This window comes from Periplaneta americana, chromosome 12, assembly GCF_040183065.1.
Source record: "Periplaneta americana isolate PAMFEO1 chromosome 12, P.americana_PAMFEO1_priV1, whole genome shotgun sequence".
Classification (NCBI taxonomy): domain Eukaryota; kingdom Metazoa; phylum Arthropoda; class Insecta; order Blattodea; family Blattidae; genus Periplaneta; species Periplaneta americana.
Window position 1 is genome coordinate 131,384,322 of NC_091128.1, and position 57,553 is coordinate 131,441,874.

The 57,553-nt window shown below is 38.6% G+C and overlaps 1 protein-coding gene across 4 annotated transcripts; it reads left to right on the plus strand.

Annotated features, from left to right (window-relative positions):
• The first annotated feature begins 16,590 nt into the window (after positions 1-16,590).
• On the plus strand, positions 16,591-44,849 carry LOC138710891 (chromatin complexes subunit BAP18). 4 transcript variants are annotated; one of them, XM_069842076.1, is made up of 5 exons: positions 17,126-17,335; positions 18,316-18,407; positions 24,245-24,343; positions 30,398-30,642; positions 33,548-44,849. In XM_069842076.1, the coding sequence occupies exons 1-4, from the start codon at positions 17,315-17,317 to the stop codon at positions 30,627-30,629; spliced, it is 444 nt and encodes a 147-aa protein (XP_069698177.1). In that variant the 5' UTR covers positions 17,126-17,314; the 3' UTR covers positions 30,630-30,642; positions 33,548-44,849. The 4 variants fall into 4 exon arrangements, with proteins under 4 accessions (XP_069698178.1, XP_069698179.1, XP_069698177.1 ...); XM_069842077.1 differs by lacking the exons at positions 17,126-17,335; positions 33,548-44,849 and adding an exon at positions 16,591-16,667 and having other exon boundaries at positions 30,398-31,708; XM_069842078.1 differs by lacking the exon at positions 33,548-44,849 and having other exon boundaries at positions 17,067-17,158; positions 30,398-31,708.
• The last annotated feature ends 12,704 nt before the right edge of the window (positions 44,850-57,553 follow it).

The following is a 57,553-nucleotide window of genomic DNA, read 5'->3' on the forward strand; positions in this document are numbered from 1 at the left end:
ACTCAGAAACTGAAACTGCTGTCGTTCCTTCGCGACCGTAATTTATAACTACAGCGACGTAGCCTGGAAAGTTCGACCCGTCTCTAGAGATGGCGTTCCAGAGAAATCCAGGGCCCTCTCCTCTCTACCAGCACCAGATGCGCGCGCAAACTCGTCGCGTGACGTAATACACCCTCTCTCCCTTCTCTCCACCGCGCGACGTCACTCAATGTTCCGTGGAGCCTGCGCGATCTGCTTTCTTGCGGGACGCTGGTCGTGAGTTCGATTCTCACGTCGCTGTCACATTGCCCCCTCCTTAGGGCTGCTCGTCCCGGGCAGTCCCTTGGTAGACGGCTAATCGGTCCAGATGCACCACCATCATCTTCCCTCGAGGTTGTCGCTGGATCCGGTACACCACGTCGTTGATCCGGGTCACCACGCGGTATGGTCCATCCCAGGCACGCTGCAGCTTTGGTGATTTCCCTTTGGTCCTGGTAGGTCGATACAGCCACACCAGGTCGCCCTCCTGGAATCCTGCAGAGTTGGCCAATCTGTCGTAGCGCACCTTCATCCTGTCGCTGGCCATTTTGAGGTGCTCTCTGGCCAGTTGGTGAACTCCATTCAACTTCTCGGTGAGTTCTGCCACATAGTCAGTTGCTGGCTGGTCGGCGCTGGGTGGCGTGCCAAACAGCAGATCACAGGGCAGGCGCAGCTCTCTCCCGAAGACCATGTTTGCCGGTGTCATCCCTGTTGTATCGTGGACCGAAGCTCTGTAGGCCAAGAGGAACAGTGGGACTCTGGCATCCCAGTCTCGTTGATGGTTGGACACCACCTTCCGCAGATGCTCTTCCAAGGTTTTGATGTAGCGTTCCACCATACCATCGGACTGTGGATGGAGGGGAGTGGTCCTGGTTTTATGCACCCCCAGACGCTCGAACAATTCTCCCATCAGGTTGGATTCGAAGTTGCGCCCCTGATCGCTATGCAATTCCCGGGGCACCCCGAATCGGCAGATGAAGTTGTCAAGCAGCGCGTCGGCCACCGTCGAAGCCTCTTGGTTGGGAATCGCGTACACCTCTGGCCATTTTGTGAAGTAATCCATGGCGACTAGCAGGTAGCGGTTCCCGCGATCCGTGACCGGGAACGGTCCAGCAACGTCGATGGCGATCCTCTCAAAAGGAGCTCCCACGTTGTACTGCTGCATGGCTCCCCTGCTGCGGGTCCTTGGTCCGCGACTGGCTGCACAGGTGTCGCATCTTCGGCACCATTGTTCCGTGTCGGTTCTCTGATGCAACCAATAGAACCTCTGCCTTAACTTGTCCAGCGTCCTGTTGGCTCCCAGGTGGCCTCCAGTCACTCCAGCATGAGTCTCCTCCAGCACTTCCTTCACCTTGCTCCTGGGCAGGACAAGTTGTTCTATGCGGGTCCTTCCATCGGCCGACTCCCAAATCCTCTTCAGGATACCGTCCTTGACAGTGAAGGATTCCCACTGGGCCCAGTAGCTCTTGTAAGTGGTGCTACGGTTGGCGATATCGGCCCATACTGGTCTCTGGCCGGACTCCACATCACGTAGTAGCTGTCCAATGTTTGGGTCCTCCAGCTGCTCCCTCCTTATGGCGGCGTTATCCCATCCTGGGCTCGGCTGGGCGGCAATTGCTCGGATTGCGTGGGCGCCATCCCGCTCTTCAACTTTCAGGCAGTGTTTGCAGCCATCCGGGCACGGACGTCGTGATAGGGCATCAGCGTTGGAATGTTTCTTCCCTTGTCGGTGTTCAGAGGTGAAGTTGTACTCCTGCAGACGTTGAACCCAACGGGCAGTCTGCCCCTCCAGATTCTTGAAGCCCAATAGCCAGGTGAGTGCAGAATGGTCTGTCCTCAGATGAAACTCCTGGCCATGGGTTGGTCTTCGACGTCCCTCAGGAACACTTCATCCTGACCAAAACGGAGGATACGGCGCCGGACGTCCACCGTTGCATCGAAGATCCGCATGGCGTCGAGTCCCAGGATGACGTCTTCAGTGATGTTGGCGACGAACACCCACATCTCCAGTCTCCTCATTCCCAAGGTCAAGTCCAGGAAAACCTCTCTTTGGATGGGCAGGTTCTCGCCTGAGGCAGTACGTAGCTCATACCGGCGCAGCGGCGTCCTCCCAGGTAGTCCACGCACGACTTCCGGTCTGGCGATAGTGAGCGACGCCCCGGTGTCTACCAGTACTCTGCATGGGCGGCCTCTTATCCATCCGTCAGCAATCAGCCCATCGTCGCATCTTCTGTTAACCGTCTTCAAGATCAGCCGAGGGGATGGTGATGACGGCGCCGACGTGCCCCTCATCGCATCGGCCCCTTTTAGTTTTCCTGTTTGTGACCAGATCGGTCACAATCCCTCCTCAGGTGTCCAGGCTCGCCGCAGGACCAGCAGGTGGGCACTCCTCGTCTTCGTCGCTCGGGTGATTTCGGTTGACGTTCCTCGACGTCGGCCGCCGCGACGCTCCTAATCCGGTGCGATGCCGAGACGTTCGCCGTCAACTTGGCTGCCTCCATCCTGAGCGCCGCCGCCAGAGCTGCATTGATGGTGCGATGCTCTGCCAAGAGTAGCTGTTGCTTTATTTCCGGGTCTCGAACTCCGCTGCCGAAGGTGTAGGCCGCCTCTCCAGCGATGAAATCATTAGGTAGGCCCCTGAGGGCCTTATGGGCCAGTTGTTCCACCGCCATCGCGAATTCTTGTAGGGACTCGCCTGACTGTTGGACCCTCGTTTTTAGTTGGGTCCTAAATGCTGCAGCAAGTTGATGGTCACCATAACGTCCCTCCAGGGCCGCCATTATCTCAGCGGCTGTCCCATCTTCCGGAACGCTGTGAAGAATCTCCGACGCCTGTCCCTGAAGCGCGGCCAGCAGCTGAGTGGTTTTCTCTGCTGGCGTCCACCCATTGTGCTCTGCGATGGCCTCGAACTGGCGACGGAATATCGCCCAAGACGTCGTACCGTCGAATTTTGGCGTCTTGACGTTGTAATGTCTGGCTGAAGGCGATGGTTCCCCAGGGCCACTATATGAGGTCCTCCATTCTGTCGCCGATCTTTCCACGGCCCGTTGAACTTCCTCGGCAATTATCTGTTTCTGTTCTTTAGCCTGGCGATCCACCAACGCGAGAATGTGCTTGTTTTCTTCAGCATGTCGGTCCATCAACGTGAGTATGTGCTTGTTTTCTTCAGCATGTCGGTCCATCACCTCACTCGTCTGCCCTTGACGACGCTCGAGATCGCGGATTTTTCCGTCGAAATGGTCTACATCCTGTCTCAACTCGGCTACTGTCTCGTTTATAGTTGTAAAATTCTGGTTTAATTTATCCAGATCGGCCTTAAGTTCGTCTTTCACAATGGCGACAATTCCATCTACGTGGGCCGAAACACTTTCGATTTGTGAAGTGACGTCATCTTTCACTCCGCTTATGTCGCCTTTCACTCCGCTTATGTCACTTTTCATCTCTGTTTTCACTTCGCTTATGTCGCCTTTCACATCACTTATTTCGTTCTTAACCTCACTGATGTGCTTGTTCATGTTATCTTTTACTTCACTAATGTGCATGTTCATTTCTGCTTTCATTTCTGCGATGGCTTGCAGGATCTGCTGTAGGTTCTCCATTGTCGATAATGTCCCGATTCTGACACCAGTGTGAATTTTATTGGTTACAACAATGTAATTTATTCGTCACAACAAAAATTCCTTTCTACAATTCACCTTAAACGCTCTCGTCAACAATTGGGTCTTCACTCACACAGTATTCGTTATAGCACTCCACCGACGTCAATGACAATTTACTTGGACTAGTACGAACAACAATTAACTGTTAATCTTAACTAATATTTACAAAGCACTATTTACAAATCAGAACTACCAGTTCTCAGTTCACAGTTCTTCTATCTCAGTCACTCGAGTTCACGGTATCTCGAACCACAGACCTTCAGAGACAGTTCACTGTACTCGAACTCGGGTCCCTCCAACTGCGGTCCACTGCACTCGAACTCAGGTCCCTCCAACTGCGGTCCACTGCACTCGAACTCAGGCCTTCGGATGCTGACGCAGATGCGGACGCACACTCGAGTCGAACTCCGGCTGGCTTGCTTGCTCTGGCTTTCTCACTGACTGAATAACTGAAAACTCAGAAACTGAAACTGCTGTCGTTCCTTCGCGACCGTAATTTATAACTACAGCGACGTAGCCTGGAAAGTTCGACCCGTCTCTAGAGATGGCGTTCCAGAGAAATCCAGGGCCCTCTCCTCTCTACCAGCACCAGATGCGCGCGCAAACTCGTCGCGTGACGTAATACACCCTCTCTCCCTTCTCTCCACCGCGCGACGTCACTCAATGTTCCGTGGAGCCTGCGCGATCTGCTTTCTTGCGGGACGCTGGTCGTGAGTTCGATTCTCACGTCGCTGTCACATTGCCCCCTCCTTAGGGCTGCTCGTCCCGGGCAGTCCCTTGGTAGACGGCTAATCGGTCCAGATGCACCACCATCATCTTCCCTCGAGGTTGTCGCTGGATCCGGTACACCACGTCGTTGATCCGGGTCACCACGCGGTATGGTCCATCCCAGGCACGCTGCAGCTTTGGTGATTTCCCTTTGGTCCTGGTAGGTCGATACAGCCACACCAGGTCGCCCTCCTGGAATCCTGCAGAGTTGGCCAATCTGTCGTAGCGCACCTTCATCCTGTCGCTGGCCATTTTGAGGTGCTCTCTGGCCAGTTGGTGAACTCCATTCAACTTCTCGGTGAGTTCTGCCACATAGTCAGTTGCTGGCTGGTCGGCGCTGGGTGGCGTGCCAAACAGCAGATCACAGGGCAGGCGCAGCTCTCTCCCGAAGACCATGTTTGCCGGTGTCATCCCTGTTGTATCGTGGACCGAAGCTCTGTAGGCCAAGAGGAACAGTGGGACTCTGGCATCCCAGTCTCGTTGATGGTTGGACACCACCTTCCGCAGATGCTCTTCCAAGGTTTTGATGTAGCGTTCCACCATACCATCGGACTGTGGATGGAGGGGAGTGGTCCTGGTTTTATGCACCCCCAGACGCTCGAACAATTCTCCCATCAGGTTGGATTCGAAGTTGCGCCCCTGATCGCTATGCAATTCCCGGGGCACCCCGAATCGGCAGATGAAGTTGTCAAGCAGCGCGTCGGCCACCGTCGAAGCCTCTTGGTTGGGAATCGCGTACACCTCTGGCCATTTTGTGAAGTAATCCATGGCGACTAGCAGGTAGCGGTTCCCGCGATCCGTGACCGGGAACGGTCCAGCAACGTCGATGGCGATCCTCTCAAAAGGAGCTCCCACGTTGTACTGCTGCATGGCTCCCCTGCTGCGGGTCCTTGGTCCGCGACTGGCTGCACAGGTGTCGCATCTTCGGCACCATTGTTCCGTGTCGGTTCTCTGATGCAACCAATAGAACCTCTGCCTTAACTTGTCCAGCGTCCTGTTGGCTCCCAGGTGGCCTCCAGTCACTCCAGCATGAGTCTCCTCCAGCACTTCCTTCACCTTGCTCCTGGGCAGGACAAGTTGTTCTATGCGGGTCCTTCCATCGGCCGACTCCCAAATCCTCTTCAGGATACCGTCCTTGACAGTGAAGGATTCCCACTGGGCCCAGTAGCTCTTGTAAGTGGTGCTACGGTTGGCGATATCGGCCCATACTGGTCTCTGGCCGGACTCCACATCACGTAGTAGCTGTCCAATGTTTGGGTCCTCCAGCTGCTCCCTCCTTATGGCGGCGTTATCCCATCCTGGGCTCGGCTGGGCGGCAATTGCTCGGATTGCGTGGGCGCCATCCCGCTCTTCAACTTTCAGGCAGTGTTTGCAGCCATCCGGGCACGGACGTCGTGATAGGGCATCAGCGTTGGAATGTTTCTTCCCTTGTCGGTGTTCAGAGGTGAAGTTGTACTCCTGCAGACGTTGAACCCAACGGGCAGTCTGCCCCTCCAGATTCTTGAAGCCCAATAGCCAGGTGAGTGCAGAATGGTCTGTCCTCAGATGAAACTCCTGGCCATGGGTTGGTCTTCGACGTCCCTCAGGAACACTTCATCCTGACCAAAACGGAGGATACGGCGCCGGACGTCCACCGTTGCATCGAAGATCCGCATGGCGTCGAGTCCCAGGATGACGTCTTCAGTGATGTTGGCGACGAACACCCACATCTCCAGTCTCCTCATTCCCAAGGTCAAGTCCAGGAAAACCTCTCTTTGGATGGGCAGGTTCTCGCCTGAGGCAGTACGTAGCTCATACCGGCGCAGCGGCGTCCTCCCAGGTAGTCCACGCACGACTTCCGGTCTGGCGATAGTGAGCGACGCCCCGGTGTCTACCAGTACTCTGCATGGGCGGCCTCTTATCCATCCGTCAGCAATCAGCCCATCGTCGCATCTTCTGTTAACCGTCTTCAAGATCAGCCGAGGGGATGGTGATGACGGCGCCGACGTGCCCCTCATCGCATCGGCCCCTTTTAGTTTTCCTGTTTGTGACCAGATCGGTCACAATCCCTCCTCAGGTGTCCAGGCTCGCCGCAGGACCAGCAGGTGGGCACTCCTCGTCTTCGTCGCTCGGGTGATTTCGGTTGACGTTCCTCGACGTCGGCCGCCGCGACGCTCCTAATCCGGTGCGATGCCGAGACGTTCGCCGTCAACTTGGCTGCCTCCATCCTGAGCGCCGCCGCCAGAGCTGCATTGATGGTGCGATGCTCTGCCAAGAGTAGCTGTTGCTTTATTTCCGGGTCTCGAACTCCGCTGCCGAAGGTGTAGGCCGCCTCTCCAGCGATGAAATCATTAGGTAGGCCCCTGAGGGCCTTATGGGCCAGTTGTTCCACCGCCATCGCGAATTCTTGTAGGGACTCGCCTGACTGTTGGACCCTCGTTTTTAGTTGGGTCCTAAATGCTGCAGCAAGTTGATGGTCACCATAACGTCCCTCCAGGGCCGCCATTATCTCAGCGGCTGTCCCATCTTCCGGAACGCTGTGAAGAATCTCCGACGCCTGTCCCTGAAGCGCGGCCAGCAGCTGAGTGGTTTTCTCTGCTGGCGTCCACCCATTGTGCTCTGCGATGGCCTCGAACTGGCGACGGAATATCGCCCAAGACGTCGTACCGTCGAATTTTGGCGTCTTGACGTTGTAATGTCTGGCTGAAGGCGATGGTTCCCCAGGGCCACTATATGAGGTCCTCCATTCTGTCGCCGATCTTTCCACGGCCCGTTGAACTTCCTCGGCAATTATCTGTTTCTGTTCTTTAGCCTGGCGATCCACCAACGCGAGAATGTGCTTGTTTTCTTCAGCATGTCGGTCCATCAACGTGAGTATGTGCTTGTTTTCTTCAGCATGTCGGTCCATCACCTCACTCGTCTGCTCTTGACGACGCTCGAGATCGCGGATTTTTCCGTCGAAATGGTCTACATCCTGTCTCAACTCGGCTACTGTCTCGTTTATAGTTGTAAAATTCTGGTTTAATTTATCCAGATCGGCCTTAAGTTCGTCTTTCACAATGGCGACAATTCCATCTACGTGGGCCGAAACACTTTCGATTTGTGAAGTGACGTCATCTTTCACTCCGCTTATGTCGCCTTTCACTCCGCTTATGTCACTTTTCATCTCTGTTTTCACTTCGCTTATGTCGCCTTTCACATCACTTATTTCGTTCTTAACCTCACTGATGTGCTTGTTCATGTTATCTTTTACTTCACTAATGTGCATGTTCATTTCTGCTTTCATTTCTGCGATGGCTTGCAGGATCTGCTGTAGGTTCTCCATTGTCGATAATGTCCCGATTCTGACACCAGTGTGAATTTTATTGGTTACAACAATGTAATTTATTCGTCACAACAAAAATTCCTTTCTACAATTCACCTTAAACGCTCTCGTCAACAATTGGGTCTTCACTCACACAGTATTCGTTATAGCACTCCACCGACGTCAATGACAATTTACTTGGACTAGTACGAACAACAATTAACTGTTAATCTTAACTAATATTTACAAAGCACTATTTACAAATCAGAACTACCAGTTCTCAGTTCACAGTTCTTCTATCTCAGTCACTCGAGTTCACGGTATCTCGAACCACAGACCTTCAGAGACAGTTCACTGTACTCGAACTCGGGTCCCTCCAACTGCGGTCCACTGCACTCGAACTCAGGTCCCTCCAACTGCGGTCCACTGCACTCGAACTCAGGCCTTCGGATGCTGACGCAGATGCGGACGCACACTCGAGTCGAACTCCGGCTGGCTTGCTTGCTCTGGCTTTCTCACTGACTGAATAACTGAAAACTCAGAAACTGAAACTGCTGTCGTTCCTTCGCGACCGTAATTTATAACTACAGCGACGTAGCCTGGAAAGTTCGACCCGTCTCTAGAGATGGCGTTCCAGAGAAATCCAGGGCCCTCTCCTCTCTACCAGCACCAGATGCGCGCGCAAACTCGTCGCGTGACGTAATACACCCTCTCTCCCTTCTCTCCACCGCGCGACGTCACTCAATGTTCCGTGGAGCCTGCGCGATCTGCTTTCTTGCGGGACGCTGGTCGTGAGTTCGATTCTCACGTCGCTGTCACAATATATATATATATATATATATATATATATATATATATATATATATAATTCTATCACAAAATTTTAGTTCCAATTATAAATATTAATAACTGTTGTTCTAATCCACAATCACTTTCAACATTCAAACAAATCAGCATCCATTTCTTCATCCAATCAAATAGTATTAGACCCTACTAATATCCCTATACTAATAGTTGATTTCCACAATGATATTTAGCATTCAAATTACTATTTCTTCTTTGACACTGTCATCCCCCATAAAGCATGCACGATGACGCTTGGTCGGAAACAACATTATTATATTGAAAGCCAGCAGAAACTTTATCTTTGCCCAGAGCGACAGCAGATACTATCAATCAGTGCGGCAGTTGATGTTCATGAAAGTCGACTCAAATCCAACACCACTGTAATGTCGGCGCGTTTAGACTTCTTAATCCTACTCGGTACTATTTCATTGATAAAATTCTTCCATTGTTGAACATACATTGAAGTTATTTATAGCAGATATCTGAACTCAGGTTACTTTGAAATAACTGCACCGTACATGAAACCTGGACCTTAAGATAGCGAATTATGAATAATTGTACGGCAAGTGTAGTCACCATATTGATTTTCAAAGCATCTTTTATCCCTTTAAACTAAAGTATGTTAATCTTGCTCAGGATAGGGACCAATGGCGGGCTTATGTGAGGGCGGCAATGAACTCCGGGTTCCTTAAAAGCCAGTAAGTAAGTATAGTTCAACATTATAGGTTCCAAAATAATTTTGTCCCTCACTGAAATAGTCGTACAAAATTGCGTACGACATAGAGTTCGGTCGTACCTCGTACAATTAATCAAAATAGTCGTATGCGTACGACTATAATCGTACGTATGGCAACCCTGTATAGGTCTCGCAAGTACGGATTACCGACGGAAGGAAAGCGAATCAAACACTGCGATAAGGAAGAGCGGGCGGCAGGAAAGGTCACGAGATAGCTTGAATGATATTCAAGAGTACGGTCGGAAGAGAAATGACATCGATAGAATCAGTCTTGCGTTGTGATAGTTACATTACGACTTTAGTTTGTTCCATTTCATGCAAATACGTGTCTTGTATCGCACGGTATTATTATTTCATTCGTAAACATATGTTGCGCGTTTAATTAGATTCGAATTTTTCTCTTGCTACGTTCTTTATTTCCACAGCGATGTCCTCATTTGTTCATCTTCTTGGAAGAGACAGTACTTCCATCGGCTCGCACCTCTCCCTCTCGGCGTGCCTACATATACACGTCAAAACAGACAGCAACGCCATCATTGCTTTTCGGTAATAGTTTCTTGCGCGAGCTATAACAAGAAACCACTTTGCGGTATAAATACATACTTTTTTTTTCTAGAAACTAGACGGAATATCTTTGAATTTATACGTGGATCATGTAAGACAGGTACCTAAAAGAAAATGTGTGTACCTAATGCCTACACACTTCACTTGGGTGATGTGGGTTCCGCATATTGCTGATAGATGGCAGGACTATGACCCATTTTCAATTTGTACACCACTTCGGCGGGCCACGCTGTGTACATGTGAAGAGTTATGCCGTGTACTACAGTGTGTGTATGTGTAAATGCCCGTGTAAGTGTAGTGTAGGGAATGGGTGAGGAAGGGAAAACCCGGTGCCGACACGTAGTCTACTCCTGTCGAATAACTCAAGGGGGCCATCAGGCTTATTGTTCCCATCCGACGGACGAATCACTGTCAACAGTGACATAATATGCCTTCTCTTCATATGCACTGCTGAGAGATTTGAGATTTAACCGAGGCATATTAGTGCACAATTTAGTGATTAGAAGTTGTGCACCGCCACCTCTCTTAGTCCCAAGGTAGAACTTTTACTTGCAAATTTCTGACTCTGTCGGAAATCGAACCCGAGCCAGCTAGTCTGGAGGTAGACGCGCTGCCACAGAGCTAACTCGGCGAACCTAAACGAAAATGTAGGAGTGCATCTAAAATTATTCCTAAAGTCTGAGTTATTTGAACGGAGAAGAAAATTATAATATCGTTTAAAAACAGAATTGCATTATTGTTAAACTGCGTAGGTGTGTTTCTATGTATGTCACATTGTTCAACAACGTGACTTTTCTCTCAACACGTGTCCGTTGCTCTGCAAAGTTAATTATCACATTAATTTGTCAACAACGATAACAAGTTTCAACTTTACAGAAACACTGTGCTTTCTATAGCTGCTTGTCTGACATCGTTACAACAACTTTTTCAATCTATTTTAATTCCTTTCAATATGGCAGCTACATGCACGTGCCCGCATGCTAATAATTATTTTATTTTCCTACTTTCAAACAGACTTTCCACGTTATTACTGGCCTTGTCAGATTCATACAAATCTCCAGACAAACACGCACGACTTACATAACCTTGTAACTTCATACTGTGACCTTCACGAGAATAATATGAATAAATTTGGTTTGCAACAGCTAAACATCTCCAAATTTTCGGGAGTCCTCTTAAAAAAGAAATAGTATCACGAAAGTGAAACACCTTAACATTATTCCTTTTACGTCTTTCGAAAATTTGTGTTTCTTTATCATGTTGGCAATAATGTTACCGGTACTGTTTATACTTTATTTCCTTGAACTACTATTAAAAATATTCATACCTAAATAAAATCATTTGATATGTATGAAGGAAATTATTCGATGCTTTTTAAAGTTTAGCAACATTGCGTATGCATTTTTAATGCCAAGTAAGAAGAATTTTCTTCGACAATTACACTTTTACTCTGTCATACTACTTTTAACCAATAAAACGGTACGAAAGGACGCCTTTCAACCAATCATGGCTGCTTATCGCACAATTTTATCCTACCCTAGCATTTGAAGAGTCCACTGCAAGAATGATGGATGTCATTTGGAATCACTGAGATCACTGTTTGGAATACATTTTTCGGGAGAAGCAATTGAAAGTTTGAAATTCTTAGTGCTGAAAGCTTAACTGTGATTTTCCGATCATTACTGGACAATGACTATCAGTGTTAATGCCATATAACTCTCTATGTACATTCTGTATGTCTTAAGCTATGCATTGACAGTCTTGGTTCATTTTCGACAAGAAAGTGACATCCATCATTCTTGCAGTGGACTCTTCATTTGTTTAATGTTATCGCTTCCGTAGCATTTGTTTGTTTTTATCACTACCCTAGCATTTGTTTCTTTGTTTGCCAACATTTGAAACTGCAAATTCTTTACGGTACTATAAAACATGCTTTGCGATCGTAATTTTTTTCCGCATAGATAGTGGAATAAAATGACGGTTGCGTTCAAACTTTTCGTGAAGATAACATTAGTGAAATAGAATTTTAATAAGTTAATTAATATATATTTTATTGTATTAGACTACTTTATCTCTTCTAATCTTTATATACTTTCTCCTGCTTTTATCACCTTCCTACCATTTTTTCCTTTGTTTGCCAACATTTGAAACTGCAAATTCTTTACGGTACTATAAAACATGCTTTGCGATCGTAATTTTTTTCCGCATAGATAGTAGAATAAAATGACGGTTGCGTTCAAACATTTTGGTGAAGATAACATTAGTGAAATAGAATTTTAATAAGTTAATTAATATATATTTTATTGTATTAGACTACTTTATCTCTTCGAATATTTATATACTTTCTCCTGCTTTTATCACCTTCCTACCATTTTTTTCTTTGTTTGCCAACATTTGAAACTGCAAATTCTTTACGATACTATAAAAGATGCTTTGCGATCGTCATTTGTTTACAGCATAGACAGTCAACTGAAAATGGCGGCTCCGTTCAAACGTTTTGGTGAAGCTAACATTAGTGAAATAGAATTTCAGTAAGTCAAATAATATTTTATTTTATTAGAGTACTTTATTTGTTGTAATCTTTATGGGCCATATTCATAGACATTCTTAGCGCGGGCTTCCGGTCGATGATCAGCGAACTAACGTTTTTCGTATTCATAAACCAGTATTAGCGATATGATATGATATGATATGATATGATATGATATGATATGATATGATATGATATGATATGATATGATATGATATGATATGATATGATATGATATGAATCCTGTACAAATAACCAGTCGATAGCCGGGGCTAGTTTAGCACGCTCTTAGTGTGTATGTGTGTATCTAATGCCTACCTACTTCACTTACGTGATTCGGGTTCCACATACTGCGGATAGACTGTGGCCCATTTTCAAATTGCACACCACTTCGACTGGCCACGTTATGTATGACGGGTATTTGTGAAGAATTATGTCATGTACTAGGGTGAGTGTATGTATAAGTGTTCGTGTAAGTGTAGTGTAATGAATGAGTTAGGATGATGATGAAGGTGGAAGGGAGAAGGGGAAACCCGGTGTCGGCATGTAGTCTACTATCGAATAGCACCAAGGGTGCCGCCAGGCTTAAGGGGAATTGGACGTTATCGCAAGAAAAGTAATGGTAAAAATAGCCTATCTTCAAGCAGTCATAAATGTAATAGTACTTATCACAGCTATTTAATTTTTTTAGTGATATATGTATATACATTAAGCTTTAAAATGAAAGAAGAATGGCTAATCTGGTGTAAATCTTACCCTTAAATTAATTTTTAAATTTCAACATATTTTTTATATAAATTCACTACATACCTGTGATTAGGTACACTCTATTCACTTCTCACAGCACACATTGAATTAAAATTTTGGCCACTTACTGCTAATAGATAATAAAACATACCCTACTGAAATTATTAAAATATCTGTAATATTATGGGCATATGGCTAATACTAATCTTCGTCAATTTTTTTGTTTTTATTTATTGACGGTGATGATTTCCATAGGCCCTATGCCCATGATATTACAGATACATGAATAATTTTAGTAGGGTATGTTTTAGTATCTATTAGCAATAAGTGGTCAAATTTTCAATTCAATATGTGCTATAATAAGTGAATAGAGTGTACCTAATCACATACATATAGTGAAGTTATAAAAAAAATGTGCTTAATTAAAAAAATTAATTTAAGGGTAAAGATTTACTCTAGAGTAACCATTCTTTTTCATTTTAAAGCTTAATATGTATACACACATAGCTAACAAAAATGAAAGACCTCTGATAAATAGTATTATATTTATGACTGCTTGAAGATAGGCTATTTTGACCATTATTTTGCATGCGATAATGACCAACTCCTCTTAACGTCTCCATCCGACGACGGATGAATCACTATCAACAGTGACATATGCCTTCTCTTCATATGCACTGCGGGAAGATTTGGGATTTAACCCAGGCATATTGGTGCATGCTACCAGAGGGCTAACTAGGCGGAATTTGAAAAAAATGAATTTATGATATTTTAGTTATAATTTTACTGGATTTAACCGATATCCGCATTGATTTGAGTCAAATTTGGATAAATCCCATACAGAATTGCATTTAAAATATGGGCTTTCGGTCAAAATCAAACACGTCTAATGGGAACTTCAAAAGTAAAATGTTAACATATTATCCAATGTACTCTTTTTTTCCAAAAAAAAAAAAAAATTAAACAGATCCCTTTTGCACATTGTCTTGGGGAAACCTGTGTATGATGTCAGTAACCTATCCCTACCCCTCTTGGGAATACCAATTGGATGTGTTGTGTAGAGGACATTAACCCATCCCTTTCACTTCTTGGGATAATCAAAAGGATCTGCTGTTCACAGGTGAGCAATCTACATTTGTCTCTTAACTCTCTTCCAATAGTGATAAGGGAATTCTTACAAAAGAGCTATGTTTTCCAACGGTCTATGATCGTAATAAATGTAAAGTAATAACGCCAAATTTCGTACTGACACAGTTTTTGACTGGGCATGGAAAATTCGGGGAATACTTAAATAGATTCCATATTAAAGACGATGCAACTTGCATTTGTGGGGAGGAATCTCAAGATGTCAAACATGTATTATATGATTGTGCAGTCTTTTGCCGTGAAAGATACGAGCTTGAATTGTTACTGAACACTTTAAATTATACATTTACCAAACCGTTAACCAATATACTTACCAACTCTAAATCATATAAGTATTTCATGTCCTTCTTGAATAGAATATTCGTGAAATTGTAAAATGTTAAATTATTTCGGGAAAAAAATCGTATTAGTTCTAATCAACTATAATGAAACTGTAAGTCTTCAATTTCGTATATTATAATATTGTACTATTGGTTTTATTTTTTATTTTAATTATGCATTTGATTTCTAATTTTGAGCCATTTCTTGTAATACCCGATTATTGCCAATTGTTGTTACTAAATAATGTATTTAATTCTTAAATTTTAAGCCATCTCTTAGTATAGCTATTTATTGCTTCTAAAATAACATGTTCAGTAGCTATTATACATATATACATATATATATGTACATAAAAATATTTCTTCCTCTAACCATTAGATATAAATATAGAGACATCCTTGAGGCTTTATGAAACGATCCATTCTTTCATTAAGGTGCATTCTTGTACAAAATTCATGTGAATTGTAACCGTGACAACAATTTTGTATTATAATTTTATTATTGTTTGTTACTTATAAAATATATTTTGATGCCAACTACAACCCTAATATACCTCAGGGTGAAATAGGGTTTATTAAATTGGATAATAAAAAAACTCTCTTTTATTTTCTCCTTGAAAACCCACTTATCATTATCTCATGCCACCTCTGTTCTAGTAAAATGGCTGTTGATTGCATTACTTTTGTAAGAAATCTGGGGACTAGGTCCCCCCCCCCCATTCTCATACTTTGAATAGTATAAGAACCGCAAGATTCTGGCATTTGTCTCCGTTTCTTGTTGGCTACTGTCGTGAGAACGCAAGAGAGTGAGAAATCCAATTATTAAAGGGATTTAATCTGTGGTTTAAATATAATAAATGTTATTACGAGAAAAAAATAATGCCACCATCAGTTGTATCTACCATTAATTGCGGAACCAGAAAGTGACGAAATGAAAGATATGTAAAGAAAAAAAACAATTATTCTAAATCCACCTCTGTCAATCAAAACTGAGCAAGTCCTACAGTTTTTACTCTAGCTGGAGGTCCTTAACCTACAAAATGCATGAATAATCGTGATACTACTGCAATCATATTATGTAATCGAATTAAAAATTACATTTGATCTTCCTAGAGCTATAAAAAACACATTGGTGGTTGCATATCCTGTTTTATACTCGTATCTATATTCTTCATACCTACTGCAGATTTCCCCATCCATTTCTAAGGGGAATCGCTCAATATTATAGCCCTACAAGTTTTCACTATAATTTATTGCAAATTAAGTTAAATTATGAGGTAAGAAAATACTGAATTATGTTATACAAAATAATTATAAATACAATTTTGACATGAACAGAAAACCAACAAGCGGGGGGGGGGGGGGTTGCGTAATCAACTGTAGCATAAATAACATAATACAACATGTTGGGACGCATGGAATGCTCCTGCCATCTAACGGTGCAACTTCGCAATAACATATCTCTATTATTTAAGAATATAATCCCGAATTTCACTACCACCATTTCCATTGTCTTTTGTTTCACATGGCTCGGTACGGACCATAGACAAATAACAGAGGTATGGACCAACGAGTTCGTTGATACGGCCCGCTAACTAGTGGCCAACGTAGGAACTTACACATGCGTGTAATTTCAGTATGTTCTCGACTATTGCAACAGATGGCACGAGTGTGAGTGTTTTTTCAGCATGTTCCCGAGTAGTGCAACAGATGGCAGGCGTGTACGCCGTACAACGTCTTTGATATATCATTTATATCCATTCATTTATATCATTTATATCCATTCTTGTAAACTAGTTGTACTTGTTTTTTTTTTTTAATGGGGCATGACCAACGAGTCAGAAAGAGTCTTCTCTTTCTAACTCGTTGGGCATGACCAAAGACGTTATAAGCATGACAGTTAAGCGGCCGAGCTTGGAACTATAGTTCCATGTTGCCACCAACGAGATAGATAGAGAAGCCCTTTCTAACTCGGTTGCCAAGTGATGGAAGCTAGCAATTGTCGTTAAGATGGCTGACGTTAAAACATTCACTGACAATTGACGCGAAGGTAAGAAAACAATACAAAAATCGACAGAGAATCCAAGACGAAACGTACCAATGCTAACATTGTGTGCACAATAGCCTAAATGTCCCGAAGAGAGCTATTAAGTACTCGCCACTTGCGAACTGTAAGTTTGGCAACTCAACCGTTGTTACCATAGCAACAGGCCTACCATGCTATGTGACATTCAGTTGTTTTTCTGATCGCAACCCTCCTGTCATGTCCTATCTTTCAAAAAAAAAAAAAAAAACAGGTATAGAATTCTAGCTCGTTGAAACGTATAGAATGTCTTGATACTAAAAATCCCGATTTCGATCCTTTATTGTGAAAACTCCTGCCATACCGCGCCATACATAAAATTCCCGTTTTGCGGGATTTTTCCCTCCGTCAAACAACACTGACCGAAATGTTGGCATGTCTCAGCGAGCAGAGTTCATAGATTATTTAATATGTAATGTTGGCTACCCTGGTGACAACATTCCCGCCATGATTGTTGTGTATGTGTTTGTTGGTTTTATTGGTGATAATCGGTTATTTATTATTAATTGTTGATTGACTGGCTTAATTATTATATAACACGTTTTAAGTTGGAATAAAGATACTGCAGTGTTAACCGTTAATGATAATTGCGGTTATCGTAAAAGTACTGATTAATGATGAATTCTGCTAGCAAGGTATTTTAACATTTTATTTCAATACCCTAATATTACAGCCGTTAGTTTCGTAACAGTATAGGTATCGGTACTCAAAGGGTAGGAGATTATTTTATTTAGACATGCCTAATATTTGAGTATGTTATAAACAGATACATTAGGCAAATTACGACAGACACGTCAGTTCGAATTAGGTTATGAACGCACAGTATGAAAGTTTGCAATATAATGTGTGTTATGTTGGTTAAATACGGGTAACCACTTCGTAGCACGCATGAAATCACTGAAATAAGATTTAACAGGATAAACTTTGGAACACGGTTACCTACCTGCCCTCTTTCTCTAAAATTCCAACTTTGTGCAAATATACGGATTCCTCATCGACTGTATCTTAAAATACTAAAAAGAGCAGATTTGTCTGTGTTTGTGAAATGCTCATCATCATGCTTACGAAAAGACACTTGTCAGTGCCAATAATTTATTTTGTGTGCACAAGGTTGGAAATTTGAAGTGAAAGAGAAAGGAAGGAATCCGTGTTCTGAAATTTATCCGAAAAGTGCTTTGCCTGATGGGATAAATCTCAGAACACGGATTCCTTCCTTTCCTTCTTACTTCAAAATTCCAACCTTGTGCACACAAAATATATTATTGGCACTGAAAAGTGCTTTTTCGTGAGCAGATGATGCGCATTTAACGAACGCAGACAAATCTGCTCTTTTAGTATTTCAAGATATAATTGTCAGTGAGGAATCCATGTACCGGTACTGAAATTTTCCCAAAATTCTGGAATTTTATCCATATACTGTACTTTCTGATAAAATTGACTTATTAATAGATTAATTATATGGATTATTAACAGCATCCATTTCAATAAAGGCATGTTAGTAACAACTTTTCATTTTGATAAATGAAAATAAGCATGTCTACAGTTTTGACTTCATTGGGCTGCACTATCTTTCTTGAAATCATGAGATTTAAATTCCGTACTGTCTCTGTTTTAGGTTGGTGAAATCTTCACTGCAGCTGGTGCAGCCTTCAATAAATTGGGTGAATTGACAATGCAGCTCCACCCCACTGCTGATTCCCCAGCTGGGTGAGTATAGTAGAATAAGAATAACATTTTGGAAGATACCAGTTCGATTTCAGCATACCAAGATCTGTTCCAGATTTGTTCTGTCAATTGACATAGACAGGTTGTCACCTGCCTGTCCATTTTGTTATAATACAGACCTGCAGAACTGTAGCTCCTCAGAGTGACTGCTTACCTCTCCTTTCTTACCCCACCCACCTTTTCTACCAGTGCAGTCGTGATGTTCTAGTTACGCTCGGCTGCATCTCGCGGCGGCAGGTATACAATACGCTATCAAGAATTACAAATGAACAGATAATAAAATTCTTACGAACATACCTTTAGAAAGTAAGAGAAAAATGAATGAGGGAAATAAATCAATTAAAATATATGTAAAATAAATTTTAAAATGTTTATGTGCATATAATGTAAGAAGGTCTCGCTATGTATATATCATCCTGTTACTAATAAAGTCGATTAAATCCACTTTTTGTGTAAAATAAGTTAAGTACAGTCTCCGACTTGTCTTTCCGTTCTCTGTATTCTACTAAAATGAAATAAGTCCGAAATGTGCATGCAGGCAACACACAAATTACTTTATTTGAAGAATTTATTATGATTTTTCGTGCATTAATAAAGTTTTAATTCCTGCTTTTACAAAACTTGTAATACTGGTCTTAACTGGTTTTACTAATAATATGACGATAAATAAATTGTACGTTGATAAGTGAGTGATAGCTATATGACCGGATGTCAATGCTGTCATTCAACATTGTAACACACTCCAGCCAAATAAATAAATGAATGAATAAATAAATAAAAAGTATGTAAGTAAATAAGTATAAAGTAAATAAGTAAATAAATAAATAAGTAATTAAGTAAGTAAATAAGTAGGCCTAAATAAGTAAGTAAATAAACAAACAAACAAACAAATAATATGCGTACTGCAGTTTAAAGAGAACTGGAACATGGCAAAATCTAAACTCGTGAAGGAATACTACTTCCAAAGGAATGGGAATATGGTTAGTTTGTTGTTGAAGACGAAATAATTGCTTGTTTACTGTGTCCAATCCAATTTATTTCTACTCGTCATTTCAATATTAAACCACATTCAACAAAGTACATATTAAGAATTATGGAATGCACAAACTTCGGGTAAGTTCATTATTACGAACTGTATATTGATTATTTATTTATATATTGTAAAATTAGGGACGTCACTTGTTGTGTTCATTGTGAATTGAAATTAATAGTGACTTTCAAGGTTCATTACTTAAATGTTATAAATTTATGTTTCCTTAGGTGATGATAGGAAAGTTTTCGAAAATCTAAAACAGGTTAGGTGCAAAGAAATCTCAAAGAAACTACCGACAGGAAATCTAGCATAATTGTAAACCTTGAAACGAGATAACGCATTATAAAAACAATGAATTTATTACAATCCTTTTTGAAAATTACATCCCGCCACTGATCGGCCAGAGAAAGTAAATAACTCTACGCGGAAGTCGATCATCCCCAATAGAAGTGGAGTGAGGCTGACGTCATATTTCCCCTACTTATCGAGTTCTGCAGGCCTGTTATAATATGACAGTGACTTTGGGATGATTCACAATCAATTCAAGGGTGCAGTCGAAAAAGAGCATGAGTCAGGCTTTTCGAGAAAATGAGTTATTGACGACTTCATGCATTTCTAGGATTTACTCATTGGATAGTACAAAAAGCATTAAATCCCATTGTCCATTTTTAAGATATCAATACTTGCGACTTATGAGTCATTAGTGTAGTGTGTTTCTTTCTTTGGAAGCATAACGAGTTTTTATGCGTTGTCAATGATATGATGTTTGTTATACAATACTGATACAGCCACCAGTTGTATTGTGAGCTCATTGTGCGTTTTCTTGAGTTTGTCTTGTATTTGGCAATCATCAACAGGTAGCCTATTCGGTAAGTACAGAAGTTTGCTGATGCAATGAAATGTATGCTTATAAATCGCTACAAGACTCAAATTTGTGTCATATGATACAGCCTATAAAGGTAAAACAACATCAGCGTAGAACAGATAATCTTAAGTCTAGAACTAACAATTCCATATTATAGAAGGTACTAATAGTAGTAAAGGTACAGTCACACGTCGCTACTTTGCTGCGCAACTTTTGTACTGCAGCTGCAAAAGTTGCATTTCATGTTCACACGTAAGCCAAAAGTAGCGCACTGCACACTACTTTTCGTGCTGCGCAACCTGAGTGCAGCAAAAGTTGCAACTGGAGATTGCGAGTCTGTCTGTTCACACACAAGGCGCTACTTTTGCAGCCGCAGTCATGCTGCAGGTTTCCATCTCCGTGTTGACTTCTCAATATACATTTTGTGGTTATGTTCGCATTATTAAGAAACTCATGCGAAAGCTTACTTATCTATTATTTGCTTTTCTGTCCTAACTAGTATTCAGAAATTGGCATTATTTTTACTATAAAGCTTTTAAAAATGCCTATATACTTAAATGATAACCAACAGCATATTCACGTAATCAATGTTGGCAACCCTCCTGTTTGAAACTACGCTACAGAAAATTAAAAAAGTGAATTATATTGTCAGCAAATATGCTCAGACTGTGTTGCACATTTAATAACTGTTACAAATAATTTATTTTAATCACATGTAACATTAAAATACATCCAAACAATAAAAGTATCATTGGCACATATGGGTGGCAACACTGGTCGCAACTGCAGCAAAAGTTTCAACAAAGCCGATATCAAAAATGCTGCGGCTGCAACCCTGAGAACCCTGTTCACACCTTGCTACTTTTAAGCTGCACGCAGCATGAAAAAGTAGCGAGGAGCAGGTTCGGCAGCCGCTACTTTTTGGGTTGCACCCGTTGTTCACATGTCGCAGTACGAGAGTTGCGCAGTTTTTTGTACTGCATCGCTGCAAAAGTAGCGACGTGTGACCATACCTTAAGTTATTTGTATGTTCAAGAGAAAAATGTTAATAACAAGTATCTATAAATAATAACATTCTTACAATATGGACTTGTTCTCTTCTTGCAGTGGTGATAACGAATATGTTGTTTGTCTTGTCACATTCTGCTCATTATTTGACTTTCCTGACAAAGTACTCAGGTGACTTACACACATTTAGCACAAAACATTACCGGTACCAGCCCAGTAGACAAGAGGGGTGTACACAAGAATCATTTCAAAATCTCAGATGAAATCAGAAAACGGATCGATGTCCATAATATACTTTCTTTCCCTTGCAGGAAGTCACATTATTCATGCTTTGACAATATCAAGCGCTATTACCCGTCATTGGATTTGTCTATTGAAAAAATGTGGTACTTATCTTCAAAAATTTGAACCCAATCAGTAAGTTATTTATTAGTTAAAGGCAACATGGCAAGCAAACGAGTGATCAGGTGTGTCTTCTACAGAGAGTGGTTTCCCATGCTCTGACGCATGTGCAAAATGCGACTCATTAACTACCAGCAGGAATAATGAAACTTACACTGTAGCCCTTAAAAACCTGAGGATGGAACATAGTTTGCACCTGCAAAAGATAGAAACTTTTGGAATATTATCAAGGAATCCAAAGAAAAGGCAGTAACCTCTGCAACACACAAAACAATATCATTGGTTGAGGCTGTGATGCAACATAGCTGCGGGCAAGAGGGGTAACAAGCTCAAACAACAAACAATACAGGACTTTTTTGCAAAGAAAGTTTAACTGGATTTAAAAAAAGTTATTAGAGACTACTTTATTAAGTACTGTAGGCTACATACAATTCCCATTTTTATAAGACAAGTTGATCACCACAGCATGGCGCGTCCTCAGGTTGTGGTTAGAGGAGACAGCCTCCAGATATGGAGGGTAGCTGCGAATATATTGAATAAGCAGTCATGGACAGCTGATAAGGGGTGGTCCTCCAGCTTGGGGGTTGGGCGAAGGGCTAACAACCCATCACCATAAAAAAACAGCTTGTTACGTATCCCTACAATAAGTTACACAACGCAGAACTGCACGCATTGTATTCTTCACCTGACATAATTAGGAACATTAAATCCAGACGTTTGAGATGGGCAGGGCATGTAGCACATATGGGCGAATCCAGAAATGCATATAGAGTGTTAGTTGGGAGACCGGAGGGAAAAAGACCTTTAGGGAGGCCGAGACGTAGATGGGAGGATAATATTAAAATGGATTTGAGGGAGGTGGGATATGATGATAGAGACTGGATTAATCTTGCACAGGATAGGGACCGATGGCAGGCTTATGTGAGGGCGGCAATGAACCTTCGGGTTCCTTAAAAGCCATTTGTAAGTAAGTAAGTAATAAGACAAGTTGAATTAATTAAAGATTTTCATTACATCAGTAGCAACCATTTCTAACCTAAAACCACAATTTCCTGCACGTTTGCCATATCCGAGTTTATTTTTATCCGAGGTATTCTTGGTTCCAATTATCTCGGATAAGTGGGTTTATACTGTAATTCTTCCCTGCTGAGACATGTAGACATGGTCATTCTCTCAGGTCTTTTTTACTTGTAATAAGCAAAATCTCGCCTTTTAAGAAAAAAAAAATAGTCCCCATTATCTCCTGGCCAGTGTGAAATCTACGACGCTCCTTCATTTGTGTGAACAGGACTTAGAGGGACTGCATGACTTTAAATATTTTCTGATATAAATAAAAAATTCATAATTTCAAAAGCATTGCACATCAAATTGTAATATGTACAAAGACATAACACTTACATACTGAATGCAGAAGGTACCGGTAATTAAATAATTAAACAGTTTCGATTTTACTTCAGCGAAGAACAGTTTATTAACTAGGTACTTTTTCCTAATTTACGAAACTTAATTTTATGCTTCAACTTTGTTGTATTGTTTTATATTGATTTCTCAGTTTTGTTTAGACATATATCAGTTATATGTACTGAAATTTACGAAATTTGGTATTATATTTTTATGATAGTGAAATTTTATTTTTTTTTTGTAGTACAGTGAAACCTCTCCTTACGGACACCCCCAAGATATGGACACTCCTCATATACGGACAGATTTTAATGTTCCAACTGGAATAATATAGAAATAATGATGAATTTAACTCTCGTTTACGGACACTCTCATACACGGACAGCTGTTTCACAGTCGTAAAACTTTCTTTACCTCCTGACTATGAACAAAACTTGGATTTCAAGACATAATGTGTTACAAAAATGTAAAATTTAGTTTCTTTAACATGAAAGAAGACAATAAGGGTCTCGTAGGTTACTACTAGCCCAGCAGGCTACCTCTTGTTAGCTGGAAGCGGATAGATAAACAAAATCATAAAATTTAACCTGTCTGATGGGTCCAAGGTTTCTGCGATCATGAAATTGTATTCGACACATGATAGGGTTAATAGGATTATTCTTTTCAGTTCAATCAGTTGTACTGTTTCGAGAGACATGGCACCTGAACATAAAGGTTAATTTGAAAACTGTAAATTACAGTACTGCATAACTGTAGAACTAGAATAAAATTGCTTTGCACAGTACTGTATTTTCCTTTTTCGGTCTTATCTACTGTACTTCAAAGTTGCAAAGAGTTTATTGTAGTGCAGTAGACTGTATTTAGAATTAAACTACAGTAATACATTTCATTTAAAGCGCGAAGGGATACATAATGCATATTATAAATTTACTGTTAGATTGGGGAGCCTCCCTCCCAATTAAGGACACCTTCCAGATGCGGACAGATTGTTACATCCCTTCGATGTCCGTAAATGAAAGTTTTTCACTGTAGTAATAGTTTCATCACTATGTAAAATTTTAGTAATATCTATATATTTTTTTGTTTTTCTTTACATCATTTTGGAGGCAGAAAGTGGACTGATGAAGAAATTGAAATGCTTCGTCAAGCAGTAAAAAATTTTGGAGAAGATCTCAGCAAAATAAGTGAACACATCAAAGGGAGAACTGTGTAAGTTTGAAAACATCTGTTTATTTTCGTAAGAGAAGAGAAAAATTAATATTTTTATCTACAGTATTTATGAAAAGAAAGAATGGAACATTAGTTTTCATTTGAACTGCATATCGAAGCCTCAGTTTCTTCATGTTTCAGTTTTTACTTTTTGTGTGTTAAGTATCTTTGAATCGCTTCATAAAGAAAGGGCTTCAGTCCAGTTTAGCTAAGTTGTGGGAAATGAATAAAAACTGTCCGGATCGATGCCTCTTCCTTTACAAAACGCTCACATTCCGAACATAATATCACAATGAAAGAAATGTTGGACTGGTTTCTTTTCTTGATAAAATGATGAGTTGAGCATTCAAGATGGGAAATTCAATGTTAACTCAATTTCGAAAAAAATGTGACTGATGCCCTTTCTTTATGAAACGCTTCAATAATGAATAGTATGTTTGTCCAGAGATTATTCATTTATTAGAAAAAGTGTAAAGATCAGATTTGAATCTGAGTCTTCATCATTAATAGAATAAATTTTAGTTGAAATTTGATTTATTTATTGACAAAGGGCATGAATGCAGTAAAGCAATATAATTTTATGTGTAGGCCTAATTTGATATTTCGATAGCCCAGTTCAAAAGGAAACAATTAAAAATTTAAAGTTTAGAGACACCTGCATTTTAAAGTTTTATGTTGCTGTGAAAAATCAAAGGATTGTTGAAATTACTCCAAATTCTGTTAATGATGTTTTATATGTACTATTTGAAATGAGAGTGTGTTAATTGGATTTTTCACAGCAACATGACTCTTTAAAATGTTATCTCAAAACTTCAAATTTTGAGCTGTTTCTTTTTTTAACTTGCTCGTCCATTTAATCCTTGTATTGCAGAGAATGGGTTCAATTTAAATTCTTCAATGTATCTACAGTGCATTAATCTTTCTTTCCATTGCATTAATCTATAGTTGCTGGCTTGTAAATTGTGATTCTATCAATAAGCAAAATCTTTGGAATATCAATTGAAATATTCTTGAAATCACCTTCTAAAATTAGTCTGTAGTAAGTTTAAATTAATACAGTTATTTTAGATTTTTTAAATTACATTTTGTACAAATATGCAATTTGCTCTGCATGTTTATGAATCTTGATGATGTAAAAATACTACTGAGTATTTCAGATTTGTGGTGTGGACTACTACTGTAACATGATCAGAAAATAATGCACTAAAACAGATTAGTTATAAATTTAGTTTTAATATGTGAAAGCTAACTTCAAAAATGTAGCAGTAAACCTACTCAGTATTTTGTTTTTCTTAACTGTGTAGTATAAATTTACTACACGTGTAGGAAACATATATGCCATCTCCAAGAAGCAAGAGAGGGATATACAAAGATGTTCAATCAGCAGTAACATCTGAGGACAGAAAAGAATAGCCTAAGGCAGGGGTCGTCAGCACAGAGCATGCTGGGGCTAGCATCTCTTACCCGCTGAAAACGCAGTGCACTAGGGTGCACTGCGTAGCTGCTAGCGGGTATGTTCTCTATTTCTCCCTGCTGAACAACGGTGCACAGGGGACAGCACCGCGTACCCGTTGCACATTTCAGCGAGTGCTGATGACCACTAGCCATAGATATGTCCACGTGTTCTTATTTAATTTTACATGTAATATTGCCAATAATTTTGGTTAAAATGAAACTGCTTAAATCGAAATGATTTAAATTATTATTTGTATTCAGAAATTGAAAGTATACAAATGCAATCATTGTAAAATTTTATACATTCTTATTACCGTATCTTTGTGATACATGGTGTCTGATTGGTTGAACATTACATTCAATTTCTAGGGCAACAGTTGATGTGGTTTTTGGTACTCCTAAGCATAATCTTAAGGTTGAGTTTTGAAGAACAGAAATTTTTTGTAGATGAGTTGCTGATGCTCCTCCTCATATTTCACATCCATAGGTCAATTTTGATCGTATATAAGCATTATAAAACAGACGCATTGTCATGATATCTGATCCCCATTCCTTATTAGCTATGATCTTCAAAAGATTTAATTGTGGTAGACACTGCGAAGCAACATTGGTTAAATGTGTTTTGCATAAAAGTTTTTCATAAAAAATTAATCCTAGAATTTTAGGAGTTGGATGGTACTAAATTTCTTGATTATTCAAATAAATGTGAGGTTTATAGTTTTTTAAGCTATAATTAAATATGTACTTGGACTCTCACTCTGAGAGAGGAACATAGGTTAAGGGTGTTTAAGAATAAGGTGCTTAGGAAAATATTTGGGGCTAAGCAGGATGAAGTTACAGGAGAATGGAGAAAGTTACACAACACAGAACTGCACGCATTGTATTGTTCACCTGACATAATTAGGAACATTAAATCCAGACGTTTGAGATGGGCAGGGCATGTAGCACATATGGACGAATCCAGAAATGCATATAGAGTGTTAGTTGGGAGACCGGAGGGAAAAGACCTTTAGGGAGGCCGAGACGTAGATGGGAGGATAATATTAAAATGGATTTGAGGGAGGTGGGATATGATGATAGAGACTGGATTAATCTTGCACAGGATAGGGACCGCTGGCGGGCTTATGTGAGGGCGGAAATGAACCTTCAGGTTTCTTAAAAGCCATTTGTAAGTAAGTAAGTAATTAAATATGTACCAAATGTATACGCACATAGAATTCAAATTCAGACATAAGTAAGTAAACTAAAAAAAAACTCCGAAAGAAATAACATTTCAATGGATACCTAGTCATTGTAGTATAGCTGGAAACGATAAAGTCGATAATATTGCAAAACAGGCAACATATTTGCAACCAAGACCTCTTCAAGTGTTATCTCTATCCAGTGCTTTTGCTTCAGTAAAGTCTCATTTTACAAACCTATGGATCAACAATTGGCTCTTTTCTGACAAAGGAAAAATTTTACAGTCTGTACAAAAAAAAAACCAAATGACCTGGAAATGTACAAAAACTTGCCCAAACATGTTTAAACATTTTTAACAAGAGCCACAACAGGTCACATTGTCACACAATTGTACCTACACCGATTTCACATTTCTGATAATCCTACTTGTCTGTGGTGTAATAATCATGATGAAGATCTGAAACACATTCTTCTATACTGTCCATCCATAAACCACAAAAGAAGTAAATTTAAAATCATCAGTACCAATTGCAGAAGACACAGCCCTGCAGTATATATTGACTACACCCCAACTCTGGCTACTAGCAACAGGCATCTATAATGAACGCCGATCAAAATACCCCTCATTTCTCGTGAAAAACAACTGAATAGACTACAGTGGACTATAGTGGACTATAGTGGACTTTATGTTGTCAGCAAACAGCTGGATACATTAAGAAGATTGATTGATTGATTATGCTCTGGACATAATGTCCGTTCCCTTTTAATAAATGAAGGCAATTTCATTTTCTGTTGTTTTGATGCTATCCGTCATAATAGAAATGTTTCTGAGAACGAAACCCTTTGACGGTGGAGGATTAGAAATAACAGTAGAGTAGAGTGCCTGAGAAAGAATGTTAACCCTTTGACGGTGGAGTGAGGCACGATCGTCACGTGTTGTCTGGATTTACAGTACAGCTCATTGTCTGGGAATCACTAAGCCTACCTTTGTCCTTTCACTAAAGGAGTAAGAAACTTAGAATGTTGTTCTCACCACATTCTTTCAGTTTTATACAAGAAGGTCTGACTTCAAATAAGAATTTTTCAGGATACAAGGTACACTATAACCGAAGTGAAGGTTCACTATAAACGAAAATATTAATGTACTTTTTATTGTATGCAGGTCAGGACCAACGGTTTAGGTCTGACTTCAAATAAGAATTTTTCAGGATACAAGGTACACTATAACCAAAGCGAAGGTTCACTATAAACAAAAATATTAATGTACTTTTTGTTGTATGTAGGTTGGGACCAACGATTTAGGTTCACTATAACATAGTTCACTATATCCAGAGTTGACTGTATTTTGCTGTCATGCAAAGTGATAGGCTTGGGAGTTTTTAATGTGTGATTTGTAACTTTGGCGATGCATTCAGAAACTGCTAATAAAATGGTTTTACTGTCCAACAAAGGGCGTTTTGTGTGAAATGCTGTGACATTAAATAACGTTTATCTACGAAAGTCGCACTGGCATGTAACATTGTTAAATGCTAGTAATAAGTTACTTGTAAAAGAATAAGTAATAAAAGACTTTCTTTCTATGTAATTAATTTTATTCCATAATGAATAATTTACATCTGACTTATGATAAAAATTTCTGTTCGACCGTTGTAACTGATTAAAGGGCTTTATTATCTACATAAGATCATTTAGCAGCAGCATTTCTTTTTCACTTGAATGTGTAAATTTACATAAACTCCTAACCACATCTAACCTATTTACTAAAGATTATTATTTTTGGTCCTACAGAATATATATCTGTTATGATAACAATTAATATTTGAGGAGAAAAATTCGCTCTGTCGCCGGAGATCGAACCAAGGTCCTTGGTTCTATGTATCAAGCGCTCTCACCATTGAGCTACGCCAAAGTCCAATCCACAGCGCCGGATCGAACTCCCCTCCTCCAGTGTTTTTTTCCCTTAGCGGCCTGACTCCAAATATTAATTGTTACCGTAACAGATATACATAGGTTGGATAAAAAGTAATGGCAACACTGCTGTCACGTGATGATGGTGCGTTCGAGAACTGCCAGCTGTGTGGACATGAACAAGGACTGTTAGATAAGTTAGTGCAGCCAGCGGCGACAGTACTCCATCAATCTACTGCAGTGTGTAGAACGTTCACTTTCATAGGGATAGTGCGAGCGCCCTAAGACCATCCTTACAAAACTAGAGCAACGTTCCTGGATCAAAATTGAAATGGCACGAGGTCATAGTGCACAAGAATGTTTTCAGGGACTATGTGAAGCATGTGGCGATGCAGCGTTGCCATATCGCACAGTTGCACGATGGGTTAAAGTGTTCCGGGAAGGCCTTGTTGCACTGGTACCAAAGGGAAGGTGACGACTTTCTTGGACGAATCGTCGCTATGGACGAAACCTGGACTCGCTCATATGAACCAAACTTGAAACGCCAATCAAATGAATGGAAGCATCCCGGTTCTCCTCGTCCAAAGAAAGTGCGCCATACACAAAGTGCTGTGAAGGAGATGTTCATTGTGGCATATGACATTGATGGGATAATACTGCACCATGCTGTACCTCCAAGGCAGAGAGAAAACGCGGACTACTGGAACATCCACCGTACTCACCCGATATGATCCATTCGATTACAATCTTTTCACCGAAGTGAAAGAACCACTGCGAGGGACCCGGTACAATACCAGAGATGAACTTATCCGTGCTTTAGGGCGGTCAATACGGAACATCAACAAAGATGGACGTGCTGATGGTGTATGACGCCTTCCAAACATTTGGCAAAAGGTAATAAATAAGGGGGGCAACTATATAGAAGGTACGTAAATGTTGTACCCCTGTGAATAAAGCCATGTCAGAAATATCGAACTGTTGCCATTACTTTTTTTCCAACCCTAGTATATTCTGTAGGACCAAAAATAATAATCTTTAGTAAATTCTTCTAGCAACAGTGCATATTTCTGTACAGATTACTATGCACTTTACTATGGTATCCTGGCCATCATATCACTCAACTGAGTGCGTACCTTGTATAATGGCAGTCGACTTGAATAAAATATCAACATACATGCCCAACTTGGAGTCAGGCCACTAAGGGAAAAAAACACTGGAGGAGGGATGTTCGATCCGGTGCTGTGGATTGGACTTCGGCGTAGCTCAATGGTGAGAGCATTTGGTATGTAGAACCAAGGACCCAGGTTCGATCCCCAGCGCCAGAGCGAATTTTTCTCCTCAAATATTAACATCTAACCTAACCTGATTTAATTTGAACTATATGTTTTTTGTGGAGGAGAGAAATTGGGATGGAATTTAAATGTTTACTTCTGTCTCTGTATGAGTCATTATCTCAGGTAATGCAAGGTTACTATTGATTATATTATGACATTCTGGTTTTATTTTCAGTTCACAAATCAGAACGACACTGAAGAAAAAGGCATTTGAAGATGCTGGACTTCCAGTGCGGCAAATTCAGACTGTTCAAGCCACACAAGCACCACAACAGAGCATGATGAGTAAGTCTTCAGAAGTGACACTAAATATGCTGAATGCGCCCGAGTCTGAAGTTGATGTTGAAGGACTCCCAGAAGATGTCAAATTGGAATTTGAGGGTGCAACTGAAGAAGTGACATCATAGTAACTCTATTTTTGTATGTAATGTCAGACCAATTGTACAACTATTTGATGTGTGGGTGAATGATATGTGTGTGTGTGGTATTTATGTGTGTAATTTAAGATTTTTTCTCCCACATACCGGTAATTTAAAAATAGTAGTTATTGCTTTTGTATAGTGATAAAAAATTTATGAATTTTGAAACCGTGAATGTTCATGTACATAAATTTGTATGCACTTTTAATTAATTGGCCAATTACATAAATGTATGGCAACATTTTCTGCTTTGTTTCAGTATAAAAAGTCTTACATTCCTATAAGGTGGATTTTAAAATTTATTAACGCCTTCTTCAGCTGTTTTTATCAGCAAATATTCATTATATAACACACTGTTCACTAGAATTTGTAATGGCTGTTGATTTACAACAATATATATTACTAGAATAATTTTTTTAAAGGTGCACTATTACATGTCTAAGTTCCTCCATTCTGGAAACACAAGTTTAAATCCTTTTCCAAGTGGAATTTGTGTCATCATTAGAGATCAGTTGCTTCTTTCACTTCGTTTATACTATTTCAAACTCGAAAACGAAAGTGCACGAATTTAATCATGGGGATATGATGATAGAGACTGGATTAATCTTGCACATGACAGGGACCGATGGTGGGCTTATGTGAGGGCAGCAATGAACCTGCGGGTTCCTTAAAAACCATTTGTAAATAAGTAAGGATTGCGATACTGCAGTTTTCTTTGCCTTTTTCTGTCTCTAAACATAAATGCACCGACTTGCATTCAGGAAGTCTCTGGTTCAAACTCGTAGCTAGCCAATCTGACATGGTTTCCCTCAGTCACAAAGGTAAATGCCAGATTTAAAATTTACATATCATGATGCATCACTGCCTTAGTCACAAATATCTTAAACATTAATAAAAAAATCTAAAGTGAATTACATGAACACAAGCCATCTACAACACACAATAGAAACAGGAATCCAACAGTAGCAGCCTCCTTGTATATCCACAGATCCTAAACACGTGGTATGTGAGAGATGTTAAAGCGTGTATAAATAAAAATAAAACAATAAATGCCTTTTTTTTTTTTTTTAAGAAAATACTTTTACAGCAATGTTGTAACTTATTTAGAAAAAACATATGACTACACCAGTGGCGTCCACACCTGTGGAGTAACGGTCAGTGCGTCTGGCCGCAAAACCAGGTGGCCCGGGTTCGATTCCCGGTTGGGGCAAGTTACCTGGTTGAGGTTTTTTGCGGGGTTTTCCCTCAACCCAAGATGAGCAAATGCTGGGTAACTTTCGGTGCTGGACCCCGGACTCATTTCACCGGCATTATCACCTTCATCTCATTCAGACGCTAAATAACCTAAGCTGTTGATAAAGCATTGTAAAATAACCTACTAAAATAAAAAAATACACTAGTGGCAGCTGTGACACTGAGCCTTGGTCACTTGGCTTATTTAAACTCAAATTTTGTTTTGTATAACATGATATCAGTTATTTGAATTAAGCATATAGCGTTGAAAACTTTGTGATGTACCTCTCTTGCTGTAAAATTTGTTCCTGAGACCAAAATGTTTGGCCAGGTATGGTTTCTGCATTTCGAGGCTCGACATCATCCTCTTCCTTATTAGCATTCTAAAAACCTGGTAACCCTATTCGAAGATGATGTGGAAAGGATGAGACATACATGGTGTGTGGAGTCCTCGAAAGTTGATGCCGTTTCATTGCCATGAATTTAATTCATCAGAATCAACTGTACATGATGTTGTACGAAGGAGATTGAAACTCCACATGTACAAATTTCAGCAGGTTGCAGGTGTTTTGGTCTACTTTGGACAGCAAAAAACGAAATAAATACCTCTCTTCTTTTGATAACATCATTTCACTTGCAAATCTAATCTTTCAGGTAAAGCTTCCTGTAAAGCGGATTTGAATAATTTCAAGGGAAAAATTGTTCTGGGGCCGGGTATCGATCCCGAGACCACTGGTTGAACGTACCAGCACTGCCAACTGAGCTACCCGGGAACTCCACCTGACACCGTCTCAACTTTTCCCTTTATATCCACACAACTCGCGTGGGCTGACGAAATGCCAAAGATCCACATCGAGCGCACACAATCTCTGTGTGACTTGGAATTGTGGTTTTCTGTTAATGTACACAGTGACGTATATATTATGCAAATCTAATCTTTCAGGTAAAGCTTCCTGTAAAGCAGATTTGAATAATTTCAAGGGAAAAATTGTTTCGGGGCCGGGTATCGATCCCGGGACCACTGGTTGAACATACCAGCGCTCTGCCAACTGAGCTACCCGGGAACTCCACCCGACACCGTCTCAACTTTTCCCTTTATATCCACACAACTCGCATGGGCTGACGAAACGCCAGAGACCCACATCGAGCGCACTTGTATAGTGCAATCAAAGAACTCTAATATTCAAAATAAGGGTCATATCAGAAGCAGAATTCTACAGGTTTTATTACCGAAGTAGTAAATGTGTACATTAGGCAGACATTTTGCAGCATAACGTTAAAGTTTTCTTCCAGCTTTGTGTGTTAAGTTACCATAGCTTATCACTAACATATTCGCTGGTAATATAATTTAAATATTTAATTTCTTAAGGTAAGTGGTTCACTGGGTTTTCCACTGTAGATTAGTGACTGCTTTTACATTGTATCTGGATTGAGTCCTGATGTGGAATACTTAATATTCATCTCCAAATGCTATACATTTTCAAACAGATGTCAAAAGCTTTTTTTTTATGCAATTTACGTTAATACTAATTGCTTTATATTCCCTGAGTTATACGTATAATAAGAAAATATGTGCAATTTATATTACACTGTTAATTGGATATCTTGCATTGAAGTTTGGAATTTTATTGACCAGATGCTGGAAAACATATTTACTTTTTTTCCAATTGCAGGAACTTTGTTATGATCATTGACCCATGCATCTCCGCTGAAGAGTAATGCACAGAAGCTGAAGGTTACTTCATCCTCTTTGATGTTCTCTGCAGTGCAGCTCATGAAGATGGATCTGTGTGATGCCAGGGACTATTATTATTGTTATTACAACTAATACTGTTACTACTGATATGATTTACTGAGACTAATTATCATCATCGTCAGCAACAGCAAAAACAACGAAAAGAGTATGATAACGAGAAATGGGAGTCCCATAGAAACCTGCCCCCAATACTGTCTTTATTCCCCACAAATTTCAGTTACCATATTTACTCGCATAAGAACCTTCTTTTTTCCGACTTTCAGTGCCATAAAATTGAGGAGAGTCCTATATGCGCATATCTAGAGAAATTAGTAGGTTATTAAAATGTAATAAAATCGATAAACATATAACATCCTTGAAAATTTATTGCAACACACATAATTTATTGTCAACAGTAATCTCACGAGAGGTTATGATTTATCTAGAGAAAATGAAAACTCGAGTTGGATTTAATTGACTATTACATGATTAGAAGAAATAAAGTACTCTAATACAGTAAAATATTAATTGACTTACTACAATTTTCTATCACTAATGTTAGCTTCACCAAAATGTTTGAATGGAGCCGTCATTTTCAGTTGACTATCTATGCCATACCTGCACAAACAGCGCTCAATGAGCGCACGTGCTCCTTCGGAGCGGGAGAGCCATGTTTTCCGCTCGCCAAAATGGAGAGGAAGATACGTCAGAATTACATAGACTTGCTATAGGTAGAGGGAAACGACCACTCAGTTATCTAGTAGAGTGCAGTGTGTAGACCTATTCTCAGTAACTGTTCCACGTTGCTTACCTACTGCTACAGTACAGTTAAAAGACGGAACATAACATTTAACATTTAATGATTTACAGCTCGAATTTATTTATCTTCAATGTGACCTAAGGGCTAAAGATCGTTTGAATAATACTACTAGCCTGGTTGAGTTTTACAAGACTAAACATTAGCAATAATATCCACGACTACACAGGGTGGCTGTGAAAATGATTGCTATGTTTGGCTCAACATTTATATTTGTGAGCAACTGTTTTCTATAATCAACTTTAATAAAGGTAGACATCGAACATCTGTAACTGATGTTTCATTACGATCAGTAGGCTACTGTTCCTTTCAGCTGCCAACAGCATAAAACCTCGTTTTGATGTACTGATAAATAAAAATATAACAAAATGATATTGTACATTTAAGTAGCTATCTGCATAGAATTGGAATATATCAGTCCCCTAACTGCCCATTGTGCAACTCAAACCAAGAAATGGATTCGGAACACCTCAAAATCTGTGCTTCAGTGGCTGGCCATGATAATATCTTTGAAAAATATTGGAGTGCAAGAGGTCAAATGACTTTTTTGTCAAACGCCTGGCATTAGAAAACAACAACACAACATTTAAGTAGCTATAGAATTTCTATTATTTCTGTAAAATAAATATGTCTTTATTAATCAATAATAGTACAAGATAGTTTTGCAAGCACTGAGCGGGAATTCATTTCATAAACACTCGTAATAGTACTTCCTTTTGTGTATATTTTGTACGAGATCCACCCCTTCTTCCAGTCCACCCTTATACAGAGCACAGCTAATACCTGTATTCTGCTCATGAGCTGTGAGCCGGCTCGGAGAGCGCAAACCTTGTGCAGGCCTGATCTATGCGGTAAACAAATGACGATTGCAAAGTATGTTTTATAGTACTGTGAAGAATTTGCAGTTTGAAATGTTGGCAAATAAAGAAACAAATGCTAGGGAAGTGATAAAATTGTAGCGATAAACAGCCATGATTGGTTGAAACATGTCCTTTTGTACTTTTTTATTGGTCAAAAGTAGTATGGGTAGTAAAAGTGTAATAGTCATAGTAAAAAAAAAATAATAATTATAAACCATAACTGGATAGAGTATATATGCACTAAAAACTGCCAAAATATGTATGCAACTATGCATTAAAAATTTAAAAATAAGCTGACTATGGAATACTTTAAAAAAATTCTGATATGTCAAATAATTTAAGTGTTCCCTGATATAACAACTTAACGTATGTTACATCATTTTTCCATTTCCAGCATATATTGAATCCTTAATAAACAATAATACATCTCTGTCCTAACAAAATATTATTTCCCTCCAACAAACAGCACTCTCTAGAAATATTTGAATGTCATTCTGTGCAATGCTGTTTAACGAATCTAATATGTTTGGTGCTCTTTATCTAAAATTCAAGATTTTGTACTTAACTTCATGTTCAAGAGAATACCTCTGTGTTAATGCACTTGCTTTTGCCTTAGTTTAAATGGCAAATTGTAAGGTTTTATCCAGGTTTTGTTTTGAGAAGGAACACCATTTTTCAGTTAATACAAGCCTGTATGCTGAAAATTAATGTTCAAGATGTAACTGGGACAAACTTTAAAAGAGGAACTCGTGTAAGGTCCCCAGTACCTAGCCCAGAGTTCATTTGCTTCTTCAATACAGATGCCCCTTTCTGTAAATGATTTAGGTCACTATTTTTCTGTCACTCTGTTATTCATTTTTGAGAGAATTTCTCCAGAAGTGCTCCTTTCTTTAGGAACCTCGAACTGGAATACGTCTTAATGGTGATTTATACATTGACGGGCACAACACAGTGAATGCTCAGTGTGCCGGGAACTGCCATAAAGCCTATAAATCTTGAATAATTTAAGTAATGGGCTTGCTTCATTTTCATGTTCTTCATTAGAAGTGAAGGAGAAAACATGCGATTTTGTCCTCTTGTACAGTTCTGTGGTATATGTTATCATGGTTCCCCACAGACTTGCAGGTGCAACTAGTCGTTCTATTGTGCCTACTACACCATCATATGGACCTTTACTATGGTTCATTATGAAGAAATGTCATTGGCGGACACTTCGAAATCTTGTTCGTAATACAGTAGATTGGCAAAATTTTTGTTTTAAAATTATCCTGCTGCTCTGTTACTGAAGTAATATATTTTTCAAATTTCAGACTGTGTTTGTTTTAGGTGTGATATAAGTTTGTTTGAAAATGATGAACTCTTGAGGTGTCCACTGATTCAATATGAAAAACTTATCAGATTACCAGGAAACAACTGGCATTCATACAGTCCTCTCTGTAGATTGAAAACTCAAAAAAGTTTCATATCCATTGTTCAAGAATTAAAACAGAAAATCAATATCCCGAATTTAAAAGAAAACTTACAAATTAAACCAAACCCTTTAACTCTATTAAATGTAAAATATAATCTAAATTTATCAGAAGAAATACTGAAATCAGAAGTAAATACTGAAATACTGAAACAATTGTCTTTAGAGACAATTAATATTAGGTACAAGTACCCTCCACAAAACTGGCTTCATTTATACATTGTAATAAGTGAATGTCTCAGGAATCTTCTATGCCACATCAATAAATTTAGGAATGCAGTTATATTGTCAGACTCCAAAGCAGCTATTCTATCAATCGTCTCTAAACACACACCTTCATCTCAAACAGCAGAAATAACTAAAATTCTCTCTCAATTAATATCACTCAATAAAAGAATTGTATTCCAATGGATACCATCCCATTGTGGAATCCTGGAAAACGAGAATGCGGATGTTTTAGCAAAGAAGGGTGGCACTGCTACTTACAGACCTGTTACTAAATCTACGTATTATTCTGTGAAGAGATTTATTAAATCTACATACTTAGACTTCAACAAACAAAATTTGATAACACAATCCCAAGGGAAATAATGGAACTCTCTGCATCAAAATTCACAGTTAATTCCCGATTTACCACGAAAATCGTCCATAGCTGCATTTAGATTGGCAACAGACCATGATTGTTTGGCTAAACACCTGCATAGAATTGGAATATATCAGTCCCCTAACTGCCCATTGTGCAACTCAAACCAAGAAATGGATTCGGAACACCTCAAAATCTGTGCTTCATTGGCTGGTCATGATAATATCTTTGAAAAATATTGGAGTGCAAGAGGTCAAATGACTTTATTGTCAAACGCCTGGCATTAGAAAACAACAACAACACAACTCTTGAGGTGTCGTGAACTAAAGATTCGAAAATAATTACAAACAAATATGCTTTAAATCTTCATCAGCAAAATTTCTGTAATAAATAAATGGATGTATGGTTGCTTGTGAATTGCTTCAGTGATAGCCCTGTATGGCGTACTGAATTATAAAGATGTAATTTTCGGTTTATTAAGTGTGGAGAATTTATATCTCCTGAGTTTAATACATCCAAAGGATTGAGACAAGGATGTGGGATGTCCCCATCTTTATTTAAGATCTATTTGGACACAGCTGTAGCACATTGGAATGATTCGTGTCGAAATGTGGGAATAAGAGTGGAAGATCGATTTATTCATTCATTACTCTTCGCTGATGATCAGGCAATCATTGCACAAGATCGAGATGATATTAAATTTATGATTAAAAAACCAATTGACTGTTATAACTCGGCAAGCCTTGTAATAAATTTCACAAAGACAGAATATCTAGTAAATGGTGGGGATGGCAGGAATTTGAAATTCTCTAATGGCATAGTGAAATCAGTAGATGAGTTTAAATATTTGGGATTGGTTCTCCACCAATCTGGTACATGCTTTAAAGCTGGAAAATCGTGTCATGCAAGCAAGAAATGCTATAAAGCAACTTAATTGTGTGCTTTGGAATAGGGATGTTAGAATGGAGCCAAAGAAAATGATACTTGATGTAATTGTAGAGAGTATCTTGGCGTATGGAGGAGAGAGCTGGACTCTTACAGAAAGACAAAAAGACCATGTTAGATCTGTAGAAATGGATGGACTAAGAAGGAGTTTATGCATATCTCGTCTCCAGAGGGTAAGAAATGAGAAATGAGTCTTCGATCTTGTGATCTTTTCCACAGATATCTCATGCTTTTTAGCAGAGTATTAAAAAACATTACAGCCTCTTGTTATCTCTTTTCCTAAACTGCAAACTATGACGTTGTACAGAGGCAGAGCTTTAATAAAACGGCTGATACTGAATGTTATCTCAGGTCGGCATATTGCAACGCAAAGGTGACAAGATTATCTTTCTCTTGCCCTGCTTCTCTGCTCTAATAAGTCGCTGCTAAAAGTGGCTATCAATAGATCAATTTACTGACAGAGTCGTTGCCTATAGGAAAAGTGGAACATACAAGAAGATGTGATCGACCGTTTGGAATGTCGAAGACTTCAATCTATTGGACATGTTCAGAGGATGGCCTAAAAAGTTTTGAATTGGTCACCCCCAAGGAGTAGAAGAAAAGGACGACCTAGACTTACATGGAGAGGAGGAGTTGCTGAGGCCATGGAAACTAGAGGATTGGAAAATGGATCTTGGGATGACCGACAACAGTGGAAAAGTGGAATAAAAGGCAACCGCTGAAAGTTGCCTCTTAAATAATTTTATAGGGGCTTACTTACTTACTGGCTTTTAAGAAACCCGGAGGTTAATTGCCGCCCTCACATAAGCCCGCCATTGGTCCCTATCCTGAGCAAAATTAATCCATTCTCTATCATCATATCCCACCTCCCTCAAATCCATTTTAATATTATCTTCCCATCTACGTCTCGGCCTCCCAACTAACACACTATATGCATTTCTGGATTTGCCTATACGTGCTACATGCCCTGCCCATCTCAAACGTTGTGGTCGTGCCAGAGAATCAGTCCCATTCCGAGGCTTATTTGAAGATTCGTAACAAGCTGTTTTTTACGGTGAAGGGTTGTTAGCCCTTCGCCCAACCCCCAAGCTGGAGGACCACCCCTCATCGGCTGTCCGCGACTGCTTATTCAATATATTCACAGCTATCCTCCATATCTGGAGGCCGTCTCCTCGATCCGCAACCTGAGGACGCGCCATGCCATGGTGATAGGGACCCACAATACATGGTTTATAGGGGCTTTGGTATAAAATTGTGCACTTCGTATTTTTTTTAGCCATATCATGAAGTTAATGGAGAAGTGTTATTGTGCAAGAATTTCTATTTCTCATAAAGAGACTGCAACAGATCAAAATATTTCTGTATGGCTACACGATGAAATCTCATAGCTCGTGCACTTGACATCTTTTCAGGATTTCTTAATAAGATGTTCTTCTGTCTCTTAAGAAAACCATAAAGCCAGGCCTTGTCAAATGAGTCTTCGATCCTGTGATATTTTCCGCAGATATCTCATGCTTTTTAGCAGAGTATTAAAAAGCATTACAGCCTTTTGTTATCTCTCTTTCCCTTAACTGGAAACTGTGACGTTGTACAGAGGCAGAGATTTAATAAAAGATCTGTACAGCCTATGGAGCAGTTATGTTTTCAAACGGGTGGTACTGAATGTTATCTCAGGTCGGCATATTGCAATGCAAAGGTGACAAGATTATCTTCCTCTTGCTCTGCTTCTCCACTCTAATAAGTCGCTGCTAAACGTGGCTATAAATAGATCAATTTATTGACAGAGTGGTTGCCTAGAGTGCGCCATAGGAGGCTGTTCTATGCTACATCTGTGATGAGATGGAGATTTGCTGGGGTGCCATAGGGGAACTGGAGCTCGCAGAGAACACCCGTGTGTTACCTGGACCATGCCTAACACATTAGGAGGAATGCCGATCGAACCTGGGTCCACAGAATTGTCATGAACTACATTATTTAAACAGCAATATTCCTCAAACATGAATTATTAATTAGATAGTATTTTTCAATAGCTATAATCACATGTACACTTAGCGGCAAAAAGAATGGGCCGGCCGACAATTTCTAAGTTCCAGAGACATACATTGCACATGCTCGTCTCGTCAACGCTGTAGTTCACTAGGTAATACATAATCAAACCATTTAAATTTGCTGTATTTTGTTTAAGAGGCTAAAATATGTAATAAAATCGAATGGCGGGTTGATTATAGATACATCAGGGCCCTTGAAGAGTGAAATAGTAATAAAATTGATAAATACAAAATAAACCGGAGCGAATATGAACAGGAAAACCATGTGCAGTATTATGCCGAAGCGATATAAACAGTTACAGTAGCGTAAGTTGTTACGGCGTTGGTATATTGATCAGGTTAGTAGTAGTAGCTCAAGGTTCGAATCTCCCCAAATCTTCTTTTTTTTTTATTACAAACTTGCCATCATATGTGTCTCGCAAAGCTATAATTATGTGGCGATATCTCTTAGAATATGCCCAAACTCTAATAAATAATAAACCTCTCTCTCTCTTTCAAGCAATACTGCTGTCTGTTAATATAACGTTCTGTCTCGTCATTATGCTTGAAGATGGCACAGAAACAATAACTCATTGCCCTGATTCGCATAGGTTATTCTGCGTATGCTACTCTCCGACATGACTTTGATTGGAGAAATGTCATTTTCTCCAACCAGGTAATTGTCTCCAGTAACATTCTGTGTATGCTACTCTCCGACAGGACTTTGATTGGAGAAATGTCATTTTCTCCGATGAGGTAATTGTCTCCAATAGCAATGATAGTACTGCCCTAGTTTATTGTATGAATCACCACTGATATGCTTCACGTGAGGGTCGCGTGTTGAGGGTGGATGTCATACGATGGGGCAGGACTTCTGGAATGCATCCACGGTCTGTTTACGGCAGAAGTCTATGAACACATTTTGGCAAATGTAATGATCCCTTCCGCCCGAAAACGATATCCAGAAGGAATACTTTCCTTCCAGCAGGATAATCATCCGATAGGCTACACACCGCCAACCAGATTCAAAGATGGTTTACGAGGAGGCGTGATGTCGACCCAGTCGACTGGCCTCCAGATTCACCAGATATGAATCCGTTTCAAAATTTGTGGGCTGCAGTCAAAAGGATCCTACGCTCTAATTGGGCAGAACAACCACCCATTCGGATACCTGAGGAATTGTGGGACAGAGTTCTAGATGCGTGGGAGAAGATGGCCAAGAATTTAGACCTGTTCCGTAATTTTGTGGACTCCATGCCGCACAGAATGAGGGCAGATGTTGACGCAGGTGGTTTGTGGACGAGATACTAGTCCCCACCACAGCCTTGTTTTGTTAATATATTAACAAATTGTTTGTTTTTGTTAATTTAATTATTTATTTGTGTTTGATATGCGTCCGTTTTTTTAGGATGTGAAACAAGTATTTTTGTTTATACAGACCAGGTCTCACCTACTAATAGCCCACAGGTGATGGCCAATAATATTTTTAAAAGGCAGGCATAAGGAAGTTTGTTAACAAATGCCATTTGACATTTAAACTAATAAATTAAGTAAAAGTTAAAAAAAAATAATAATTTCACCGTACCAGAAGGCGAACTCACAACCTCTGGCACGGATGTCAGACTTCTTACCACTGGGCCACACACTGCTCATAAGGTTTATTACATTATAGACGGATGACTTTCAATGAAGAGACACCACAGCAATGCCTTGCAGTGGGTTACGTTTACACGAGTGAACCTCGCGATAGAACTTAGCATTTCTATCGACCAAGAGTCGGCCCATTCTTTTTGCCGCTAAGTGTACCTCAATAATTTGTTTAACTTCACTCAACATCTACATGTAAATTAAAAATTTCTCCCTCCGAAACATGAATTAGCTGTTAGCTCCAGTTGTGCCATTTTTTTTAATTTAAGTGCTTTCCATTATTTATGTAATGTCATTTTTACCACTTTCTCCCACCAGACCATAAAATGTAAAATTATTTATAAGAATGTCGGCTATTGGGTACATGTCAGCCACTGGTGCCTTTATCATCCTGCCTACAGAGTAACAGTAATATTTCGTCCAATATACAAGGCAATATATTATATAATTATTTTTTAATCTTGAAAATTAGGGGGCAATTGTATATGGTGGGATCTTATTTGTGAGAAAATACAGTATATTCTCTGGAATTTGACCATCACTCTTACATGGAAAGCTAATGATCTAGTCATTTTATTAACCCAGGAAAGGTTGCTATATGCAGTGTTCTTTGAGTGGTCATATGTCCGGAATTTTGCTGAGGCTAGCACCGCCTCGAATTTTTCCTAAAATATTAAGTTGAAGTGACAACATGTGTTTTCTTAAGACTTGTAGTTTTCTGGTTTTCTTTTGATGTATCACAATACAATAGTTTCTTTGAAATGAATGTCTATATACTGTACCTGCTTTAATACTTGTCGACCCTATTATGTTCAACTAGCATTTGTACTGCAAAATACATGTTTTTGTTATACTAAGACATTCGAAAAGTAATGCAACATAGTTACTGTTTCACACTAAATTTATTTAGCTTACTTTTGACATTACATACTTCAAATGTAGTCTCCTGCCATATCAACAATACATTTCCAAATTCTTGGAAGACGGCAGACTTCATTTGCAGCAGCATTTCTGGATATCTCTCACTGATCAATCTAAAGCTCTTCGGATGTCAACTCTTGATTGGTAACAAATGCCTTGCTTCCACTCAACTTGCAATAGTTCATATGGTAGGACTTCTCTCCCACGGGATTCTTGTAATGCCCTAAAGCACTGAGTTGCATGTCTTTCTCTTGCAACTTGGATTTTTAAGAAGCACCTTTTTTTGAGGTATTTGGCTTGCTCATAGGTGCTCAAGGGACTATACCAGCTTTTTTCGAAGAATTTCGACGGCAGTTTGCTCTGCCAACATTTCTGAGGGAAGACATTGTGATAATTGTGTAAAAAAATCCTGTCAAATCCTAATTAATCACATGGTGCCACAGAGAGAGAGAGAGAGAGAGAGAAATAACTCGTCCGGCCTTAATTAAGGATGACCACGAGGATCCGGAAATTAATAGCAAATATAATTAATTAAATATGAATATTGTTATAAAAATAAAATGTAATAATTAAGCACCATTGATTATCAATTATAAAATAAAATCTTAGAAGATGACTATAAAATTATACTTATAAATAAAAGATTTTATTTAAAATTAGCATATCCTTAATAAAGGCCTTCTGAGTGGTATAAATGAAATTATATAATCTGCAGGGAATCTTTAAGAATTTGCGAGATGATTTTTTGAATTTCAAAAGATGATATTGATAATTGTTTTAAAAAATTATATGTAAATTTTGGTAAAGAACTCCGAGCACCAAAAAATAAACCTGTCACTGACCAATTGAAGAGAGGGATGTTATACTTGGCACTAAGGTAGGGAATACAAGGTTCATAAATGGCCCTCTTTTCCTGAGCAACCTGGTTTAGATCTCTCTCCATGCATATAGCAATTGTAATTTTTCGTGCCCTTTTCTTTGTTTCCTTTTTTTAAATTTAATATCTATGTTTACATAATATGTATAGGCGTATTAATTTTTTTGAGAATATACTGAGTCCGTAAGGGCTACCCTCAATGGGGGGGGGGGTGTTTTTGTAATAAAATAAGGCTGAATTGTTTATTGCAAATAAGAAGCAGTCACTGTATTTACAAAAATGGCTACTTCGAGACTTTTAATATTGGAAATTTATGAAACAATCGCTGCTCTATGACGTAGTACAAGATTTCAATGATCACCACTAGATGCACTGATTTACAGCATTGTTGCCATTACTTATCGAATGCCGTAGTATTTTAGAAAAGGGTAAATTGACTGGAAAAATACTTGCATGCAAGGAAAGGTTTATGAACTTTAAAAGGGAATTAATATAGCCGAATAGGATTAGAATTCCATTGATTTTACAAAGAGGAAACCGTAATAATTTCATCATAACTTAGCTATTGGTGTGACAATATTTTCTCTAGAGAGTACTGTGTATTGTTCAAAGAAAATTCTTCTTGCAGGTAATAACCAACTCTTATAGTCATGCAGAGAGAGAGACAAACTTGCAATCCTTTCCATTTTGGTGTGATTATCATTGTAATTTGATACTGAGCAAAATGCTGATACTGGTCTAGCAACCAATGTTGGGTTAATTGTGAATCTTTGTTGGAGAATATAATGTATAATAAAGAAGGTAATACTGACGAATTTTATTATAATGACTTCATGTTAAATGTACGTTTGTATTTTATAAAATAGAAAATTAACCAATCCCAAAACACAATTTATTCGTTGTGTCTTTTTGAGTGTACAAGTTCTCTTTCAGGCTTCTGATTTGTATGTAGCAGAAGTCTCTAAATACTATTATGAAATGCAATTTAAGTTAAAACGAAGAGAGTATGTTTATATTTTAAAGATAAAGCCAGATGTTTTGTCATTGGTATATATTGTAGAACTGCAAAAATACATTACATTTTATATGTTTTAAGATGTTTTCAGAACTCGTGAATTCTGTGTACAAGAAAGTGAATATTGTAACCTTCCATTAATCCTTAATACATAGTAATTTCTATGTCCATTAATGTTTTTGGAATTCTAGACTATATTGGGGTTTACATTAATTTCAACATAACCTTAATTGCAAATGGATACCGACTATTTTGTCTCTTCTCTTGTAGATGGGGGGTTGAAGCTGAATGGTTAGTCCAGCATTTTTCAACCTTTTTGAACATGTGACACACTAAAGGTGTAATTTAAAATCTCGTGGGTCACTCATAATTTAAACCATTGGTTCTCAACCAGGTTGAAATTTTGAGGATTTTAGAAGAGAATGTGGACTATAAAACACACATAAATGAGATAAAATATTTTCAATTTTATATGCATTATTATTCAGTCAACATAGGGGAGGAATTAGAGTGTGATGAATGGTGTAAGGGCTCAGGAAGGAAAAAAAAATGTTGAGAAGCACCTAAATAAAATAGGCTACACATTATTCACAAATAGAACTAACATGCTTTTCTTGTGTTTTATTTGAAGTTTATGATAGAAAGTGAAATTTAATGACAGAAAATATCACAATACAATATTAGTGTAATAATTTTGGTATTAGGCATGTTTTCTTAATTTACTTGGGAAATATGAAAAATGCATTATTACATGTTTTGCCGAGGTATTTAATGTACAATTCCCCCCCCCCCCCTCCCCCCCGGTAAAGTCAAGTGAAATACGACACAGTATCTTTTAAGGTTGGTACAATATTCTACACTTTTATTTTTCCAATGTTTGCTATGACATCTTTCATTACTTTCAGTTTCTCGTGACACACCTGTGAATCATTCGCATACTGGTTGAAAATATCTGGGTTAGTCAATAGCCAATAATGTCAATATGTGAAGCAATATTGTAATAATTTGGAATTCGTGCTTCAGTGTTAAAGTGTCTAATTGTTTCGGTAATTTGACTTACGGTGATTTGCCAGAGAGTAGTAGTAGTAATAATAATAATAATAATAATAATAATAATAATAATGTTTATTGCCAAAAAAATATATAATGCAAAAAAAATTGTAAATTAAAAAAATTCGAGCACTCCCCTGAAAGAGTGTGTTCTCAAGTTCAGGGGAGGATTTGATACATAATAAATTTACATGCATAAATTACAATAAAATAGCATGTAAAAATTGATAATTACATACATTTTTAAATTTCAAACTGTTAAAAGGTAAATAGATATGGGTATTTCTTTATTAATTTGATATAAATTCTAGGGCCGGTATTATTAGACCTACTATGGTTGAAAGCAGTACTTCGGTTCAAACAAATGTATTGTATCCATGCCTTTGGTTTTGTGTTTGTGAGTATATGATCTGAAAATGTATCTTTGTTTCTTGTTCTTATCCATTACAGATTTTCGTGCTGTTGAATTTCACTAGTAGAGATAGAAAAAAATTGTTCATTTTCTAGAACTGTTCCATCTGTTCTGGTTCCTCTGAAATACCAGTTTCCAAACATTAGTTTCGAAATAACATTTTGACAAATTAACTGTGAGCTGGAAATTTGATGTTACAGATGAAACCTAAGTTACCGGCATTTTTACCGAGCTTTGTTTCTGTGTGACACTTTCTTTCCTTTAAGCCTAGCAAAGGACACAATGCATAGATTTGCCTTAGCAGCTGTTGCACTAAGCTGATGACAGTCCATCGCTATGGAATAATGGTTAGCATGCCTGACCGTGAAACAAGAGGGTCCGGGCTCAAATCCTGGTTGGGACAAGTTATCTGGTTGAGGGTTTTTCCAAGGTTCTCTCTCTCAACCAATCGAAGCAAAATTGCTGGGTAACTTTCGGCATTGGAACTCAGACTCATTTTGTCTTCATTAATTTCAATTTCATCTATCATCTTTCAGTAGTTATAGGTCGACCGAAGATGCAGCATAAGTAGTACCATATTTGCTTACAGATGGCCTCTGTCTGAGAGCTGCATAAGTCCCAGGGGGCTAGAGAGGCTTTCATAGTGAATTGCATCGGTCCTGGGTGCTGTGTAGCTGAATTGACAGATTGCACCAAGTAGTGAATCACGATGCCTAGAGTAATGCGATCTTCAGGTCAGTGTAGGATGCAGCAGGATGTAGTACTGTGACTTGCATAGATTAAGAATGTCTGATGATCACTTTTATGGTACAAGTATATTCTAAGCATTGAATGTTTTAGTAATGAAAAGGAATAAGAACATTAAGAAGAGGAATTGTATTTGAAATATTCCATTCAAAATATAAACTTAAAATATTCCATTGAAAATGTAAACTATGTAACAGTTTACTGCTGTGGAGTAAAATGAGCAGACCCAGGTTCAAATACTGGTCAGAACAACTGGTTGAAGCTTTTTTCTAGGTTTACCCTCAACCAATTGAATACTCCCACCAGAATAAGGGTAGAGTGAAACCTCTCCTAACGGACACCTCCAAGATACGGACATTCCTCATATACAGACAGATTTTTAAGTCCCAACTGAAATAATATAGAAATAATTATAAATTAAACTCTCGTTTATGGACACTCTCAGACACAGACACGTGTTTCACAGTCCTAAAGCTTCCTTTACCTTCTGACTGCGGACAGAACTTGGATTTCAAGACCTAATGTGTTACAATAATGGAAAATTTAGTTTTGAGAACTGAGAACAGAAATTCCTTAACATGAAACATAACATAAGGGTCTCGTAGGCTACCACTAGCCCAGCCAGATACCTCTTGTTAGCTGGAAGCGGGAGGATAAACAAAGTCATAAAATTTAACCTGTCTGATGAGTTCAAGGTTTCCGCGATCGTGAAATTGTATTCCGACACATGATGGGGTTAGTAGGATTATTCTCTTCACTTCAATCAGTTGTTCTGTTTCGAGAGACATGGCACTTGAATATAAAGGTTAAGTTGAAAACAGTAAATTACAATACCGGTACTGCATAACTATAGACCTAGAAAGAAAATTTCATGGCACAGTACTGTATTTTCCTTTTTCAGTTTTATCTACTGTACAAAATTGCCAAGAATTTATAGTACAGTATACTGTATTTAGAATTAAACTACAGTAATACATTTCATTTAAAGCGTGAAGGGATGAATAATGCATTATTATAAATTTACTGTTAGATTGGGGAGCCTCCCTCCCAGATGCGGACAGGTTGTTACGTCCCTTCGACGTCTGTAAATGAGAGATTTCACTGTATAAGTACATAGGAAACCATGAACCATATGCCCTTATTCTGGGGGGGGGGGGGGGGGGGGACGTATTCAATTGAAGGAGAATTGCTGAGTAAATTTGGCGTTGGATCTCTGACTCATTTCACCATCATAATTACATTTTCTTTCATTATCATGTTTCTCATATTTTTTGGGCTTGCTCTGAAGTGGAGTCGCCTGCAGCTTGGCACTGAACTTGGATCCCGTAGTATGTGGTTGTTAGTTGCTGGCGGTAGTGCTATGTACCGTGGGCTTTTCCCTCGGGCCCATAGTGGTTGAGAGACCACAGTGATACCTATGTGGGAAGGTAAATGGATTATATAGACTGTATTGGAGTTCGGAGGTAGCCCACAGGAGAAGCTGTAGTGTGGGGGGGGGGGACGCGGCATAGGGCATGCACATAATTGCATTCTGGGTAGTAGGCATACAGTCAGTCCATTCAAGCAGCCTACGTGCTAGGAGAGGCCCCAGCCCGAACTCCTCCCCTCGAAGAGGAATAATGGATAGATGGAATAGAATTTATGCGACTGTTCAACTTGAAGATGGAAATATATTACTGATTAAATTTCCAACTTCTTTACTGTGTTAATATTTAGGATTTACCTGGATGACTAATTTCGAAGTCTTGTTCTTCATTGTCCAAAGTGTATGCTTTAATCAGTGATATATGTATTAAAAGTGTATAAGGGAAGATGAGGAAATATATTATCATTAGTCAACTGTCCGAAGACAGGTTTGAACCTCGTGACACCAATGAGATATGAGACAACTAAGCCAGGAGATAATATGGTAGGGAGGCCAGTTCCTTTCAGTGCATATATTGCTATTAACTTACTACACTAATCAGACTTTTATTACACTAATCAGACTTCAAATGTATACAAACAAATTTATTGTTCTTCCTCCGACACATATTGTCAAGCAGGGCCGGATGCAGGATTTTTTTTCGGGGAGGGATTTGAGGAGATAGTAAAAATGGAATAATGAGAAATAAGTTTATAGACTCACAATTTGTTTCCGAGTCACAAACATTTATAAGTTGGCCTGAGTAGCGTAGTCGGTATAGCCTTCTGTGCTTGAAGTTGCGGGTTCTATCCCAGCACAGTTCGATGGCATTTAAGTGTGCTTAAATGTGACAGGCCTCATATCGGTAAATTTATTGGCATGTAAAAGAAGTCCTGCAGGAAAAAATTCTGGCACACCAGTGACACTGATATAACCTCGACAATTGTGAGCGTTGTTAAATAAACCACAATTTTTAAATTTTAATATTTACAATGACTGAATACAAAAACCATCACAGAGTGATATTTACAGAAGAAGGTGACGAGACTTCGTAGACTTTTCATCCAGTACTTCATAAGCTTTTATTTCTACATTTTTATGTATCAAAATCAAGACCAGTCCATTTAATCTGTCTGTTCCTCAAGTAAGTCTTCAAATACCGCAAAGTTGAGAACGACCGTTCTGGTGTTGCTGTAGTTACAGGCAACATACAGAAAAGTTTTAGCACCTTGTGAGTGCAGGGAAAAATAATTTCATTGCACCTGTTCAAAGATGATATAAAATCAATAGGCATTAGGTGAAGATTTTTCAGATCAAGGAAATTTCTTTTCCACATCTTCAATTCATTGAAGAAAGACTCTGGTGATGCATCAACATCATTGGGCCACTAATTTACTATAGCCTCAACAGCAGTTTCTAAATCTTCATCTGATGCTCGCGCTATGTTTTTAGGCAGCAAAGTTTGTATGGACTTTAGGATTCCCTTATGATTTAAAAACCTGTCCTTCAGCTGACTAATGAAATAGTCCAAGAAGGGAAGGAGAATTGAAAGCCTAAAATACTCTTCAGGACTCTCTGTCTTGAAGTTAGAATGCTGTGTTTGTCTCCCTAGCGTAATTCCAGTAAGTTCAGCAACACTTTTTGCCTCTAGGTTCATTGGCTGAAAATTTAAACGAAAATCTTCCAGTTCTCTTTCTAGATTCTTACATAGTTCAATGCATGTCTCAAGGTCCATCTGTTCTGACTGTAATAAACTGGCTAAACCATGTGACAGGCTAAAAACATGGCTAGCTACATTCATAGATACCAAAAATGTTGGTTTCTGTATGGCTTATATTACGATGTACCGAAGTACATATGATAATATTTCAGTGCAGAAATTCTGCGTCATCATATGATGATGGAAGAGTGAAACAGAGAAAAATTCTCTCCGGCACCGGGATTTGAACCCGGGTTTTCAGCTCTACGTGGTGACGCTTTATCCACTAAGCCCAGGGGCGTATTTTGCGGGCTACTGGGGCTACTGGCGGTAGCCCAAGGAAATTACAAAAGAAAAAGTTTATAATATAACATAATGTAATAATTTTGTATTATTAGTTTTACCATAGTAATTAAAATTAAAGTAATTGTTAGATATATTTTGTGTAATAATAGGGTCAGCGGTAGCCCAAACCCTTTAACCATTATACGCCACTGACTAAGCCACACCGGATTCCCATCCCGATGTCTGATCGAATCTTCTCAGTTTAAGTTCCACTTCTTGGGTTCCCTCTAGTGGCCTACCCTCATGCACTGCGTCCTAGAGATGAATGACAATGGCACAATGTCCATACATGTGCAGAGGTGCATATCATGATATGCGAAAAATAATCACTTTGTGATTTAAGATGGTGCTTATTCCGTCGGATCCTGGCCACTTAGTCACTCATAACGAGTTATATTATTAGTCCTCTTGCGTTGGATCTCTTGTAGTAAGTGTCAGATAACAGTGCTACTCTCCAGTGGGCAGCAGATCAGAGTTACGAAGCAGAGACAAGAAAAATCCAATAGGGATTTCTTTCAATGCAAAGATACATTTATTTAACATTTTAGCAAAGAGAATTTACATGGAAAACCCTCTAATTCCTATGTACATTCACGAATTAAAATCAATATTATTTTTGTTTCTTGTTTCGTATTTTTTCTAAAAATTTCGGGAGGGGATATATCCCCTTAATCTCCCCCTTGCGTCCGCCCCTGTTGTCAAGAGAGATGTACTGCCTGGTAGTAGATGTACGGAAATGTATTCTAACTTAAAAAAAAAATTAATTTCGAAATCAAAAACCGAAATATTGATGAGTTTCCAATTAAAGCTGGAGAAATTTACACTTCTCAATCAAAAGTGGACAAATTAAAATTTATATATATACATACCATAAAACTACGCAACTATGGTCCTAGAGCGCAACTATGGTCCAAATGCACCTTCAAACCAAAATACATCTAACGCAGCCGTTGATAGTATCTAGTGGTTGTCACTTGCATTTTAATCAGTTATTATACGATGCTGTTTGTTCTAATAGTGTGCCAAAAGATTGCTACCCTTGTTGTGGCTGTGTATCTGCTGATTTCACACTAACAAGATTGTATCTGTTGCATCGTCTGATAACTTTTATTCAGATATATTACTTCAAGGTAAGCTTTAGTTTAGATGCAGTCATATTTCAAAAAGTAATGTTACTGTTACATGTTTTAGATATAGTTAAGTGTAGATTTATGTAAATTTTGAGTTTAATGGCAAAAAATTTAAAATTTCGTACTTTGATTTCAACTATAGTCCAAACAATTTCTTGGACCATTCTTGAAAACCGTGTTATTTTGTTCCAGGAATTCATCATGTCGCGTGATAAAGTGTCTAGAAGGAAGGTGGGTGGGCGTGCTTACAAGATATATAATGATTGTCAAATGGAACTATGTCTAGCTGATATAAAAAAATGTGATTACACAGCGTCAAGCTTCTAAAAAGTATAAAATACCACGAAGTTCAATTATTTTGAGATTGAAGGCGATCTGACAAGACAACGTTAGACCGCCTGGTCGTCAGTGTATTTTTTCCGAAACAGATGAAGCAATGTTTATCCACCATGCTGAAGAAATGTGCAACTTAGGATTTCCAATAACAATTTTTGATTTAAGGTTCATCGTGAAAATGTATTTAGACAAAAAATGTGTGATTGTGAATCAATTTGAGAATAATATCCCTGGAAAAACATGGGCAGACATGTTTCTGAAACGCCACAAACAAGAACTTTCTCAGAGATTCTGCACCAACATCACGCGTGTAAGGGCTGCTGTAGATGAAGAAACGATCCAGTCATTTTTCACTCACTTTAAGAAAGAAATAGAGGGTGTTCCAGCTCATCTGATCTACAAATACGATGAAACAAACCTGGTGGATGACCCAGACAAAAAGAAAGTCTTAATGAAACACGGTTGTAAGTACCCACAAGCGATTAAGAATTCAACAAAGGCAGCTGTTAGTATAATGATATGTGGAAATGCTGCTGGAGATGTTTTGCCTCCATATGTCAACTACAAGTCCGAACATTTGTGGACAACATGGACCGAGGGTGGGCCAGCTCACACTCGCTACAACAGATCACACTCAGTTTGGTTCGACACAAACAGCTTTGAAGACTCTTGGCCAGGAAGTATCAAGTCCACCAATTGTATGGCACGCTGTGGACTGTCTTGGAAGTGGCCAGAGAAAGAAGACTGTATCTTCTACCCAAACAAGGACATTAAATTCCCAATAAGTCCTCCATAAAAAATGAGTACAAAGAGGCCTTTATATCGTGTGCCACAACTAGAAGATAGATGGGGAAAACCATTGAATTAAAAATGTCAGTACAAACTTTTATTTAATTGTTTCACAATATTTATGATTTCTTATCTATGGTTTTTTTAATCTTGACCAATGTATTGTCTTTTAATGTTCGACTGTATTTGATAAGTTTCTAAATTGTATTATTTTTCAAGAAAATTTGGAATTTGCATTAAATTGTGTCTTTTTTACTAAGACACATGAGGATGTCATGTACTTCCAATAGAATCAACTGTAGTCCAGTATTGATTTAGTATGGAATTTTTCACATGGACCAAAGTTGTCAACATAATATACAACAATGGTCCAAAGTTTAATAAAGAATATATTAACAAATACTTGCCTTACACTTTTTATGATCAATAGGCTTTAAAAAAACAACCTGCACTACCTAGACACACAAACAAAAGGCTGTTGAAAAATATCCTACTTCAATTAGATAAGCTGTAAGTTAAAATATCATAAATGTGGACCATAGTTGCGTAGTTTTACGGTATATATATTTGCTACTAAAATACTCTAAATAAATGTGGTATTTTGATACTCGATTAGTAATAATGAACCGTATTTTCCATATTTTTTTAGATTTTTTTTTCTCTTAATGTGAGTGTCAATTTCAGTCTTTCTTATTTTCTTAAAAAAAATTATAATATGGATATGTCAGGCATTGGACGCAAGCTCCACAATTACCCTCTTCACACTATTCGGAAAAGCGAAATTTCGATACGGAAAATATGTGCAACAACGCTGTGACATCGTATCGTAACATAAAGACTCCCATTTTGCTGCAGCACCCAGACCTACAAGTCTAAAGTTCACCTTGCCGGGTAACACAAACTTTTTTTTTAAAGCGCTGCAACAAAATGAGAGTCGGAAAAAAAACCTCAATCCGGCCAGCTAACTGCAAAATAGTTGACAGTTGATACTGGCTGCTGTTGCTGCAGTAAAAACCTTAAAAGAACCGAACATGTTAAATTTTCATGATAATGACATCGAATTATTATTATTACTACTGTAAGATTTTAACAATGATATACTTTGCAAAAGACCAAAACACGCATTCTGCCAGGATGGTCGAGCAGCAAAATCGTGAAGTAGTGTTTGGAGTTGCTGCAGCACTTCACGTTTCGCTTAAAAAACTCGCGGATACCTCAGCTGGCTGTAGATAAGGTTAAGTACCGGTAGTTTCTTTTATTAAAAAGGAAATCTTGCTTCAAGATTAACTCTTCATATTGGAAAACTTCTTCTCACATGGGACCACGGACATAGTTACCATCTCAACTCTTATACATTTTTAAAAGCACGTAATGAATAAGACAATTTTTGTTTGTCAACTTTGTTAGAATGATACGATACTGGAACAAACAAAAGACGCGAGCGACGCACATATGTGGAGAACGTGAAACGTTACCTGTACCGGTTTTTTTTTTTTTTTGTGTGTGTTTGTGTTTAAAACGATATAAATGCATAGGTTACATGTTGTAAGTATGAAATTCAATGAAAAGTGAAGTGAAATATTGATCTACGAAGATTTATGTTAAAGACTATTACGTTTTACATTAGTACCCTTTAACTAGTCAATTTCTAGAATCACTAACAAGCAATATTTCCATCAAGTGCTTTTGACTCGCTCATTGAGAGTGATATATTATTCAGTGTGTTTGTTTTAATCGGAATGTACTGGAAGCACAAGAGAATAGACCTTCACTTCAGATACGGAAGTCGGTAAGTTTAATATATGAACTGTTACTTATCTTATTATTCTGATTTACTGTTATTACTTCTCCATTGTGAATTGCAGGAAACTCCGCCGTGTTTTATGTAGCATGCTACGGAGGGTAGTGAAATTCGTTATTTTGCACTTAGAATTAAGTTTAGAATTCTGAAGTGGAAGGAGTTTTGTATGTGGAAGTCCTTGGAATTGTTTTTTTTTTTTTTTTTTTTTTGCGTACCACTCGAGAAAGATAGGAAAAAAAAAAACATACACCATTATCCCTTGCGGGAGTTGCGCCGATTCCATCCGCAATGCATTCGTTAGTTCAAAAGCTTAACGAAATATTAAACTTAATTTTAATTATTGAAGGTTCAGTATGTTCGCGCCACTGTAAACTAATTTTTAACAATTTTATCACTGCCATAACACATTTAACTACTAATTGTATTATAAATGGGATGTTCACTACATTAAAGCATTGATTTTATTGCACAAAACGCACTCAGGCGCAAAATGTAAAAATAATGGGTAGTGGTTCGAATGAGTCACCATGTTGGAGGCCAACGTGGCATGCTTCCCGCTTCATCCGCTAGATGGCTCCAGCAGTGACAGCGTCAGCCCAACCAAAAATTGTCTTGCTCACCTTTTCGCCCACGTTAAAAGAACAAGCATACATTTCAAATTTAATAAATCTTGCGCAAAGTACTAACAGTACTTAGTCTATTATTTATTATTTTCTAAGACATGCATTTATTAATGATTCAACATATTCATACTTCTGCTTTGATACTGCATGTATAAAATGACATTAGCTTGGCAGAACTTCTGAAACAAGCGTCTGGCTTTAATTTAACATTCTGCCATCATATTGTAATAGTAGCATAATATTGTAGGTAGTTAGAGCAGTTTTAGTTGTTATGGTGGGTTCTAGTAAACAGTCTATCAGCGATTTCTTTCATTTCACCTTTAGCAAAAAAGAGCAAAGTGTAGGGGAAGCTGTTGTACCCAGGGACAATTTTGTTATTTTCACTTTTTTAAATTTTTGTATAAGCTTTTGTAACTTTTTATAGTATCTTTGAAGTGTAAAGTATCTTAGAAAAAAAAAAGGTTTCAATTAAATAATTGTTGTATAGATTTTTTAAATTTTCCTAAAGTGCTACATACTGTCCCTAGGCACATACAGGTGATGTACCTTGGGACACAGGGTGATGTACCTTGGTACATAGAATGGCATACCTTGGGACATGGTTCAACATAATATTAATGTAACTAATATTTTATTAAGTTTATATTTCTACAAAATACAGACAATTTACTGTTTTATAATCATTATTAATGATAAATTTTGCCTTTAAATTTAATGTAATAACAATAGTAATAATGTTGCTAAGTTTTAAAATAAGTTAATTCTCAACTTTCTTAACAGGAAACAATATTAAACTTTTCAATTAAATGAATTTTTTATTATCCAAGAGCGTATCCTTCAAATGACATTTTGAAAACATATTTCATAGTGCTCCTTAGGCTTGAATTTTTTGATATTGATCACAATATCCTCTGAAGGAAGATCAATAATTTCTGATTGTTCATCATGTAAAGCAAAATAAATTATCATATTTAGTAAACTTCTTTAGATAGGCCTACTGAACTTCAAAGTCTGTTTCATAAATCATCATACAAATTCTACCGACAAAAAATTTATAATTAGTCTCTCTTTCCTGCCACACGAATGAGAACAAAATTTTCTTCTCTTATTCCTCTAAATTCGCTCGAACTAACAGATTTCTTGGCTCATCTGCAGCCTCTTCTGAATTATCTTCTGGAAACAGAACTTGTGGCTTTAACTTCTTCTGTTTCTGAAATTTATTCATCATATTTCTCTTCTCACTCAACTTTCTTTTTCTTTCTTCTATTTTGGTTTTCTCTGACATATCTGTTAAAGCGCTTGTCTTTCCATTTTTAGGATTATGGGTTATTTTTTTCCTGGGAGGAGAATAATTTAGTTTTGTCGGGGTTTGTCTCTTGATTTTTAATTTGCTACATGGCATTTCCACTAAAGCTGAAGCCTCATAAAAGTCACTACTAAATACTGTTTTTGACTACTCATCATAAGAGTAACTTATTTACAAAAATATTTAAAATCTAATGAGGTCCACCTGAAGACAGTTGTCCCAAGGTACACCGTCCGTAGGTACATCAGAAATTAGTAAAATATATCTCAGCAAGTTTTCAAGACTGAGGTACCGAAAACAAGCCGGTAACCATATGGATTCGTATCTAGAATAACTTACTTACTTACTGGCTTTTAAGGAACCCGGAGGTTCATTGCCACCCTCACATAAGCCCGCTATTGGTCCCTATCCTGAGCAAGATTAATCCAGTCTCTGCCATCATATCCCACCTCCCTCAAATCCATTTTAATATTATCTTCCCACCTACGTCTCGGCCTCCCCAAAGGTCTTTTTCACTCCGGCCTCCCAACTAACACTCTATATGCATTTCTGGATTCGCCCATACGTGCTACATGCCCTTCCCATCTCAAACGTCTGGATTTAATGTTCCTAATTAAGTCAGGTGAAGAATACAATGCGTGCAGCTCTGCGTTGTGTAACTTTCTCCATTCTCCTGTAACTTCATCCCTCTTAGCCCCAAATATTTTCCTAAGAACCTTATTCTCAAACACCCTTAATCTTTGTTCCTCTCTCAAAGTGAGAGTCCAAGTTTCACAACCATACAGAACAACCGGTAATATAACTGTTTTATAAATTCTAACTTTCAGATTTTTTTGACAGAAGACTAGATGACAAAAGCTTCTCAACCGAATAATAACACGCATTTCCCATGTTTATTCTGTGTTTAATTTCCTCCCGAGTGTCATTTATATTCGTATCTAGAATAACAGGGTTTAAAAATATAGATTTAAGTTTTTTATCGTGTATCTAAAGAATCAATTAAAAATAATTCATTTATTCGAACATTATTTACTTTTTTAGGTTCAAAAACAGATTTTTAAAAATAAAATCTCTCCCAGGTTGCTTCAACAAAAAGTAAATCATTCACAGAACAGCTGAATGATGAAATTAAAGTGGTCAA

Excerpts from the sequence above, each read along its gene's own strand:
- LOC138710891 (XM_069842076.1), top strand. The coding sequence starts at position 17,315 with ATGATGAATTCTGCTAGCAAG. Across the intron at positions 17,336-18,315 it reads TGATGAATTCTGCTAGCAAG|GTTGGTGAAATCTTCACTGC; the intron begins GTATTTTAACAT and ends TCTCTGTTTTAG. Across the intron at positions 24,344-30,397 it reads CACATCAAAGGGAGAACTGT|TTCACAAATCAGAACGACAC; the intron begins GTAAGTTTGAAA and ends TTTTATTTTCAG.